The sequence below is a fragment of the Muscardinus avellanarius genome, assembly GCF_963383645.1.
Source record: "Muscardinus avellanarius genome assembly, chromosome: 2".
NCBI lineage: Eukaryota > Metazoa > Chordata > Mammalia > Rodentia > Gliridae > Muscardinus > Muscardinus avellanarius.
Genome location: NC_137787.1, coordinates 73,305,171 through 73,377,259, shown reverse-complemented (window position 1 = coordinate 73,377,259; position 72,089 = coordinate 73,305,171). Strand labels below are relative to the sequence as shown.

General features: G+C 36.8%; 2 protein-coding genes across 3 annotated transcripts in view; one reads left to right on the top strand and one right to left on the bottom strand.

Moving 5' to 3' along the window:
• Positions 1-19,546: 19,546 nt before the first annotated feature.
• Positions 19,547-47,073, top strand: GCA (grancalcin; the record flags this gene model as incomplete). The annotated part of the gene is made up of 8 exons (XM_080688827.1): positions 19,547-19,573; positions 28,013-28,180; positions 37,419-37,488; positions 42,150-42,193; positions 42,806-42,953; positions 45,462-45,575; positions 46,112-46,170; positions 47,047-47,073. 8 exons carry the CDS (start codon positions 19,547-19,549, stop codon positions 47,071-47,073), a joined length of 657 nt encoding a protein of 218 aa, XP_080544953.1.
• A 13,253-nt stretch (positions 47,074-60,326) lies between these two features.
• KCNH7 (potassium voltage-gated channel subfamily H member 7) overlaps positions 60,327-72,089 on the bottom strand; it is a gene marked incomplete at both ends in the record, with an annotated part of 473,040 nt that continues 461,277 nt past the window's right edge. For both annotated transcript variants that reach the window (XM_080690173.1, XM_080690174.1), the window contains 3 exons: positions 60,327-60,593; positions 61,839-62,031; positions 67,607-67,775. In XM_080690173.1, coding sequence (XP_080546299.1) covers positions 60,327-60,593; positions 61,839-62,031; positions 67,607-67,775 — 629 coding nt within the window. The remainder of the gene's footprint in view (positions 60,594-61,838; positions 62,032-67,606; positions 67,776-72,089) is intronic.

Below are 72,089 nucleotides of genomic sequence, written 5' to 3'. Positions count from 1 at the left end.
TTAAAATGTAGGAATGCTTGTTACAGCTTTTCTGGTTGGTTTTCCACATATAGATATTGTTACCTGATGCTTAATGTCAGCATGACATAATACGAAAAAAGAAAGAGTCACTCTGCCTGGGGAGGGCTGAGGGGTAAGAACTGGGTGTGGTGCCTTGCAGGAAACTTCTCCTTTAGGATCTATCATCATTTTGATGGGACCCTCTCGAGAAAGGCTAAGGAAACAAAGGTTGAGCCACAGCCTCTCAAAGGGTATCTTTTTCCTTCATCCATATTTTTGTACGGTATATAGTTTACTTCCTCCGTTTCCTCTGAATGGCCATTTTTCTGACACATTTATTATAAATAGCTTTCATTTTCATTTTTCTCACTATTTCCTAAATGTAAATTTCTGTTTCTTTTCTCCTTTGAGGCAGGAAATACTGCTGATCCATGTCTTTTGCTTTTTCCTTTTTCTTTCCTTTTTCTTTTCTTTTTTTCTTTATCTTTAGACCTGCCTATTCTTTATAAAACCCCAAAGAAAATTTTAAGACTCCATCAATTTTTAAAGTCACCACTTCCCATTTTGTTCTCTAATTGGTAATTCAGAAAGATACTGGATAATACATCAGCGTTATTGTCAAACCTTGATTATTTTATATTTAAGAAGCAGGAACAATCATAGTTGACATTAAAATTTAATGATCACAGGCAGCAGCAACACCTTTTCTAAAAAAGTGACAATGAATTGAGCTTAGTGAGAAAAATCCATTTAGAATTGTTACAGAATTCCTTCATTTGTTTACTAAATTGTATTAAGAAAGAGCCTATGGTGTGTCATTTAGAGTGTTATTTTCTCTGAGTGTGTTTATTTTTTATTTCAAAACAGGGTATCATCAAGGTGCTGAAAGTCTCACTACATTTCTGAGGCGGATCTCAAATCTATGATCCTCCTGTCTCAGCCTCCCAAGTACGATTATAATATGTGCTGCCACAGCAGGCCCTGTTATATGCTTTTTTATTTTTTTTTATTTTTTATTTTTGGTGGTACTGGGTTTCCTGGAAGCCCTTCTGCCTCCGGGCTACACTCCCAGATCTATTTTATGTTTTTTATTTGGAAACAGGATCTCTTAAGCCAGCGCGGATGGCTTCAAACCTGCGCCATACTCCTGTCTCCACCTTCAAAGCACGGGGATTACAAGCGTGCGCCACCACGCCCGGCTCTATTATATGCTTTTAACTAAGCAGTGTGGAGTTTTTATTGAGCACAGAGACTCTGAACTTAGGGTGTCTGGCTTCACAACTCAGCAATATCTGATTGTCGTGTAATTAGGAAAAATCATCTCAAATACTGTAGTAGTAAAATAAGAATGATACTAGTGAGGTATATATTTCTACTTAAAGAAACCTTATTATCAGATATTGCTGATTCATTAGTATAGAAGCATTCATGGTTGGCAGTGTTATAATTTAGGCCTGAATAAAGCTTGCCTTAACACACTGATTTTCTCTGTAAGGCCCATGACAGCTTTCTGTTGGTAAACAACACTAAACAGTACTTTAGCACTATACTTGAACGCCATCTCAAACAGGGAAATCAACAACAACAAAAAGAAAAACAACACACACACACACACACACACACACACACCTGAAAAACTTGACACTAAACTACTGAAAGGACCCTTGTAAGAGAGCTGAACCAAGAAGGCAGGATGGGCCTATTGGATCTTGCTGGGAATATGTGGGTCAGTGATTCAAATGTTCTGTTGCTCTGCACATATCTGCAAACAACTGGGAAACTGCCAAAGTATATGGTTTGGGGGTTATAAATTATGTTTAATAGGTAGCTGAATTCACTACTATGAAATCCATAAGTAACGGGTCTCAACTGCACCATAGTTTGAATATGTCCTCGGTGGCATCTGTGTTGAAATGTAATCTCCAGTGAAATGATGTTAAGAGGTAGAGCCCTTAGTAGTTGATGAGGCCTTGAGGGTTTTGCCTCTATGGGCTGGATTGGTGCATTTTTACAAGGGCAAATATATGACATTGCCGAATTCAGTGGATTCAGCGGATGAATGTTCCTTAATAAATTGCTAAAAATATGTGTCCATTTAGGTCATAGCATTAGACAAACTGAAAAATAATAATTCAATAATATGTCTATAAAACAATATCAAACTTTTTAAATAATCCTATTTAGGTTGTATATATTACAGTTTGTCTTGATCTGTTAGTGCTACTATAACAAAAGAATGAAAATTGGTAATTATGAAGAACAGAATTATTGCCTCGCAGTTTTGGAAGATGGGCAGCCCAAGATTAAGATGCTGGCAGCTTCTGTGTCTGGTGGAGGATCCTGGTTTCTGCCTCCAGGGTGGTGTCTAGAACGCTATGTCCTCATGTGGTAAACAAGATAAAAGGGCAAGAATCAGTACTGAGAAAGCTGAGCCGGCTCTGAAACCTGTATATCATTTTGCTGAGGAAGGAAAAGAGACTTCAATAATATTCTATTATTATAATTGAGAGAATTGTTGAATAAAGTCAGTAAATGAGCGAAATGGTGACATACCTACTTATGGAGGTCATATATTACAGTACATCATACAGTGTGAAGTTATATTACATTATTTCCAGATCACTCCTTAACAAATTAAATTTTTCTCCTATGCATTTCTAATTAATAATATGTGTCTTGTTTGCCTACTTAGTATTTATGTTGAGTGTATATACATTTAGCAGCTCTTAGAATACTTGTCCTCTCTAATCTTTAGAACTTGCTGAAGTTTTTAGAACTCAACACAGATGAATTTATTTCATTCCATTTTTTTCTACCTCAAATGTAGTAAAAAAAAAAAAAAAAAAAAAAAAAAAACTCCCTGAGGAGATATGTATACTATGTGAAAGAATTTTCTCTTTTTAGAGTGGTCCAAACTATTTTATTGCTTCAAATGATCTGCTTAAAATATTTTACGGGTTTGAGTCCACCTGAGTGGTAGAGGATATGCTAAACAAACATGTGGCCCTGAAAAAAGTAAAATAAAATACATAATAAAAATACTTCAAGATGAAACATATTTTATTTTAACAGGCAAAAGTAAATAAGGCTGTGGGCATGGGCTGTGAGTGAAATCTGCTTTATGTTTCAGAAACAGGTCACTGACACGTAAGCACCCTACACGCTCTTTATTAGGAATTAAGGATAATGTTAACAACTTATACTGCAGAACACCCACAGTGAACTATAGAGAAAAAATCTCGAAACTTATCTCACAAAAGGAATTCTGAAAGCCGGGCATGTTGGTGCAAGGTTGTAATCCCAGCGTTCCGGAGGCTGAGACAGGAGGATTGTGTTTCACAGACAGCCTCAGCTACTTAGTGAGGAGGCCCTTTGCAACTCAGTGAGACCCTGTTTCAAAATAAAGAATAAAAAATAGGGCTGGGTGTGTAGCTCAAAGGTAGAATGTCCCTGGGATTCATGCCCATTACTGGAAAAAAAAAAAAATATCTGGAATTCTGGAGGCTCACCAAAGCTCTCTGGCAGTACCAAGAATGATGTTCTGATATCCTGCAGGGCCTCAGCAGCAAAGGTGTCTTTTCTGAGGAGCAGGAAGATAGGAAGTAGCCCAAGTCATATCCTGGAGAGTGTTGCATTCAGTCTCTCATCAGAAAGGTAAGAGATGAAAGCTTGGCATGGTGGCACACTCCTGTGATCCCAGTACTTAGAAGGCTGAGACAGGAGGATCACAGGTTTGAGGTCAGCCTCAGCAGTTTAATGAGAACCTCAACAAGTTAGTGAGACCCTGTTTCAAAATAAACCATAAAATGGGGCTGGGTGTAGCTTGAAAGTAGAATTCCCCTGGATTCAAGCCCTAGAAATGTGTGTGCGTGTGCACATGCACACACACACACACACACACACACACACACGAGGAGGAGGAGGAGGAAGAGGAGGAAGAGGAGGAGGAGGAGGAGGAGGGGAGGAGGAGGAGGGGAGGAGGAGGAGGGGAGGAGGAGGAGGAAAATAAAAAGAAAAGAAAGGTACTAAGCAGGAAGCCACTCTTGCTTCCCTCATGAGTGCTCTCTGTAAAGTATCCAAAGATGAGGTTTCCTCTGCTGCCACCTTGTGGAGGTTTAACTCTCAAATCTGTACTGGAAGAGATTAAGCTGTTAACAAGCAAGATTCTATCTATACACAATTACAGTTTTTTGACAGTTAATAAGAAATCACAGTAATTGCTATTTCACACTGGGAAGATAAAATCATGACTATATATATTTTTTTGTGTGTATGGCACTAGGGATTAAACCCAGGGGCATTCTAACTCCCATCTACACCCCAGCCTTTTTTTTTTTTTTTCTTCTTTAGAAAGAGTCTCACTATGTTACTGAGGCTGGCCTTGAACCCATGATCCTCCCTCTAAGCCTCTCAAGTACTAGGATTACAGGCATATGCTACAGTACCTGTCCCATAGCTATAATTTAAAGTAGAAGTATTACATTACATAATAGCCAGGAAGGTAACCTTTTACCTCATTACATTCCTGCTCATGCTGTGGCGACTCTTGGACAGAAAGTCATTTTCAAGTTAAGCTGTTTAGGGACCAGGGTACTTCTTCTAGGGTCAGAGGAGAAGAGAATAAACATCCATTTTTAAGGGACTGGGTAGCATGCACCAAGGATGTTTACGGAGATGTTTTGCGAGACTCTGCCCACCGTACCCCTCCCTGCACCGTCCTCATGTGATCCCATGACTTCTGGACTTCCTTTCACATACAGCACTGGTCTCACTTTGTTGCCCTTGCATTTTTTATTTATCTGTGGTCTTCAGTGAGCTGTCAGCTCCATGAGGCCAGGCAACATGTCTTCAATCTTTCTGAAACCCCTTACATCCCCAGTGGCAGAACCGAGCCTGGCACACAGGAGGCTCTCAATGGATAATCAGTGAGTGAATGATTATCAAATGCCTACCATGTGCTAGGGCCCCAAAGAAAATAAAGATCTACCTCTAGTCTTTTCCAGAACTTTCTATATGTTACCACCTTTAATCATTACAGTTTTACGAGATTATGGGTAGACCTGTTGTTTTCTCTTGCTAAGCATTTGACCATTCTGTTTTCAATAAAACCATTCCCAGATTTCCTCTGGTGACCCATTTTCCACAGAAGAGGAAAATTATAGGGCTGGAGCCAGACTAGTTTAATGAACATATGCCACCTTCTAGCTACAGTGATTGAGAGATGGATTGTAACCCCATCAGAAGCAGAGAGATGAAAAGGGAAATTTCATGTAGCTATTTGTGAAAGTGGGATATTGCTGGATCAAGCATTGGGAGGGAACGCCTTATAGCCTAAGGGCAGAGGCAGAAGGAAGAGTTAGACAGGTGTAGCCCTTGGACAAACTGATGGTATGCCAGAAGTCTAATATGAAGCCAGGCCTGGATTCTGTCCCTCGTTTAGATAGATAGAGTTTTCTTTAGAACATAGAAAGGACTCATTAATCATCAATGATACCCTCGCTTTGATAGGAGAACTTGAGATTCAAACTGCATTGTGCTTGCCAGTATCACACACACCAACAGATGAATCTGGAATCAGGTGTCATTTTCTAAAATACATATGGTACAGTCTCTTCAAGAGAATGATGAATAGTCCCTTGAAATCAGAGTGTCCATATGGATTAATGAAAAATTATTAATAAAGCTTAAAATAATCAGCATTAGTAAAGGAGAAATGTTCCAACTCTGGCATGGTATTAACTTATTATTAGCATGATGTGACATATGTATTTTAGGCAAATGCTTCTTCAGTAGTTAAGTCTTCTAAATATTTATATATGGACTTATCTCAAATAATGTACAGAAAGATATTTTACATAGTCAATTTAATATAAACAATTATTTGATCTATTTATAGCTAAATATTTCTCCTTTGTATTTTTATAACTTTTTATTTAATTAAATTGTCCTGTATCACTAACTATGATTTTATTAGACAATTATGAGCAGGGTGCTTAAAGATTCTGTTGCTAGGTAACATCTTCCTTTTTTTCCCCCTCTTTCCTACCTGTCTTCTGGGCTGGTTGCCATAGTTTCTTTTGGAATGTGTGGCTGAGGTCCTTACTATAGTCACCGTGGCCAAATAAAAACCTAGGTTCTCTCTCTCTCTCTTTACTCCATATCTGCTCAGTCACAAATTTTGACTTAATTAAAAACAGACACACCATTTAATATAATCATTCTATAAAGATTTACCTTATGTAATTTATCTGGAAGTTTTCTTTCTTTAAAGAGTAATTACAAAGGTTGAGACTAATCGAAGAGTTGTTAAATTTGGGCAAGGTTGTTAAGTGTGCGTTTTTTGTTGTTGTTGTTGTTGTTTTGGGGTTTATTTTTTTGTTTTTGTTTTTGTTTTTGTTTTGCTTTTTGGGTTTTTTTTTTTTTTTTTTTTTTTTTTTTGCTTTTGGTGGTACTGGGGATGGGACCCTTCTACTTCTGGGCTACACTCCCAGACTTCTTATTTTTTTATATATATATTTTTTATTTGGAAACAGGGTCTCTTAAGCCAGAGAGGCTGGCTTCTCTTATTAAAAAAAAAAAAGGAACAGAAAAAGAAAAAGAAAAATATGGGAGAGGAGGTAAGAAAGCTGTTATGGATGCCAGGACACTGGAGATGCAGACAAAACTTATCTAAATGCACTGGAACTTATGGAAAAATTCCCTGTGAAGGAGGGCTGCTATTTCTCTATATTGTTAAGAATCACAGACATCACCTGTAAGGAGAGAGTTTAGCGGAGACCAAGGAGAAAGGCGGTGTTGAAAGAGGTCTCTGCGATTGTGGTGGAGACTTGTATTCAGGAGAAGCAGAAACCGGATCCTACCAACCTTATTTTTTTGGAGAAATTACACCAAATGTCGAATGCTATCATCACGCATGCTTAGGAACACTGGACTACATTCAGAGTGAAAAAAGAGCCTGGGAAGGCTTTGAAATGGTGGAGGCAGTGGCAATGGCAGTGGCCAATACTCAGGGGAGGCAGAGATCTGATGCATTACACCTGGAACCTTTGAAATAATAACCACAGAGACAGTGATCGAAACCTGCTGAGGGGTTAGGCCGGTGCTGGGGCCAGTGAGGCCGGCATCGGAGCCTGCCATGAGGCAAGGCCAGTACTGGGACCTCCGAGGCCAGGATAAGAGCCTGCCGAGAGGTTAGGCTGGTGCTGGGGCCAGTGAGGCCGGTGTCGGAGCCTGCCATGAGGCAAGGCCGGTACTGTGGCCTCCGAGGCCAGTATAAGAGCCTGCCAAGGGGTTAGGCCGATGCTGGGGCCAGCGAGGCTGGCATCGGAACCTGCCGTGAGGCAAGGCCGGTTCTGGGGCCTCCAAGGCCGGGATCGGACCTGCCGAAGGGTTAGGCTGGTGCTGGGGCCAGCAAGGCCGGCATTGAAGCCTGCCATGAGGCAAGGCCAGTGCTGGGGCCTCCGAGGATGGGATAAGAGCCTGCTGAGGGGTTAGGCCGGAGCTGGGACCAGTGAGGCCGGAATCAGAGCCTTCCGTGAGGCAAGGCCGGTTCTGGGGCCTCCGAGGCCAGGATAAGAGCCTGCCAAGGGGTTAGGCCGGTGCTGGGGCCAGTGAGGCTGGCATCGGAGCCTGCTGTGAGGCAAGGCTGGTGCTGGGGCCTCCGAGGCTGGGATGGGAGCCTGCCTTGAGGCAAGGCCGGTACTGGGGCCTCTGAGGCCGGGATAAGAGCCTACCGAGGGGTTAGGCTGGTGCTGTGGTCAGCGAGGCCGGCATCGGAGCCTGCCATGAGGCATGGCCAGTGCTGGGGCCTCCAAGGCCGGGATCGGAGCCTGCCGAGGGGTTAGGCCGGTGCTGGGGCCAGCGAGGCCGGCATCGGAGCCTGCCGTGAGGCAAGGCCGGTACTGGGGCCTCCAAAGCTGGGATCGGAGCCTGCTGAGGGGTTAGGCCGGTGCTAGGGCCAGCGAGGCTGGGATAAGAGCCTGCTGAGGGGTTAGGCCGGTGTAGGGGCCAGCGAGACCAGAACCGGGGCCTCCCATGAGGCAAGGCCGCTGCTTGAGCCAGCGAGGTCTGGATCAGTCCATTGAGTAGCCAGGCCACTCCTGGGGCCTTCAAGAGTGGGATAGGTACTTGCAACGCAGAATGCACAGAGAAATATCACAGAAAATATAAATCAGACGCTTCTCTTAATCAGCAATAACTAGGAGGAAAGGGGCAACAGGAAGAGGTTGAGCTATAGAAAGGGCCCTATAGTGAAGCAACTAATGTGACCAATCAGAGGGTATGCAATACTGGAGGACGGAGCCTCTTTAAAATGCAGGAGGTACATAAACAAATGTATCAAAGTAAATCACCAAAGAAGCGTGGGATGGAGGGAGGGGGAGGGAATGGGATGGGGACTGGAGGAGGGCTAATTGGATGATGTGTGCTTGTATATCCTCTCAAGACTTGTACTCCAATGTGATTGATATATGACTACAATGCACCAATTTTAAAAATAAATTAATTAAAAAAATGTTTGAAAAATATTTTGCAACTGTTTTGATCTGTGTTTACCTCAACAATGCAACTTATTACTATCATTTTAGTATCATTTTTTTTTTTTTTTTTTGGGTGGTACTGGGGGTGGAACCCAGAGGCTTTCTACCTCCGGGCTATACTCCCAATTTTTTTTTTTTAATATTTTATTTGGAAACAGGGTCTCACTAAGTTGCTGAAAGCCTCACTAAGTAGCTGAGGCTGGCTTCGAACCCGTGAGATCCTCTTGTCTTAGCCTCCCAAGCGCGGGGATTACAAGTGTGGGCCACCATGCCCGGCCTCTATCATAATATTTTTAGGATGCAGTTGGTGCTATATATTTCATAAGGTTGTTATTAAGATCAAATGTGATAGTGTAATTGGGCATGGTGGTGCACACTTGTAGTCCCAGTATTTGGGAGGCTGAGACAGGAAGATCACAGGTCTGAAACCAGCCTCAGCAATTTGGCAAGGCCCTCCCCAACTTAGTGAGATCTGTTTCAAAACAAAAAATGAAATAGGGCTGAGGGCATAGCTAGGAGGTACAATGCCCACCTGGCTTCAGTTCCCAGTACCCCTTGCCAAACACACACAATGTGTAAATAGCTATGAAATAGCTATAAACGTCTTCATAGGCTGTATGAACAAACATTGTTCAATGTTAGTCCTTCCTTCTTATTCCCAGGTCTTATTTCCAGTAAAAGTTTTATAAAAATGGGGGTGGGAGTGATCTTACCCCACACAAGCAGATCACTTGTGGTTTAGTTTTTTATTTATTTTATTTTTTTGAAACAGGGTCTCACTGAATTGCGAAATGCCTCGCTAAGTAGCTGAGGCTGTACGAGAACCTTGATCCTTCGTTTTCAGCCTCCCGAATGCTGGGATTACAGGTGTGCACCACCATGCCCCACTCAATACTTGTGGTTTAGTATGGAAATATGATCTCAGCTTTCAGCCAACCCATAATCTATTTAATTTAATTGGTCAATTTTTCTGTTTTTGATTAAACTATTTAAAATGTTTTGTTTGTGTGTGTCTAAGGCTCTAGGGATTAAATCCAAGGGTGTTCTACCTTTGAGCTACACCTCCAGCCCTTTTTATTTTTATTTTTAAATCAAGTTTTGCTAAGTTGCAGAGGCGGGCTTTAATTTAGGATTCTCCTGTTTCAGTCTCCTAAAGATTTGGAGTGAAGCAGTGTGCCTAAGCACCTGGTTTATTTTAAACTTTTTGTAATAAAACTCTAATAAAACATTATACATATAAAAGTTACTAATAAATGTGATTAAGCAATAGCAAAATAGCACTCAATTAACATATTTTTCTTTTTTTAACAAAGCCCACTTTTTGAGTGTGTTAACCTATTTAATCTACATATGATCTTCATAATATTTGTGAGCATGCAGCTGGATTTAAATTTAAGATAGACTTTCCTATTTTTGTCAGTTTTGACGTAAATAAATCAAATTTCCTTGTTTTTATATTTTTGTGGCTGCATTGTAATTATACATCATAGTGCTATTCAAAGTGATACAAAGATACATGCACAGCCGGGCGTGATGGCGCACGCTTGTAATCCCTGCGCTTGGGAGGCGGAGACAGGAGGATCATACAGGTTCGAAGCTAGCTGTGCTGGCTTAAGAGACCCTGTTTCCAAATAAAATATAAAATAGGTCTGGGAGTGTAGCCCAGAGGTAGAAGGGTTCCAACCCCAATATCACCAAAAACAAAAAAAAGATATGTGCATCTAGTAGTACTTGGTGCTTTTCCTTCACCTCCCACCCAGCTCCTCCCGCTTCCCTCCAGGTACCTGTTAGTGAGATTGGTGGTGATGCCTTCTTCTATGGACATCACACTATTTGAACTGTCTTCTCCCTCAAGCCTTGGATTTTCTCTGCCTCGCCTCCCTTCCCAAGGCCCCTTTGGCTGTTCTGCTGGTCTCTCCCTTCATTTCACTGAAGTCCCTTTCATTCCTTTTTGCTCTAGCTTCCACATATGGGAGAGAACATCTGATCCTTGACCTTCTGAGACTAAGATAGCCATTGTCCAGTGTTGCCCGAGTAACTGATTACTCACTGAAGTAATCAGTTATGCTGTTGTTGCTACTATTAAGCATGAACTGTGAACACATATTGTGATCAACATTTTCAAGGAGTTTGCATTGAATCCACATTGCTCAATAGGATTTAATAAAAAAAAGGAAGATATCTATGTTCAGGAACCTTGTAAAAAGCTCTGTTGACACTTTTTATATGTGAATAACTTATTAAATTGCTTTAAAGTTTGCACTTCTGCCAAAAGAGTACTTAATATTACTAGAAATAAAAACAGAAAACTGTTGTTGAAAGCTCAGCTGAAGAAAGGTCAGTTTGCCAAGTGGCTGGTTGAAGCAATAAATAGTAAATTATCTTCATTTTTGCCTCATTTGAGAAGCTTATTTTTTTTCTCTTTCTCTCTTTACTTGTGAACAGTAACCTTTAGGTAGTTGCGAAAAGAAACCACTGTGAGTTTATAATGAAATTGTTCCATAATTGTTCATTTATACTATCAATTGTGTGTGTGTGTGTGTGTGTGTGTGTGTGTGTGTGTTTGGCCCAAGGGGTTCTACCTCTGAACCAAACCCCAATCCCTATTTTATTTTATTTCAAAACAAGGTATTGCTAAGTCACGCACAGTGGCCTCAAACCTATGACCCTTCTGTCTTAGCCCCCGATACTAGGAGTACAAGTTTTTACCACCATGCCTGGTTTCTATACTGTCAAATTGTTATAGCTTATGCAAATAGCACCAATGTAAACCTCTATTATTTCATGTTAAAAATACAATGAATAATTTCTGGAAATTTTTTGATAATTATTATACAAATATCAATTAAAGAAATCAGGTGAGTATATTTTAGTATGATATAAATAAATACAAAAGCACATCCAAGATGATAATTTTAACAATAGATTTTGTGTGTATTTTATCATCCAAAACTTTATATGTTTAAACCCTATTTCATAATGTATTTGGAAATGGAGCTTTAGGGGGAATTCAATTTAAATGAGGTCGTTAGGTTGGGGCTCTCCTGACAGAATTAGTAAAGACTCCAGCGAGTTTACTTATTTCCTCTCCCTTGACCCCCTCTCACCAAGCTAAGGTGATGTTAGGACCCAGGGAGAAAGCAGGTGTCTGAACCCAAATACTGAGCCATCACTAAGAGCTGAACCTGCAGGCATGTTGATCGTAAACTTCCAGTTTCCAGAACTACCAGAACTACAAGAAAAACCTCTTTTGTTTAAGCCACCTGGATTGTAGTGTTTTGTTATGGTAGCTGAGCTAACTGAGACACTCCATGTGCACATAGAGCTACATAGATTTAGAAATTGCCATTATTATTATTATTTTTATGTATTAGGGATGGAACCCAGGGGCTTTCTACCTTCAAGCTATACCCCCGGTTCTATTTTTTTTATTTTGAAACAGGGTCTCACTGAGCTGCAAAGGGCCTAAGTAGCTGAGGTTGTCAGCGAACTGTGATCCTCCAGTCTCAGCCTCCCAAATACTGGGATTAGAAGTGTGTGCTACCATGCCCAGCTGCCAGGATTATTTTGAATATGCAATGGGATATATATTTAAAATATCACATCATAAGCCGGGCGTGGTGGTGCACGCTTGTAATCCCCGCGCTTGGGAGGCTGAGACAGGAGGATCCCACAGGTTCGAAGCCAGCCTCAGCTACTTAGTGAGGCTCTCAGCAATTTAGTGAGACCCTGTTTCCAAATAAAATATAAAAAAGGGTCTGGGAGTATAACCCGGAGGTAGAAAGCCTCTGGGTTCCACCCCTAGTATCACCAAAAAATAAAAAATAAAATAAAATAAAATACCACATCATAAAGCCACTGCCATTTGTTCCATTAGTCATTATTTTGTGGTAAATAATGCCAAAGGAGCATTAATTTCTCAAGCCCCCTGCAGGTGCATTAACCGCATTAATGATTAATTTTCATATTAGGGCTATTTTTGAACAACCTCTCCCTCCCAAATATAACTATTTGCCACATTTCAACAGTCATTGTGTATGAAATGAAGACTAACAATCTGTAAAGATGCTGATACCAGGTGGTTGGTGTTATGGTTTGGGAATGTTATAGTTTTGGGGAAACTGTTCCCGGGCACCCCTGTTAGGTGCCCGGACACAATTTCCCTCAAACCACAACAAACCCAAAAAACAGAAAAAGAGAAAAAGCCCAGGTTCTTGTCCTGAGCTAAGGGTAAATACACATTAGCCTTGATTCTTGCTGAAGATTTAAAGAAGTTTATTAAAAAGAAAGAAATACAGAAGACAGTTATAGCTCCATGCCAGAATGACATTGGGGGGGGGGGTTGTTCAAATGAATGACCCACCAAAGATACAACATGTGGACCAGACTTTTTATACTCATGACCTCCATCTTGTTTATGTAATTCTGACATAGTAAACGTCCCTGTAAGGTTCCTCCCCCAGCAAGGTGTGGGGCAAGGTGTCTCCTTTCAAGAAGGTTGACCCCTCATCCTATCCTAGCTAAATTATCCAATTATTACGTAAACCTGTCTTTAGAATGAGGGTGATGAAGTCCTAGTTCTTTCCTATAGACTTGCTAATTACCTTTAGCTAGGTTAATTTACATTGGAATAATTGCCTGCTTCTAGGCAGAAACCAAGTTCTTTCACAGATTTGCCCCTCACCCAATTTTTCGAGTATATTAATAATCATAGCTTTCTCAAATCTTTCTAGGCCATTCCAAATACTGGTACAGTTGGTAGGCATCCTCATCATCCAACTGGTTGACTCCCATCAGGCCTATGATCAAAACCCAGCTGATCTAGTTACTTCAGCTCACAGAAGGATTTAACATATCAGGTACCGACCATGTCCAAACAGTGCCTTCTCCAGGCCTCACCATGCCATTAAAGGGAAAATACAAAATCACCTATAAATCCTTTTGGGTTTTATCTTAAAAATAAAACAATAATTTCACCACTTCTCCTGATCTGAATTGCTACATCCTAGCAGGTCACCATCATCTCTAGATCACCAACAGAGTGCCAACAGCTAATAGCTTCAGTCTATTATCAACACAGCTAAAAGAGTAATCCTCTCCAAATTAAGTTATAACATGCCCCACCTAACACCCGGCAGCTCCTTGTCTCACCTGAGTATGAAGGAAAGTCCCCCCCGTGGTCTGTGAGGTTTCACATGATCTGTTCTCAAACCCCTGCTCCGTAACCACTCCTGATATTTTCCCTCTGGCTCAGTCTCCTCCGGACTCACCGACCTCCTGGAAGGTCTTCAAACAGGTCAGGCAGGCCTCTGCTCCCTATGGTTAGATAGAGAATGTCCCCTGAGAAGCTCGGGGCTGATATAATCAAGGCATGAGAGTTGTAATCTCATTAGTCTATAAAGCCATTCAAGTAGAAGCCTAGGTTGGTGGGGTGTGGCTGAGGAAGGTGGGTCCCTGGCATGTGGCTTAGGTAATGTGCTTGTGCTTTTGAGTCCCTTTGCTAGCTTGCTCTCTCTGCTTCCAACCATCCTGAAGTGAGGAGCAGAGCCCTTGTGCTTTTCCTCTTTCCAATTCCCGCCACTATGCTCTGAGCTTCAGACCCTGGCCTCACCTGGACTGAACCCAGAATCTCCAAGAAACTGTGAGCAATTAAACCTAATAATCTTCCTTCCTCTAAGCTGTGTGGACAGTCCTTTGGATGTAGCAGTGAGGCTGCTGACCAAGACACTAATTAGTGTCTAGAACCTAGGCATAGAGCTGCCAGGAACGTTCTTCCAATAGATATCTAACCTATGCATGTCCTTCAAGTTTTTGCTTAAATTTCCTTTATAATAATGCTATGCTAATCAGTCTGTTTTCCCAAAACCTTTACTGTCATCTCCTTACCTTTAATTTTGCATTAGTTTTCTTTTTTTTCAATATCACTTATCATCTTTTCACACCTTATAGTTTTCTTATTCCTTTTCTTTTTTTATTTATTTATTAATTTTTTATTTTTATTTTATTTTATTTTATTTTATTTTTGCAGGTCTGGGGATGGAACCCAGGGGCATTCGACCTCCGAGCTATACCCCCTGCCCTATTTTTTATTCTTATTCTTTATTTTGAAACCGGGTCTCACTGAGTTGCAGAGGGCCTTACTAAGTAGCTGAGGCTGTCCGCGAACCGTGATCCTCTGGTCTCAGCCTCCCAAATGTTGGGATTACAAGCGTGCGCCACCATGCCAGGCTTCTTTTTCTTTTTTTAAAATTAAGAATTAAACCCAAGGTGTTCTTCCTCTGAGCTATATCACTAGCCTTATATTATGTATTTATTGTTTTTTTTTAACAGAGTCTAAGTTGCTGAGGCTGGTTATCATAAGCCAATATGTTTCATTTTCCAATATTTAGTATAAAGATGATTCATAGGAGGGAGGTTGGCCCAGATTCTGCAACTGGAGTTTGCTGAGGAGGAAACTTTTTTTATCTGTGTCCCTACACTGCATTCAAACAGAACAAGAAAAGATAAAGTGAAAACAGATGGGAAAGGGAACCAGAATTTATTTAGTTTATAATGTACTGGTAAATGTGTGAGTTAACTGTATATTCAAACTTATAATAGATCAAAGGTCACCAAGACTAAGAAGAAATTTCAGCTGGCATGGTGGCGCACGCTTGTAATCCCAGTACTTGGGGGCTGATATAGGAGGATCCAGCTTTGCGGCCAGCCTCAGCTACTTAGTAAGGCGCTCCGAAACTTAGTGAGACCCTGTTTCAAAATAAAGAATAAAATATTGGGCTGGGGGGATGTAGCTCAGAAGTAGAATGCTCCTAGGTTTAATCCCTAGCACCGAATAATAATAATAATACTACTACTAATAATAATAATACCACAGGTAGACATATGTAGTCGAGTGAACCTGTGCTCACCAGAAAGCATGTAAAAGAAATAATTAGGTTGGCTAATCATAGTCAACACAATGTACCTTCTTGTTTATATTTCTAATTTCTTTCTACTCATTAAAACTTTTCTTTTATTGTAAATAATTTTTATTTTATTTTGAAATACTGCAGTTGGTAGTAGACAGGGAGGAAGGCTGCATTAAAAGAACACATTATGTTGTCAAACTCAGTCCTAATTTTGGCTTTTCTACTAATTATGTAACAGTGGCTAAGTGAAATACAATTCTCTACATCTTTTTTCACATTACTTAGTGACACAGGCCTGTAATCCCAGTACTTAGGAGGTTGAGACAGGAGAATCACAGGTGCAAGGTCAGGCTCAGCAACTTTATGAGACGTTGTTTCAAAATAAAAAAAAATAGGGCTGGGGGGTGTGGCTCATAGGTAGAAAAGTCCTGGGCTCAATCCCAAGCATAAAAAAAATGTTAATAATAACAGAATATTACTTTTAGGGTTATTTTAAGGAGTAGCACCTAGCAACACACTGTTGCACAGTACTCACTATCTATTTCATTGGATAATGAAGCGTTTTTGAAAAGTGTATGATTTAATTGTTTTTATGTATCATATTTTCATTAAATTCTATCATTCATACAATAGTAACTGAATTATGGAAGAAAATTATCAGTACTTAAAAAAAACAAATTCTGGGCTCATTTAAATTTTTTATGCTTGAAACCTTATAATTTGAAATACTAAGTTTAGGGAGAGAGATGCCGCAGAGTGTGATTTCAGTCTTCTCTCTAGCTATTTCCATGGCAGAAATTTTCTTGGGTAGCTCTTTCTCGAAGGAAGAGATGCTCAGTCAGAAGTGATAAAAGATGTGCCATTTTACCCTATTTTCAAGCTAACCATGAGCCCAGCGGTGTCATCAGAGTTGGCAGAAGGCATGAGATCCCTGGTTTAGAGATGAAGAACTTTTACTACTCAAAGCGCCACTCACAGCAGCGCGAAGAAAGTTCCACAGTCACAGTGGAGCCATCAGGGGGTCATCGAATTCAGCAGTTTGTCATCAGACTGGGAAAACTCCATAGTTAGGGAAACTCTGTGTGTGTGTGTGTGTGTGTGTGTGTGTGTGTGTGTGTGTGTGTGTGTATTTTACTAGGGATTGAAGCCAGGGGCATTCTACATTTGACCTATACTCTAGCCCTATTTTATTTCTTGCTTTGAAACAGGAAACGTTTTGTCTGCTAACAAACTTACTCAGACTTTGCACTGAAGGGAAATACTATCTTTGAAATTAGACATGCAGAATGCAAGAGACCAATTAAGATTTGATTACCAACCTATATAATGTATAAATCAGTATGGTTATTATTATTATTATTATTATTATTATTATTCGTGGTACTGGAGATCAAACCCAAGGATGTTCTACCTCTGAGCTATACCCCCAGCAATCTCACCCCCCAGCCCACTGAGTTACTGTGTGCTGACCTCTAACCTCTAATCCTCCTGTTTCACCTTCCAAATACTGGGATTACAGGTGTGAGCCACTGTGCCAAGATTTAATAAGGTTATTTTGATGAGAAGAAGATACACAAAATTTTTTGGGGGGGGCGGTACTGGGGATGGAACCCAGGGGCACTCTACCTCTGAGCTACACTCCCAGCCCTATTTTTCTATTCTTTATTTTGAAATAAGGTCTGAGTTGCAAAGGGCCTTACTAAGTAGCTGAGGCTGGCTGCGAACCAGGATGCTCCTGTCTCAGCCTCCCAAATGCTGGGATTACAAAGCGTGCACCACCATGCCTAGCTCACAAAAATCTTGATCCTAAATTTAGACTAACATTGTTAATGTACCATTCCAGCTTTCCTAAGCATTTGATATGTGATCAGTTGTATTAAATTGGCCACAGTTTGTTCTTCATGCGAATACTTTTTCATTTGATGCCTTAATGAATCATATATTCTTTACTGTTATCAAGTAGAATTTTTTTATGATACTGGGGCTTGAACCTACCTCTACTTTGAATTTTATCTCTGAGCTACACCCCCAGGACTTTTTACTTTTTATTTTCTTTGTGTGTGTATGATACTGGGGGGTAGAACCCAGGGGCTTTCTACCTCCAGGGTACACCCACAGACCTACTTTATAATTTATAAATTATAAGTTGCTGAGAGTCTCACTAAGTAGCTGAGGCTGGCTTCGAACCTGTGCGGTCCTCTTGTCTCAGCCTCCCAAGAGCTGGCATTACAAGCATATGCCACCATGTCCGGCTTTACTTTTCGTTTTAAAAGATTTCACTAGGTTGCACCAAGCCCAGCTATCGTGTATTCTACTTATTTTCCCACTAATTTAATCTCATTTCACAAAGTATTTCTTACCATATTAGAGGAAATGATGCTTTCTCAAGAGTAGCTTGCACTTACGCACTCTTTCTTTCTCTCGAACTCTTCCTGATAAATTGTTTCAAAAGGCTCAACAGGTTCTTCCTCCATAATGTAGCTAAGCACTAGCTACTCAGCTTTGCAAAGTTTATTTCATCTTCTAATAATTAACACGTTTCCTGACAGCGTTAATTTTCAAACCATGATGGCTCTTCTTTTAATCTTCTGTTATAATTCAAACTAATATAATGTTGGTATTTTCATTTGTTTTTAAGCAGAATCTACAACTGTCCTATTCTTTTAAACTCAGAGCTATACAATTCATTTGACTTCCTGAGAAAAGCAGACTTGTCAATTGCTTAGTAAGTCAAAATAATTTCACATTTAACTTTTCACAAAATGATAAAAAGCAAGCTGTTCTTCTGGCATATATAATTAAGAGGCAGGTCTTAATCCACTAAGTCCAATTGTTACAGATGTAGAGACCTATAAAAACTTAAGTTGACTAACAAATATACCACATACATTTACTTTTGAAATAATATTTTGTTCTTAGAGGTTTATTCTTCTGAGCAAATAGGTAATTGTAGCATTTAGTACTATTTATATAAAATATATATCTATATGTGTATTATGTCTATATACACATATATACACACGCATACACACAAAAATAATATATAAGCATATAAGCTGTAGATTATAATTTTCAACCTGTTTTAATGCATCTGTGTCAATTTATTTTAAATATTCACAGAATTGAAAACTTGGTCATGGTGGCCCACACCTTCCCAGTACTTGGGAGGCTGAGACAGGAGGACCACAGTTCAAGGCCATCTTCAGTAACTCTGAGAGTCCACAGAAATTTAATAAGACCATGTTTCAGAATAAAAAATAAATAGGGCTTGGTGTGGAGTTCAGAGGTAGAATGCCCCTGGGTTTAATCACTAATAACACACACACACACACACACACACACACACACACCTTTTTTGTCGAAATATTGATTCACTGGTAGGGTTGCAAGATAATGTACAGGATGCCCTGCATTATGAGCATATAAATATCAATTTACTTTTTTGAAAAGTACTTATTAGAAAATCTAATTCAACTACACTTTCTGCATTATTTGCTACGCTTGAAAACTGTGGCTACGATTTAACTACCAGACTACAAGTGACGTTTTCTTAAATTAGGTGTCAAATGGACTTTAGCACCATGACCATACCTACACTTCTGAAGTGACATCAGCACTACAGAAAAGCAAACGTAACTGCATGTCTTGACAGTCACTGATGTGTAAAAGCCCAGCTCAGAAGGGTCTAGGAGTATAAGTCACCGACTAGCCGGCTTTGGGTTTCTAGGAGAGAAGCTGTAGGAGATGGCCTAGAGAACCTTTCCAAAGAGGGTGAGAAATGACAGAGGAAAGGGCTTCTGGGGTAAGAACTTCTGGGAGCAAATAGAAGCTGAGCAGGGAGGAGATGGAGTCCCAGAGAAGGGATGTAGCCAATCGGAGCCGAGGAGGGCGGGTGGGGCTAGACTCCCGGAAGTAGCTGGCTTCGGCAGCGTGGGCTCCAAACAGCGCGGCTCCCCCAATCAGAATCTGGAGGGGCGGGGCGGGGCGTGAGCTGCGCGAGGTCGGGCTCGGAGAGCCGCGGTCACCTGCACCTGCGCCTTCTGCCCCAGGGCCGACGTCCTCTCGGAAGAGTGACGGGTGGGCGACACTCGATTGCTCTTCATGGCCTACCCTGGATGCGGAGGAGGGGTGAGTCCTGGCCACTTGGGGCGGCTCGGCTCTCGCCCGCCGGGCGCGGCGTCCCTATAGGTGGTACCCGGGTGTGAGTCGCCCGGCGTCCAGCGTCCGGCGTCTGGCGGCGCGTACCTGGAGAGCGCGGCTGCGCGGTGCTGGGGCTGGGACTGCGGGTGCTGGCTGCTGGAGCCGCAGGTGCTCCCGGGCCGGAGAAGCATCCTCCTTGTGCCCCGGGGCGGGGGAGGGGGGAGGGTGTGTGTGTGTGTGTGTTTGGGTTCTGAAATTTCCTTCTCGGAATGAAGGAACAAAACACTCTTCTCTTTTGCAGTAATCGGTTAGGGCTCACCGCTAGTCCCACACAGTTTTGCTAAAAATCCTCTTTCGAAATATTTTTGACCACTTCTGTTTTTTTTTTTTTTTTAGGTTGCTTATGAGTAAATTAAGATGCACTTTAAATGCCCCCTATTCTTTTCTATTCCAAGTGCATTCCGTTTTTCTAGCCTATATTTTTGGAGTTAGGAAGAGTACTCTTTCTTATTTAGCTGTTGATCCTACATAGCTGTTGAAAGAAGTTGTAATTACAGTAGTCTATGGCTAGTTCCTGCCTTTGGGGAAAGAATCTAAACCTTCAGTATTTATATCAATGATTTTCAAAGTGCCCTGAGTACAATTTTTGTTTACAAGATGTGAGTTGATTAGCTGGGGTGTGGACAGAAGACTAAGTATTTTCTATATTTATGTTAATTTGCTTTTACCTAAAAAGGGAACTTTTATGCCTTGTTAATTTTATAAAGGAGTTGAAATTTATGTATAGTAAGTGTCTTCAAATGAGTTACTTCTGCTATTGGTTATCTATCCCACAACTTAGACTCAAACTTGTATTAAAATTGATTTGTTTGAAAACATGCCAATATTTCCTGTGGCAGCTTCCATATTCCAATGCCTACCCCTCATTAATCCTTGAATTTACAAAGGAAGTTTAAGGTGTGAAGGAAAGTTTCCTTCAAAGATTAGTCAAGAGAGCATAAAAATGAACCTACGTATTTTCTACATACATATTTCTACATATGCATAAGCCTTCTACATATTTCCTACATACATACTTCTACATAATAAACCTTCTATATATTTTCATTAAATTAAAGTTTCCAGTTGGGTATGTGGTGGTTTTATTTAAAACTATGTGAATGTTCTGATTTAATATATGTGGTAGAGTGTTAATAGTTTTTCTGTGTGTGATACTGGGGATTGAACCCAGTGGCATTCTACCTCCGAGCTACAACCTCAGCCCCATTTTTTTATTATTTATTTTTAAAAAGGTCTTACTCAGGGCGTGGTGGCACAAGCTTGTAATCCCCACGCTTGGGAGACAGGAGGATCGCACAGGTTCGAAGCCAGCCTCAGCTACTTAGTGAGGTCTCCGCAACTTAGTGAGACCCTGTTTCCAATAAAATATAAAATAGGTCTGGGAGTATAGCTCAGAGGTAGAAAGCCTCTGGGTTCCATCCCCAGTACCACCAAAAAAGATAAGAAAATAAAAGAAATAAAACAAGGTCTCACTAAGTTGCATGGGGCCCGGGCTTCACTAAGTAGCTGAGGCTGGCCACGAACATGGAACCTGGGATCATCCTGTCTCTGCCTCGCAAGTACTGAAATTACAAGCATGTGCCATTACAAACAGCAAGAAAAATAAATTTTCACTGAAAGAATTTACACTTTAACCCTCCACTCTTGTAAAAGAGTGCTTTTATTTAATGGAAGGAAGCATCTGAATGTATTTTGAACATTTTGAATCCTTTTCCCACTTACTCAAACATAAGCATCTCTTCTCAGCTATTCTTATAGTCATTTTTAGTAGCTGGAAAGGAAAGTATGCTAAATAATACAATCAATACATATTAGAGAAACTGAGCCTTTAAGTAGAATGGAAAAATCCAGGGATAAATTGCATTTTTTGGGGGGCGGGTACTGGGGTTCCTGGAAACCCTTCTACCTCCAGGCTATACTTCAGACCTATTTTTATATTTTTATTTGGAAACAGGGTCTCTGAAGCCAGCATGGCCGGCTTCAAACCTGCGTGATCCTCCTATCTCCACTTCCCAAGCGTGGGAATTACAAGCGTGTGCCACCACACCCGGTTGCATGATATTTTTAATTGAAACATATTAGTGAGATGGTTAAAGTTGTTATGTTAATATTATGTAACATAAATTAATAATAACATAATTAAATCATGTTAATTATAGTTAGTCGATACCTTATTGTTTTAATATTTAAAAATTATAAAATGTTAGCTGCTAGATTTATTTTGATAATATATTTTTATCTAATCAGGTGCATGATTTATCTTTTCAGATGCATTTCTAATAAATTTTTACGTATTTAATAATTGTTTATCAAAATTGTTTTCATCTTACTAATTGTATAGTAATAACATTTATAACTCAATCTAAAGGAACTATTCATTTTTTTTTCTTATTTTGGTCACAAGAATTAAAACAAAACATTGAATTTTAATTTACATACATATTTTTATTGTAACTGTGATAGTTTTATATTATTTTCAGGCATAAAATAAATTTTAAGTATGAAAAACTTACACAGATGAAATCTTTATGGAAGACATGGAATAAACAAGTTTAAAAAGGAAAAGTGCAAAGTTTATGTTACGGTGGGAGATGGCTGCAGTTTGGGAATGTTATGGTTTTGGAGAAACTGTTCCTGGGGACTTCTGTTAGGGTCCCAGACACAATTTCCCTCAAACCACAACAAAACCCCAAACAACCAAAAACAGAAAAACCCCAGTTTTTGTCATGAGCTAAGGGTCAATACACTTTAGGCCAGACTCTTGCTGAAGATTTAAAGAAGTTTATTAAAAAGATAGAAATACAGAAGATAGTTACAGCCCCATGCCAGAATGGCATGGGGGGGGGGGATCCAAGCCAATTCACCACCCAAAGATACAGCACGTGGACCGGACTTTTTATATGCATGACCTCCATCTTGTTCACATACTGCTAGATACCTCCCCCAGCAAGGTGTGGCAAGATATCTCCTTTCATGAATGGCGAAGGTCAAACCCCTGCTATTATAAATCAACCCCCTGCTAGACTATCATAAAGATATGTCTTTAGAAAGAGTAAACCGCAGCTCTCCTGTCCTATTGACTTGCTAATTACTTTTAGCTAAGTCAATCTAAGTTCCAGTAGCTGTTTGCTTCCTGACCAAAGGCCAAACCTTTCTCTCTCCAGGTCTGTCATTTTGACACAATTATTTCTGAAATATATCTATTAATAATAAGAGCTTTTTCAAATCTTCCTAAGCCATTCCCAATACTAGTACAGCTTATAAATGTTGCAGAAGAATAATTCATGATTTGAAAAAGTGAATGGGAACATATATTTGTTCATTATAGCTCATAGATAAGAAAGGATCCATTCCAAAGAGTTAAGTTATGTAAACGTTTATTTGTAAATGACAATATCATTATTACTATTTAAACTCACAATAAAAACTTCATACGTGAACTTAAAACGTGGGAAAAAGGTATATGCTTTATCAGAATTTGTTTAGGGAAAGGAAGGCAAAGTGTTTAAAGAACACTAACATGTGGTAGTGATACCCGTTGAATGAGGTGGTGTCTGTACATTGACCTCTTGTTTTCTTTCAGCGCACAGTAACTTATATGCTGAATTTGTATGGGCAGAGTTCTTTGAGGTTATCGATTATATGCTCTTTTAACTAAGGTAACCCTAACAAAATGGACAAGTAAATTTCTGGGAAGAAAACTAAGGACCAAAGATAATGCTAAAGATCCACAAACATGCAAAACTGCATGAAACTGAAGTAGCTGCCACAGTTTACACTTTGCTTCCATCACTTTACCAGATGGTAACTGATGCTCTCATGGCAGATTTGAGTCAGATAAAGCGATCAAGAAGACATCCTGGAAAGATGATTTTTTTTTTTTTTTTTTTTTTTGGTGGTACTGGGAGTGGAACCCAGGGGCTTTCTATCTCTGGGCTATACTCCTAGACCTATTTACTATTTTATTTGGAAACAGGGTCTCACTAAGTTGCTGAGAGCCTCACTAGGTAGCTGAGGCTGGCTTCAAACCGGTGCGATCCTCCTGTCTCAGCCTCCCAAGTGCGGGGATTATAAGCCTGTGCCAGCACGCCCGGTGCAAAGATGAAATTATATAAACTATTTTTGGGGAATATCCTCCTACATTTGATACCTCCCACCTGGCTCTCTGGCTCCTTCAGAACTCTGTGGCCATGTTTTCTCTCGGAGAAAACAGGCTGCCAGTCCCTCTGAGGACATAAGCCCTAAGCTGACATGGTGGTTTTTACCATATTCTACCAGATGAAGCTGAAACAGGCCCAGTGCAGATTTGGGGGAGACTCCAACTTTGGGATGAAAGGAATGACAAATAATTTTCAGCCACACTATCTGAATACTCGATTCTCAAATTGTTAGAGTTGGGAAAGTTAGTGCTGCAAATTGAAAAGGGAAGTTGGTTAGAAGGTTATTCTTAAGGACAGATTCCTGATATAATATACATGCCTGACTTTGTTTATAAAACAAGACATTTTCATCCTTCAAAGAAGAATGTTGCAGTGGTGAGAGCATGGCCAGACTTTTTTTTTCTTCATTTAAAATTAACAACAATTGCCAGGTGTGGTGGTGCACACTTGTAATTCCCGCGCTTGGGAGGTGGAGACAGGAGGATCACACAGGTTTAAAGCAAGTCACGCTGGCTTAAGAGACCCTGTTTCCAAATAAAAATATAAAATAGATCTGGGAGTGTACCCTGGAGGTAGAAGGGCTTCCAGGAACCCCAGTACCACCAAAATAATAATAATAATAATAATAATAATAATAATAATAATAATAATAATAATAAATAAATTTAACAATAGCTGGGCATGGTGGCACTGGCTTGTAATCCCAGCACTCTGGACAGCCTCAGCTACCTAGTGAGGCCCTTTGCAACTCAGTGAGACCCTATTTCAAAGTAAAGAATAAAAATTAGGGCTGAGGGTGCAGCTCAGAGGTAGAGTGCTCCTGGATTTCATCCCCAGTACCACAAAACAAACATGCAAACAGCAATGACAACAAAACACTTCACTTTTCAGTTTTTCTTCTTTTCATGAAGCTTTAGGAGAAGAAGCTTTCCAATAACCCTTTAAGTTTCCGTAAAAAGACTAGGTGTTTGTTACCGCCACATGCTTTCATAGCCAGAGTTACTTTAAGAATTTTGCAAATCCTTTTATCCCTGGTTTGAGACTTTTCCCCAGATACTGCACCAGGAACTTTCACCTTGTTAGTACTCTTTAAGTAAAGTATTATTATTATTATTATTTTTATTTTGCAGTACTGGGGATGGAACCCAGGGGCATTCTACCTCTGAGCTACACCCTCCAGCCCTATTTTTTATTTTTTATTTTGAAACAGGGTCTCACTAATTTGCAAAGGGCCTACCTAAGTAGCTGAGTCAGCCTCCCAAGTACTGGAATTACAAGCGTACGCCACCACACCTGGCTAAATATATACTTTTATTTCTGCATTGCAATTATTTGTCATAGTAACATTTATATTTGCATCACATTTACATGTGATTTATATGAAATTGAATGCCATAGTAAACATTTATGTTTGCATCATATTGAACCCACAACACTTGGTATGTTTCCCTGACCCATCCCAATCCACTTCCCTCCCTATCTGGTTCGTGTTAGGGAAAGCGATAATAATAACATTGCATATTGCCAAAACATTATTTGAACTGTTTCCTTTCTCATGGCTCCATTTTCCTCTCCCCACTTCCCTCTTCCATCCCCCTTCCACCTTTCTCTATTCTCCTTCTACACTTACCTAAAGTTCCTTGTTTTTCCTACATTCTCTCTAGCTTCCACCTATTAGAGAAAACCTATGACCCTTGAGTTCCTGAGACTGGCCAGTGATTTCACTTAACTTGATATTCTCTAGCACTCTTATGGTGATTCAAAAATAATAGTTTATGGAACTTTTTATTTTCAGTGTTAGGGTGCATCAAATGATCTTAACATGTCACTATTAAAAATAAGGTTTATTTTTGTTTTTTCTTGAGTCAGATTTTGTAATTTATATAATCATAAGTCTTATTTCATCTGCTACTTTTAAATATATTGGTATAAAGATATTCACAGCATTTGTTTCTATGGATATTTGTTTACATATTAAAATATATTTCTTTCAAGTTTTATTTGTGGTTATATATCCACCTTCATTCTTTGGGGACAGAGTTGATCCCAGGGACACTCTATGTCCTCAGACTTATACCCCTTCTGTCCGTTTATGTATGTATGTGTGTATGTACTGTGGATGGAACTCGGGGGCCTTCTACCTCTGTGATATACCCCAGCTATATTTTATTTATTTATTTATTTATTTATTTATTTATTTATTTATTTATTTTGGTGGTACTGGGGTTCCTGGAAGCCCTTCTACCTCCAGGCTACACTCCCAGACCTATTTTTTACATTTTTATTTGGAAACAGGGTCTCCTAAGCCAACGCGCGCGGCTGGCTTCAAACCTGCGCGATCCTCCTGTCTCTGCCTCCCAAGCACAGGGATTACAAGCGTGCGCCACCACGCCCGGCTATTTTATTTTTGAAATAGGATCTAGCTAAGTTGCTGGGAATTTCACTAAGTTGCTGACGCTGGCTTCAAACCTGCGATCCTCCTGTCTCAGCCTCTCGCATACTGGGATTATAGGTGTTCCACCACACTAGGCTCGCTGTTTTTTGTTCCTGAAATGTTTATGTCCTCAGCAGGTCAGTCTCTCTTTGTCTTTTCAGACATTAGTTCTGGTTTTAATTGAACATATTTTTAGTGTTTAGTTTTTCTTTGCCTGTATGTTGTTGCCTCACCATCTAGTTTCTGCGCAGCACCTTGAGGGCACTGCCTAGAGCTCCTGTACTTTCTCCACATCTTTGCCATCACCACATCCCAGGCTGCAGCTATTCAAAATGCATGTAACCTCCTACATTAAGTGTTTCTTTCTTCTCTCATTCATACATATAATTCTTTTCTCCTTCTGCCTTCTGTCAACCTCTGCTCACCCCTCAGGGACTCAGGTTAAGAATTTCATTCAAAACAGAAGAATGAACAGCTTTCTTACCTCTTCCTCTTCTAGACTCATTAAAATGCTGAGCAAAGTACTTTTTTAAAGTATTAAAATAAATATATATGGAATCTCAAAGTGAAAAGAAAAAGGAGAGAACACATAGGCATAGCCAGAAGAAACTAATATATGTACAGCCTCTGAGGTCAGACTGTCTATAGTCGGATGCATGTTCTACTTACTAGATATTTGACCTTGACGGATTCAGGAAAGCTTCAAGTTTCAGATCCCCAACTACAAAAGGAGCATAGTACTTTCATATCTCATAGAGTTGTGGAAACTAAATAACATAATAGATGTGAAGTACTTAGAATAATTCTTAGGACATCAGTAAACCTTAGATGCATATTACTATTACTATTATTATTTAAATGATTGATATTTCTCTTATTTTTAGTAGAACTGAATTATCACTATTGAATTTTTCTCACCATTTTCTTTTTTTAAAAATAAATCTTTTTTTTTTTTTTTTTTGGTGGTACTGGGGTTCCTGGAAGCCCTTCTACCTCCAGGCTACACTCCCAGACCTATTTTTACATTTTTATTTGGAAACAGGGTCTCCGAAGCTAGCGCACGGGTCTGGCTTGGAACCTGCACGATCCTCCTGTGTCTGCCTCCCAAGCACGGGGATTACAAGCGTGCACCACCACGCCCGGCTAAAAATAAATCTTTTGCCAGGCGTGGTGGTGCATGGTGCATGCTTGTAATTCCTGTGTTTGGGAGACAGAGACAGGAAAATCTTGCAAGTTCGAAGCCAGCCTCGCTGGCTTAATAGACCCTGTTTCTTCTTCTTCTTCATCATCATCATCATCATCATCAATCTATTGTGGAGAGAGTCAGCTCTAAACAATTTTCTATAATTAGGTCACAGTTTCACTATATTGAACATATACTCTCCTAAGTATATATTTTTAGGCATAATTTCTAATTTTACTATAGGTAAAAGCATATATATTTTATATGTTTTTGATAATTTCAGTGATGACTAATGTAAATACTTTTAAAAATTATAATTATGATCTTATGTTGAATTAAGTTCTTTGAGGCTAGAGACATTTGCTTTTTAATTTATAATTCTTTTAATGCTAGATTACAAATGTTAATAAACTATTTCTTAATGTAGGGTACCTAGAATTTTGTCGTTAAAGCTTTTGGGACCATTATTCTTAGAAGCTTTTGTCAGTATATTTCTACTTTCCAGTGAACTTCCAGTACACATTTTCTTTTATACCAACTTTAGTAGATAACTTTTGTATCATTTACTTTCTCCTCTTTTACTCTGATAGTCTGGAAATTTTAATGGCCCCATACCAGGAATGCAAATGGGACATCCAGTGCCAGGAGCTGGTCCACACATGTTCCCTGGTAGTTTCTGTGGGTACCCAGCATATCCAAACAGCTGTTCTTCAAATGACGACCACATGTGGACCTACTTTACTGCCATTGCTGGACAGGTGAGATGCTAAAATTATTGCACACAATTGTTCATTGACTTTAAGGAAACCTATGACTTCTCTAAATACTATGATTTGATGTAGTTTGTCCCCACTAATGCTCATGTTGAAGTTTAATTGCCAATGTCATGGTATTGAGAGGTAAAGGAGCCTTTTAGAGGTTATGGGTTATGAGGGCTGCACACTCATAAAAGAATGAATCTGATTCCAGAAGGAACTGGTTGGTTATGGTATTCGTTTTTTTCTGTTTCAAAATGAGATCGGCATCTCTATACTTTCTATTTCACACAAGTGCCTCTCTTCTTCACACTCATATTTGCTTCTTTTGTTTTTCGGCAATGCCTGGAGCAGCACGTGGTCCTCAACAGAAGCCGATAGGATGCCAGTGCCTTCCTAACTTTCAGAGACATGAGCCAGAGTAAACCTTTTTTTCTCTATAAATTACTTAGCCTTAGGTATTTACTTGCAGCAACAAAAAACAGACTAAGAAACTTCTATTGTTGATATTTTTGACAAAGGGCTCTTCTTACTAGTAGCTAAGCACTTCATCAAAACTTAACTATTATAATACTTATAGGTTATATTATTTTAAATTATCTTGTTATATATCATTTAATATTTTTAATTCCTTCAAATTATGTTTGACATGAAAAACATCTTACTCTCCTTGAGAGATGATTGATAATTCAATGCGAAGCACACTTAGACTGGCATCCTTTTATAGCAAGTAAAAATGAGTATTAGGCATTTGAGGAGATGTAAGAGACTTTTAGAACAATTAGTGCATAGTCCAATGATAGTGTTTATAACTTGAGAATCAGTCCCATTTATTTATTTATTTATTTATTTATTTATTTATTTATTTATTTATTGTGGGGACTGAACCACGGGACTTTATACTTATAAGCTACACCCCAGCCATTTTTTTTTGTTTTGTTTTGTTTTAAAATAAGGTCTGGTTGCTGGACATCTCACTAAGTTTCTGAGGCTGGTTTGAACTTTTAATCCTCCTGCCTCAGCCTTTCAAGGTGCTGGGATTACAGGCATGCACTACCATTCCAGCCTAGAACATATATTTATTTGTTTATTATTTTTATTTTGTTTTTGGTGGTACTGGGATTCCTGGAAACCCTTCTACCTCCAGTCTACACTCCCAGACCTATTTTATACTTTTTGTTTGGAAACAGGGTCTCTTAAGAATCTGCGCAATCCTCCTGTCTCCGCCTTCCAAGCGTGGGGATTACAAGCATGCGCCACCACGCCCGGCTAGAACATATATTTAAAAGAATGTTTTTATTATGACAAGTAGGAAATATGAACCTGACAATTTAAGTACATGAACTCTGTGTGTGAAATTTTAGTGACAATATGTTATTTTGTGGTCAGGTAAAATTTTTTCATTTACTTCTACTATACTATTTATTGTTCCAGAATTTATTCTTTTTAAAGTAATCTTAGCTTCATTATTTTGTGAAATTCTAATTGAAATTAAATAAGTGTAATGTGTCTTATACCCAGTTATATCAATTATTGCTTGATTTGGCAAAAAGTGGTATTGAATAAATATTCAATACTAAAAAGAATACAGTGATATATAAATATTTGTGTCCATGGTTCCTGGCTCATAATTCCATTCTCAAGGCAAGACAGAGGCACTAGAATTTCTCTCTTCCCTAAGGTAGATCATAGAAACTTTAATCTTCCCCTGCCCTTGGATGACCATAAAGAATTTTCTGACACCATGTTACCTTGTTGACAGTGTGTCATAAGACGCTTATCCCAAAGGAGTCCTACTCCTAACCCTGGAGGAAGGAGAACTGCACAGAGAGGCTGGGAAGAATCTGGATAGACAGGCTTGGTGCCTGCACAAATCTCTTAGCAATCATGCCTGTTCCATGAAGTCTACTTCCAAACCCAAAAGGACAGGGTTCAGGAGCTGCTGGACAATTGGATGGGTGGAGGCTCACAGGTGTATTAGAGTGCACCCTTTGCCAAGAGGGTGGTGCACCAACACCACGGGACAGAAGCTTCTGGGCGCAGGACCCTCCCAGATCATGCTCTGTGTATCACTTCATCTCAATGCTTATTTGACTCTATTAGAATATCCTTTATAAGCCAGGTATGGTGGCACATATTTGTAATCCCAGTGCTTGGGAGGCTGAGACAGGAGGATCCCCATTTCTTGGATAGCCTCAGAAACTTAGTGAGACACTCTGCAACATAGTGAGACCTTGTTTCAAAAATAAAAAATAGGGCCGGGGGTATAGCTCAGACATAGTATTATTCCCCTGGGTTTCATCCCCAGTACCACACACAGAAAAAGATTATCCTTCACACACAGAAAAAGATTATATTATATAAATATAGTTTTTATTTAATTTTTGTGAATTAATCTAGCAAATAATCAAATATGATGAGGACACTATGGGAACTCTAGTTTGTAGCCAGTAAGTCAGAAATTCTGGAGGCCTGGACTTGTGACTGGGTCTGAAATGGAGACAGGCTTGTGGATTGAACATTCGACCTGTGGGAAAAGGTGCTATTTCTAGGTAACTAGCATCAGAATTAAATTGGATAACAAGACAATCCACCTAGTGTCTGCTGGATTGTAGAATGCATTACTTAGTGGGGTGAAATATCCACATACTAGTATCAGAAATCATCTCTGTTTGTTGAGATGTAAGCCCAGAAGAAAACCAAGGCACTTTTTCTCTCCTGAGACACAATAATAATATAATAGCAGTTTCTTCCAAATATTAATTGAATCAGTTTTTCAAGTATTTTTTTCTTTTTGTTTATGGCATTTGCCAAAGTGATTATAAAGTTTAACTGGAAGATTGTGTCACTGAGAATACTAAGTAATAATAAAATAGTATATAATACTGTTAAGATATAATAAATCATAAAATTCCAACCATAGTTGTACCTTGCTTAATGACTGGGGCATGGTTCATCTTTGTACATAGAATGTACTTAGAGAAATTTAGATGATATAAGTCAATCTTTGTATGGCCTTTGGATGCAATCAAGAGACAGTAAAGATAAGATGTATGAGGCTTCTGCCAGTACAATACAGCATACTGTTTTACAGTGAATATTTTACTATATAAGAAGCATATTCTAAAGTAATGATTAAAAGATATAATACAGCTGGGCATGGTGGCGCACGCTTGTAATCCCCGCGCTTGGGAGGCAGAGACAGAAGGATCACGCAGGTTTGAAGCCATCTGTGCTGGTTTAAGAGACCCTGTTTCCAAATAAAAATATAAAATAGGTCTGGGAGTGTAGCCTAGAGTAGAAGGGTTTCCAGTAACCCCAGTACCACCAATAAATAAATAAATAAATAAATAAACTAGAAACTTAGTCATTTATTTTCACTATCAGATATACAGACCTTTGTATACACCGTATTTTCATTCAACTGACAGCACAGTAGGTTTTTTTTTAATACTATCAGCATCATCACGGACATGTGAGCTAGGGATTACACTATGACATTATACCATCTGGGACAACACTAGATGTATTAGTCAGCTTTTTGTTAGTGTAATGAAATTCCTGAGCAATTAATTTATAGATAAAATGTTTATTTGGTTCCATAGTTCTGTAGGTTCCAGTCTAGGATTAGGTAGCCACATCATTTTGGGCCATTGGCCAGGGCAGCACATCATGAGGGGACTTGCATGAAAAAGGAAACCATTCACCTCACCAGCGAGAAGCAAAGAGAGGATGAGACCAGAGCCCCACAGTCACCTTTGAGGGTACATCCTCAGTGACCCAATGTCTTCCCACTAAGCTACATCTACAAAAGACTGTTACCACCTTTCAGGAGTGCTCCTGGGTACCAAGCCTTAACACATTGACCTTTAGGGACTCTCATCCAAACCATTGCATTAAGTGATAGGGGGTTTTCAGTTCCAGTATAATCTTATGGTACTCCCACCATATATGTGGTCTGTTGGTACCTGGAACCTATTCTATGGCAGTGACTATATAATAATTGTGATAAGTCAATTTATGTTTAAAAGTAAAAAAATATAGTACAAAAGAGCAAGATATCTAGAAACTTATTTCTCAATTCAGTGAATGGTGAAGGAGCACTTTACATCAATGGGGAAAGATTATGTTCTTCACTATCCTGAAATAACTAATTAACACTTCATCTAAAAATAAATTTAGATCCTTATAAGTAGCCATCTTGTGACCTTGGGGCAAAAAGCTGGAGATAAAAGATTATAAATGGAGAATGTGGGAAATGTAGAGATTAATGGTATCATTAAGTTGCCCCAAAGCCCTGTTCTTCCTAGCCCAACACTTCTTTTTATAAAACATGATGTCTTTATTGTTTAAGCCACTTTAATAACATTTTCTGTTGTTTGCAGCTGAATGCAGTCCTGTTAATTCATTATACAGATGTTATTTGTAAGAAACTTTCAAAGTGTTATAATGTTGGTAATAAGTCGGGTATGTCTCTTGCCTATGAAATGAATCTATTTTATAAAATTACGCATTTAAATATAAACTGGATGTATATAATTGAGATTTTTTTCATGTGAATTATTTCAGAATAATTATTGGTAATAATTTTTATATTTGTAATATTTGATACTTTCTTTAAATTTGGCTTTTAAGTAAACTTCATTGGGACAGTCCTTTATCCTTTCCCCTTACCTATCTCCTAGGTACTAGAAATGTTCTAGTCATCATTTACATGTTTCACGTTTTTAGATTTTCTTGTGTAAATATTTAGACCGTATTCTTTCCTATATTGATTTCTGCTTAGCTTTAAGGGATGAGGTGAAACATCAGATTTGGGCATTCTGGCTATATAATCTAACTACTAAACTCGCATCTGTATCTGCATTCTCATGGATTGGGCCTCATAATTAATGATATTTTATTAACGGACATACCCACTTAAAGGTTTGTGCGTTGTTTATGTGATGGTGTTTTCTGAACAGTAATGGTTTTATTATTAATTTATATGAGATATGAGGAAATTCTGTTTTCTGCCTTCATTTATACTCATATACACACATACACTTCCACATACAACTTATTCCAACTTTAACTTAAGGATGCACCCACTTTTGCTTTTTTACACTGCAGTGCTTTGGGGGTCGCGATGATACCAGTACTCTTGCTTTATAAATAAATGAGTGGAGAGTTGGATTGAGAACAAATAGAACATGAATTTGAATATCATCTCAAAATATTGCTGCGTATCAGCCTAACCCATGGCAACTGGTTGTTATTTACCTAAAATTCTTATTATTTCACTAGAAAATGTGCCTTTTGCCTACTGCCACCTGCTTAAGAAGGGAAAGGTAGGTGGGAAGGGAGCCAGGGGAAAGCCCACCAAGTGCTGTGTGCATGTGTGTCACCATCACAATGAACTACATTATGATGTGAGACTATAATTCACCAATAAAAGAATAAAAATAAAGCTGGACATGGTGGTGCATGCCTGTAATCCCAGCATTCTGGAGCCTGAGACCGGAGGATCATAGTTCGTAGCCAATCTCAGCTACTTAATGAGTCCCTTCTCAACTCAGTGAGACACTGTTTCAAAAATAAAAAAGACTAAAAAGTAGGGTTGAGGGTACAGCTTGGAAGTACAATGTCCCTGGGTTCATTCCTAATACCCCCCCCAAAAAAAAAATAAAAGTATGAAAATAAACTGAAAAGCAAAAAATTAACAAAATCAAGATTTTGGATATATGGCTATAAAAATCAAAATTAAAATCTTCAGTGATAAACAATGTAGCCATTTTTACTCAATTTCAAATAAACACAAGATCTGATGCCCTGCTTGCATTACTCACATTTGTTACACCTTGATGCTGACTCTGCTTAAGTCTCTAAAGTTTGTTCAACACATATGATGACTTTACATTTCTATATTAAAATACAGACCAATTTATTTATCATGTATGTTTGTTCCTTTGTAAAAGATAAAGTCAAACACTTAATACTTAGTATTAGGAAAAGAATTTTATATTTAAGTGACTTTACTTATATTTACTATAAAAGTTTCATAGAGCAAAGGGTTTTTAAAAAAAATCAGCTGAACAAAGTGGTATGCACTTTTACTCCCAGCTACTCTGGAGGTCAAGATGGGAGGATTACTTGATCCCAGATATTCAGACCATCCTGAGCAACATGGCGAGACCTCATCTCTTAAATAAATAAATAAATATTAATGAGATAAACACGTCAGAACATTAACTGCCTGGGACTTTTTGAGGCATTTAATGAACAATTTCCCAAGTTTTATAGCATTTAATTATCAACTCTGGTAAGATAATATATTGGTTTTTCTTAGGAAGAATAGTCATTCACTTCTGAATTGTACAAGATATAAAAGCTATTTTTAATCTACGTTGTATCTATGTAGAGCATTGGGTGAGGGGCATATGGGCCATTGCAGATTAATGAGCAGGTAGAAATGTAGGATTTAAAACTCTTTTTTAGGGGCTGGGATGTAGCTAAATGGCAAAACGCCTGCTTTGCAGGTGTGGCGCTCTGGGTTCAATCCCAGGTTCCAAAAAAGAAAGAGCCCCTTTAAAGATCTGTTTTATTTTGTGGAACAGGAAATAGCTACGTTTCCAAGTTTTTATTCCATACATAAAGAGATAGAGAAGTCAGGTGCCACGGCTCATACTTGTACTTGGGGAGCTGAGACAGGAAGATTAAAGTTCCTGGTCAGCACATGATAACTTAGTCCAGACTCTATTGCAAAATGAATAATAAAAGGGCTGAGGATATAGCTGAGTGGTAGAATTCCCCTGGGTTCAATACCCAGTAAAAGATGAGGGGGAGGAAAAGAAAGAGAAAAGGGGGAAGTGAGGAGAGAGTAGGAGAGAACAGGAGAACATCCTAAAATAAGTTTTTCAGCTCAAATTCAAAATAACTTCATCTGTACATCTTTTTAACCAGCAGTTTTTTAAAGTTATCTTTTTCTATAAATGGTGTTCCTTCACTACAGAAGGACCTCCATATCCTTTCGGGTTACTTCTATGTCTGAAGGTATACAATATCCCATGTGGGTTAGGTCGACTTTTATGTGAAATGTTGGAGAAGAGGCTGGTACTTGAACAGGAAATATCATAAGACCACACAGGGCATGTTTCTCTTACTTTTAACTGGATTAGTTTCTATTTTCAGTTCATTCAATTTCTTCCTAAAAGTTTTATGTGTGTACTGTATGCACATTGCATTGTTTTTATACATTGGAGGGGGATCCCGGTGGCTGAGTAATTCTTGTTAATGTAATCATCAAATTGAATAGCATTTTCCAACTTAATAAGAGTTAAAGAAAAAAAAAAACATAACTGTTAATTTCAGTGTGCTTGAAGGAAGACAACTTTTAAATCAAAGATAAAAATGTAATTTTCTGCTATTGCCCTGTTTTAATAATTTGTAAGATAGTCTTATAAAATTTAGAATGCAGTAATTAACAACAGCATGGTGTTTGTGTTGATCATTTACTGAAGTGGTATTGATAGCAACAGCCGTCTGGCATAATAAGGTTAGTTTTACTGTTGATTTCTGTCCAAAACATTGTTTTTTAATCTAGAACTCTAACAATGATTTGAAACAATTGCTTCAATACTTATAATAGACAGGTAGTAATTGGTGGTTAAATAAAATGGGCCACTAAGTATTTCTCAAGTTTCTATAATTGGAGGGAAAATTTATACTCTAGACATGACCAGATTTTTTTAAAGTATAATTAATTGGATAGCTATACAATTTACAATTTAGCAAAGATTCCAAAAGATTCCCATAGAGAAAAGAGCACTTGGTTAATGTAAGCTGGAAATACTATAACAATGGTCCATTAAGAAGAATGTGTCTGAGTAATTTTTTATTCTTGCTACAAGTACTGGAACTGGTTTTAAGGATTCATTGCCAAAGGTATATTAGAATATGAATGTTTATAATACTTCTTAGAAGTCATGTATCAATGTGTTTTTGTTTCTTGGTTCTTAGGAAGCATACATTTTAAATTTGCTCCCTTGATCTTTTCTTATAGCTGTTCTTTTGTATTTGTTCCAATGTATGTGATGTTTCCAAGTGAATTTTTTTACACTGTATTTGTATAGAAAATAGAATTATGTACTGAAACCTAATGAGAATATGCAACTTGTTCATTTATATTGTAATTTCTTGTTTGTGTTTAAAAACCTTCATTTCCCATTAATTCAAACAAATGTTCAGACAGTAAACAGAATAGCAACACAGTAAGTACAGGGATGCTGAATAATTATGCTAGTGGTAGTGATGAGTAGGGAAAAGATAAATATTTTCCCTTCCATTAAAAGCTTCACTATAAAGCTTTCTTTAGATAAAAATTTATTTTTTATTTATATTTTTTATTTTTATTGGTGCATTATAGCCTCATATCATAATGTAGTTCCTGGTGATAGTGACATGTATGCACACAGCATTTGGTGGGCATTCTCCTGGCCCCCTCCCCATCTACCTTCCTCATACAGGGCACTGAGATTGGCATTGGTATTCTCACATATGTAAATAATGTCAGTGAAGTGATTCCCTCATTGGTCTCCCTTCCCCTACCCTTCCCCTACACCACCTCCTGTCTCCACTGGAGTTTCTCCTGCATTATTTGAAGTCCTCTGGTATCTCAGTTACTCCCTCACTTCCACATATGAGAGAAAACATACGACCCTTCACTTTCTGTGACTGGCTAATTTTACTTAAAATAATGTTCTCCAGGTCCATCCATTTTCCTGCAAATGACATAATTTTGTGCGTTTTTATTGTTAGGTAGAATTTCCGTTGTGTTTTAATTTCCTAAATTTTCAAGGTCTTATTTAAGTTTTTACCTGTGCCTATTTTTTTGGACTGTTGGTCCTAAAATTTCTTCCCAAAGTCAACATTAGTGAGAAAGTTTTTGAGACCTTTCCAATGACATTTTATTTTTGTATAGCATTTTAAAATACTTAGATAAATATTTTAAATAGATAAATAGGTGCCATGACTTTCATAAGAGATTATTTTGATTATAGAATGGAGTTAGTGTACTATATTTCAGCAGTATAGAATATAATTCATTGCATTTTCTATTATGTCTTTGCTGTCAGTAATTGTCTCAAGTTTTGTAGTTGTTAATAATGTTTTGATGAATGTATAATTTTTGATTGATATAGTCAATTGATATTTTATATGCTTTTATACAACTACATTAAATAAGATTATTCTTTTTTAACAGGATGGTGAAGTAGACGCTGAAGAACTTCAAAGGTGTTTGACACAGTCTGGGATTAGTGGAACTTATTCTCGTGAGATCTTTTCTTTCTGCTCTTGTTGAAATTTGAATAGAAAATTCATTTTCTAACTTTTATGACTCCTAAGTAAAATATATTTATAAAACATTTATTGATACTGGGGATGGAACACACAGGCATTGTACCTCTGAGCTATATCCTTAGCCTTATTTTTTTTTTTTAATTATAAAACAAGGTCTCATTAAGTTGCAGAGGGCCTTACTAAGTGGCTGAGGTTGGTCATGAACCTGTGATCTTCCTTTCTCAGCCCTCTAAGTACTGAGATTACAAGCGTGCACCGCCATACCTGACCAGAAAACTTAATAACAGTTGCACATATACTTAAGAATTAAATAGTTTAACCAAATGATTCAGTTACTAAAATAAGCTGTTCGTTGTAGGCCTCTGTCTTTTCAACATTAGCCACTCATAGAAGAGATGTCTTTCAACTCATTTTAGCTGATTATTTTGAAATTAAGAAAATTCAATTTTTTTTAACCTTGAAGTCACTAACTCCTGAACTCATAAAAACACTTCCCATCCTTCCATCCTCCAAAGTAAAGTTACGTAATATTTTTTTTTATTTGGATAGTAATCAGTATTTACCTTATTTTTAGTTTGTGCATACTGTTAAAAGCTATGTCCTATGATAATGTATGATTGCTTTTCATTTTTTAATTTTTTAAACTTTCATTGGTGCATTGGTCTTACCCCATTTTGCTTTCCCTGTTCCAACTTCACCAACTTTCGAGTGTTCCAACTTTTTCATCAGAGCTTTCTAGTTTGCTGTTTTCTATGTTCTCCGTTCCTGTCCTACTGGCCGTCTTTCCCCATCATTCCAGAGCTGTCTTTGGCCTGTCAAGAGACTCCTCTCTGTAGTTCATCTATTGTTGTCCCATCATTTTTTTTTAAAGCCAACCTCTTACATCAATGAAATTTATCACTAAGTAGCTTCTTAGTGAAAAAGTACATGGGAGGTAAATTTTTGAGACCCTATGTATCTGAAAATGCTTTCATTCTACCTTCAGAATGGAGGGATTGTTTGGCCAGGTGTGGAGTTCAAGGTTATAGATAATTTTCAGGATGAATTTTACAGGTACTCCTTTTTTGTTTTCAGCTTCCCTCATTGCATTGTTTCCCTTTCCCACCCACATGTGATTTGTTTTTTCTCTGTGGAAGCTTGGGAGATCTCTCTATCCCTAGTGTTCAGAAACTTCAGAGTGATGCACCGAGTTGTCTTGTTTGGGGAACTCAGTGGATATGATTGATCTGGAGATGTGTTTACTTTAGTTTTGTGAGATTTCTTTCAGTAATATTTGCTCTACTTTATCTTTCCGTAATGCCTGTTATTTGAACTAGGTCTGTTTTTCTCTACCTTTTGTGAAATGTCCTCAACTATTCTTTCTATTCTTTTTTGGTACCAGGGATTGAAACCAGGGGCACTCTGCCTCAGAACTACACTGCAACCCCTTTTATTTTGAAACAGGGTCCTGCTAAGTTGGTGAGAGGTTTACTAAATTGCCGAGGCAGGCCTTGAACCTGCAATTCTCCTGTCTCAAGTACTGGAATTACAGATGTTCACCTGGCCTCAGCTTTCTTATTTATACCTTCTATTGAGTCATTTCTGCTGTCTTTTTTCTTTTTAATGCATGTGGTACTGGGGGTTGAACCTCCAGGGAATGTTCTAAGCTAATACTCTAAGCTATACTCCTACAACTTTTTTTAAATTTTGAAACAGCGTCTCACTTAATGACCACATACTGGCCTTGAACCTGGCATCCTCCTGTCTCAGCCTCCTAAGTACTGGGATTATAAACATATATCATGGTACCTGGCTCTTCATCATATTTTAACAGCCCAAAGATTCTCTTCTTTTTTCATCAAAGGGATGTTTTTATTATTATTCTACTACTATTGATATGCTTAATTGTTTTCTTCTTCATTACTTTTCCTCCATCCAAATTGTTTTTAATGCTTCCAGTTTGTTTATTTGGTTAGTTAGCCTTCACAGCTTTTCTCAGATGCCTAATATTTTGTTGCTGGTATTTAGCTAAAATGTAGCTATAAGTCATGGCATAGTGGTTAGTGTTAAATTGTGGGCTTCAGTGCATGGATTTTGGACTGGGTAGTTTTTTTGTGTAACTTAAAGCATCAGTATCTTTATGGATTTTCTTTGGGGACAGTTCTTCAGTTCATCTTCTGTCTGGAAATGAGACACAGGGTTCTCAAGTCTTTTGAAATGTTTATTTAATTACCTTGTTTTAGTAGGTGGCTCATCTCTACTGTGCCTGGTATCCTACAGTCCAGAGACATCTCCAGAAAATAAAACTGTAGAGTTCTGCTGGGGTGAGAGTAGGTGTGACCACCATCTAACCAAATGGAGGCAAAGAGAATATACGAGCTTTCATGCTTCTTAAATAGACATGCATGCAGTGCTTCTGTTTTTATCTCCACCTTCACACACATTTTTCAGAAGTACTGCTGATTCTTGACACATGGAGTCTATTTCGAAATAACTAGGTTGCTTCTCAGCTTCTCTCATTATGCATAAACATAGTTAACTCACATCCATTGACTTTCTGACTTGCAAAATTTTTCCATTTCTTTTTCTCTCATTTTCTTGTATCAAAAGGTTTATGCCTTTAAAAATAAATTTCCTACTGGGCGTGTTGGTGCATGTCTATAATCTCAGTACTCGCGAAGCTGAGCCAGGAGTATCGCAGGATCAAGACCAATATCCACAACTTAGCCAGATTTTCAGCAATCTAGGGAGACTCTTTTTCAAAACAACAAAAGAAAAAGGGCTGGGAGTATAGCTCAGAGGTAGAACACAGTACCAAAATAAATATATAAATTTGCGGTCTATCCTAATGGGATGCAGAGAGGAAGTGACAATCTGTCGACTTTCATTAGGAAAGTCTTCTCTCTCTACTTTTGGTGAAAAACATTTCATCTTCATATAGTTATATTTAGAGATCAAAGATGTGCTAACTTGTCCATTGAATTTTGCCTTTTTTTTTTTTTTTTTGCGGTTCTGGGGATGAAACCCAGGGGCATTCTACCTCCAAACTACACCCCCTGCCCTATTTTGTATTCTTTACTTTGAAACAGGGTTTCACTGGGTTGCAGAGGTCCTCAGTATAAGTAGCTGAGGCTGTCTGCGAACCGAGATCCTCCGGTCTCAGCCTCCCTAATGCTGGGATTACAAGTGTGTGCCACCACGCCCGGCAATTTTTGCCCTTTTTGATCATCTATTCAGATCTCTACTTCATGAATGTATGTCAAGTAATTTTAAAGTAAAATATATTATGTACTTGACAAAAATATATAATACCATTTTAGAAATTTCTCATGTAAACCCATCCCCCCCCCAGTAACTTTTAGATGAAAGAATATTAAGCTCCAATCCTGATGGTTTCACTTATTAGGTTGATGAACTTGAAAAACAATATTTTAGGGATATAGTTTTTTCATTTGCATAGTTGAGACTGTTATACAGTTGTTTATGTGAAATCACATAAGTCACAACACCTAATTCGTAGTGAATTCTTATTCAGTACCTGTTGTCAGTCCTAAAATACTGTAATCAAGAACTCTGACACTGACACATATTTAATGTTCCAGGAAGGTGGTCTCTTTTTACTTGTGGAATGCTTTATAATATTTTCTTAGAGAGTCTAAAATTAAATTGATATAGTTTTTTAAAATTTTCAAAATATGTAAATCAAGCATCATAAAATAAAATAATTTATAAATCATGTATCTACTTATTCATTTGTTTTAAAAAATTGCTAGTAAGAATTTCATAAGCTTTACTGAACTGTGCTAACATAATTCTTCTCAGGATAAGTTAGCATACTAGTTGAGTGTAATGGTGATAAGGATTAGAAAAATTAAATTTGACCCTGTGGGTTAATTACAGCACTACAAACATGAAATATACCATGACTTTATTATAGTTTGTGTTGCCTTTTTTCTTTTTTTCTTTTCCCCTCCCCCTAGAAAAAGCAGTTGGTTTAGTTCAAAGGTTCATCTTTTCTTACTTGGTCTATTGCAATTAAGTCACCAAATGATTTAAGTACCTTTAATATCATCTCACTTTATGGTCTATTTATTGTAAACTTAAGTCCCTGAAATGGAAATTTTAGAGTTTTTCTTCTTCTTAAATACCTCATTGACCTTAATTAGTCTAAACCTTTCATGGTGGTGTTGACGAGCTTCACACTGCCTTTGTTTGCCTTTCCTAAGTGCTGCACTGCCTCTCCCTCACATGTCCTCTAGCTCCTTCAAGTTTTGTGATCTCTGAGTACCAGTCTAACTCCACCTAAGCCCCCATTTATCAGGTGTGATGTGGAGACTGAAACCTCTCCACTCCAGGCCTCAGGCAAAGCCACTTGATTGACACACCTCTCATACCTACAACACTGCAATTTTCAGCTGTTTTACAAGTGCTTTTTCTATTACCTTAATCCCCTCAGTAGATACGGCTAATTTGAAGGCAGTATTTTTTTCTGTCTTTTCTCTTTTATAAATGCTTAACATTTCATTAAATTTTGTTAATTATGGTGATTATGTATTTTTGGCAACTTTAAAATGTTTTGGAAGTAAAGATTGTCATCATTCTACATCGATAAAATTGAACAGGCTCCTATTCAAATCCTGAATATGTTTTACAGCCTTCAGTTTGGAAACCTGCAGAATTATGATTGCCATGTTGGATGTATCCTTTAATGAAATAGAAAAGACTAGAATATAGAAATTTTGCTTTTGAAATATTAAGCCTGTTGTTAGTTGTAAATGACCATAAGCTAGTGAACTAGAGTTAAGAATATTTATATACATATATATATATATATTTCTAATACACCATGACTTTATTTTAGTTTGTGTATAATAAAGTTTGTGTAAAATAAAATATACTATATACTATATATATAATATATATATTACATATATATATATATATATATATATATATATATATACATTTTTTTTGGTGGCACTGGAAGCCCTTCTACCTCCGGGCTACACTCCCAGACCTATTTTATATTTTTATTTGAAAAGAGGGTCTCTTGGCTTCGAACGTGCATGATCCTCGTGTTTCCGCCTCCCAAGTGCAGGGATTACAAGCATGCGCCACCATGCCCGGCTGAATTAAGAATATATTTTAAGGTTCTGTATGAATTCCAGACATTTCCGTTTTTATATAGAAATCTGCATATTTGCTGTATTAGGCTAACTTTGCAGATGTTGATTTTAGTCCGTGATTTGCAGTTGGGTCACTTAATTGCTCTCAGACACCAAAATTTACTTTTGTTAACCAAACTATCAGAGAGATTACACGGGAAAAATGGGATTTAGTGAATTCAAGGAGCTGTGGGCAGTTCTTACTGCATGGAAACAGAACTTCATGACTGTGGATCGAGACCGAAGTGGCACAGTCGAGCATCATGAACTGAGCCAAGCCATTGCACTTATGGGTAAGAATGTGAGATTCTTTAGGATCTGTGCAGCTCATCTTGTATATATATTATATATTTACATATATTTATTACTACACTTTTATTATACATTGTAATGCACACAGCACTTGGTTAATTCCTTTAGGTTCAGGGCTATACATAATTTCTGACTTACCACCTTAAGAAAATTATTTTAAATTATTTTTTTTCAAAAGGTGATCTTTCAGACATTTATTCTGAATTTCATTTTAGTATATTTACATTTATTTCCTTAATTGTTAGTACTCACCATGTGCATTGTGTTGGCGTCTCTAATTCGGGAGCAAAGGCTTATCATCTTAGTCATTGGTCTCTGTATTAGAGTCTAGATTGTTTTTTAAATCAGTAAATTTGTTTTCGCCCCTTCTTTACTTATGTAATGCAGAGCACATAAAAAGTATCAAAATACCTGATAATGGGAAAATTGTAATTTAGGATATTTTAAAAATATGTATCTAACTTTATTTTCACCATACATCATATTTAGAAATTTTTTCGTTGTTTTAGAATTTTCAGATTTTTCTTTATCTTTCTTTTTCTTTTTTTTTTTTTTTTTTCCTTTTTGGTACTGGGGATTTAATTCAGGGGCATCCTACCTCTGAACTACATCTGAAACCCTATTTTTTTTTTTTAATTTTGAAATAGAGTCTCTCCAAATTGCTGAGAGTTTTGCTACATTGTTGAGGCTGGTCTCAAGCCTGTGATCCTCCTGTCTCAGCTTCTCAGGTATTGGGATTACGGGCATGTGCCACGACACTCTGCTAGTTTTATTTTACTTGCAATAAGTTAAGGTTCTTCCCTGGTCTGTTTTCAAAGAGTGATAATACACAAGGTACTCAATTCACTTGCAGTTAATGCAGTTTTATGTAGCTTTCTTAATTGCTTTTGTTTTTGAAGTTTTATTTAGACTTATTTCCAAGCAAAATCTGTGTGAAAATTAACTTTTTGAAAATTAAAATCTGAACTTAATGCACATGGGTTACCTCAAATTACAACTTTTTTTAAACTAGTGTTTATTTTTATTTTCAGTTTTATAAATGACATTTTAACTTAGTAGAGACAGTACTAATATCAACATAGTACAGTTAAGTGCCTTAGTACCTAATGGATTAAAATTGTTATCTAGTTCAGCATAGCGTTGGAAAATTAATACAATCTTTTGTAAAAAAGAAAACTTCTTAAGAGTTGAAATAGGTGGTTGAATATAAGAGAAAGGTTATTTGGATAATTTGAATTATTTTGCTAAGAATATTACAGGAAAAATTCAGGTATTTTACCAGCACCAAACCCAGATCATAACTCTCTAATAGGAAGCTCAGAATTCATTTCTATATAACTACATTTGTTTTTCCACTTATAATTTTACTTTAGTCTTAGCGAGTTTCCTGTGTTGCATTTTATTGCAGCAACAGATAGAATGTCATCTTCTTGCACTTGTTTTTACCTTTGAATTTATTGATATCATTTGTCCAAATTTATTCATTATTACTATCTGGACAATAGTGCTAGGAAGTGGTACATATCTCGTTAAATGTGTAGGACCACTATAGGGTCATAGCAAATAGAATATATCAATTTATATTACTATTTATTTTTATCTCATTCTTTTTAAATTTCAGCTTTCATGTTTACTTGAAAATGTTAGTAATTAAACAATAGTATATGTGGAGAATTGAAAGCTAACAACATACATATGTTGGAAGTGAATAATCAGAATTTTTGTTGTTAGGAGTACATAACCAAAAAATTTGGGCACTGCAGAACTAGAAAAATAAACCAAACAAATAGTGAAATATTTTTCATTACCAAGGGCTTTGCACATGCTGGGTGAGATCTCTACCACTAACATAATCTCCAGCCCCTTTCTTTCTCTCTCTCTCTCTCTCTCTCTCTCTCTCTCTCTCTCTCTCTCTCTCTCTCCCCCTCCCTCCCTCCCTCCCTCCCTCTCTCTCTCTCTCTCTCTCTCTCTCTCTCTCTCTCTCTGTGTTTGTTTTTTTGTTTGTTTTGTTTTGTTTTGTTTTGTTTTAAGACAGAGTCTCCCTAAGTTCCCCAGGCTGGTCTGGAACTTGTGATCCACCTACCTCAGCATCCTGAGTAGCTGGGATTATAGGCCTGCCCCACCATGCCTGGTGTGCTTTGATATTTTTTGAGAACTATAAAATGTTACAGAATTAAAATATTTAGGGTTGAATCTATGAAATACAGCTAGACATAATTTCAGAATCAAAATACATCTCAAATACACGAGAAGATAATTTTTTTCTTTTTCTTAGCTTTGACTTAACGAAGAAGTGTGATATTCATGTACCCCTTAAGAGTGTTAATAATGAAGCCTTTGATTATTTTTTCATATTAGTGTGCTTTATTTCTAATATATATTTTGTGGCAGTTAATCTGTTTTAATAATTTACTCATGGAAAAGCAATGCTGCAGTGTTCTTATGGTATTTAATCTTAGAAGTTTTAATTTATCAATCTCTTTTATTAGGTTATAGGTTGAGTCCTCAAACACTAGCTGCTATTGTTAAACGTTATAGTAAGAACGGCAGGATTTTCTTTGATGATTATGTTGCTTGCTGTGTGAAACTTCGAGCATTGACAGGTATTGGCCATTTAAAAATTGGTTGAACTTTATGTAGCTATTTCCATATACCAACATGTTTTCCCCCTTTTAATTAATAATTTAATTTCATAAGACAGTTAAGATTTAATAATTTTTTTTTTTTTTTTTTTTTTTTAGCAGTACTGGGGACTGAACCCAGGAGCATTCTATCTCTGAGCTACACCCTCCGGCCTATTTTTCATTCTTTATTTTGAAACAGGGTCTCACTAGGTTACAAAAGTAGGTGAGACTGGCTGCGAATCTTTGATCCTACTGTCTCAGCCTCCCAAGTACTAGGATTACAAGCGTGTATCACCACGCCTGGATAAGATTTTAAAATTTATTGACATAAATAAAAAATTGTTATAGCTCTCAGGTTTGGAAAGATTCCTTTATATCTCAATTGCCTGATATATTAAATTACTTAAGATTTAACTGAATATTTTGAAATTATTAAGCCTTTGACTTGGAGACATTAAGTATTTGAGATATAGATCTTAAATTATAATTTTTAAAAATAATTTCTTTGTTTTAAGATTTTTTTAGGCGAAGAGACCACTTGCAACAAGGGTTTGTGAATTTTCTTTATGAGGATGTGAGTATCCTGTTTAACGCTTCAGTATTTATATTGTGTTCTAAGTGTGCTCTTAGTTAACTAAATATTTAAATGATCCAGGGTAGAAATACTGGAAATAATTTCTTAAAGATCATATTGTTTCTTACGGGTTTTCAATACAGTATAAATAGGAGATTCAATATTGATACAAATACTAATATTTCTCTGTATCAAAGCTGAATATACTTTTTTAAATGTTGGAAAGTTTTTGCAGTTTATCTTTCAAATCATCTGTAAGGGTACAAACAACCAATATTTTTATAAAGAGTCATTTGCATTTTTATCCTTGTTGTCATAGAGATAGGATATCTTAATCTATGACAAATTAAAAAGGTGTTTATTTCTCATTTTAAATGATCACTGTTAACATGATCTGTTATTGTTTTTAACTAAAACTAAGGGAAAGTGATGTTTTAGTGTTTTAATGTTTTTAAAAAATTTTTTAATTTGTATTTTATTTATTAATTTATTTAATTTTGGTGGTACTGGGATTCCTGGAAGACCTACTACCTCTGGGCTACACTCCCAGACCTATTTTTGTATATTTTTTTTGGAAACAGGGTCTCTTAAACCAGAGCAGCTGGCTTCGAACCTATGCGATCCTCCTGTCTCCGCCTCCCAAGCGCAGGGATTACAAGCGTGAGTCACCACGCTTGGCTTGTTTTAATGTTTTAAAGGCTTTTGTTTTATTACAGTTACTAATGGAAATCATAGGATTAAATATCTTACTACTATATACTGGCTTGAATTGCAAGCCTTAGTTTACTCTGTAATGAAAAAGCTTTTATAGTATGTATTTAATTGAAAACAATTGAAATCATTTTATTGGTACTAGATGATAATTTTAATTATTAGTTTTTGCAGGGCACCATGGCAATTTGAATACCTCATATTCGAAAAATGAAGAACTACTGTGAATTCTTTTGCTTATAAAAAATGAAACTTAGTTTTAAATTAAAACTTTTGAGGCTTTTTATGTTTCTACATATTAAGTCTCTTCACTTTCTATGTATTTTTACTTTAATGCACAGTTATAAGCAATAAAAGATATGCTTTTTTAAATGTGTGATATTATTAACTTTTGGAAAAGTAATCACTTTACAATATTTGCATACTGTCATAGATAATTTATATATGATTAATTGGTGTCAAAATTTCTCAGCCTTAACTTTTAACAATGAAAATCTAGAGGAATGCACTAGCACAATAGTTTGCATAAGAAGCCAAATGAAGAAAGCCAAGATAGGAAAACTTACTTATACTTATGTGAAACTTACAAATTATACTTCTGAATTTTGTTCTTGCTGCTTATGGGTGCTTAAGGGTCAGCTAAAAGGGAAGGTCTGGGTTTCGTGCCATCTTTGTACTAGGGTTTGTTCTTTTATCACACAATTAAACCTTATGATGAAGAAGCCTGCGAAAAAGAAAATTGTAGTTCCTAAAAATTTATTGTAATTTGAATCTATAATGAAATAATATTACAGGAGCCATCGTTTTTAATTTCTTGTAGTGCATATTTTTAAATGTATTTTATTGTCTTCTGTGTAATAACAATTTCCTAAATAAACAGTTTTTTTCTCTGCATTGTATTTCATTGGAAAACATAGATAATCAAAAATGGTATCTTTCTCTAAGTCTGAATTGAGGAGATGATGACAGATATATTTCATGAAACATCAGCATTTAAATTTGTTTTGTTAAAATGAGTTGATATTATGCAATGCAAATTCATTATAAAGTTAAAAAATCAAGTAATCTAGGACTCCATTCAGCTGTTAAGAAACTATAAGTTTGACGTATTTGACAACATTAGCCAGTGCTTTGGGCACTTGTAAACTAATAAGTGTTTTGAATATATTTGTGTAATATGGGGGTATTAAACAAGGAAGGCACGGCCACAGCACTTCTGGGTAGTTTAGCAGTAGATATTGCAAAGTGTAGTAACAGGTTCATAGCATTTAAGATCTTTGACATAAGCTGTCATAATTAATTTAGCTTTTTTTTTCTTGGCAAAACCCTAAGTCTTTCTTAATAAAGATGTAATAAACCACATATTTTTCTTACACTCTAACTGAACATTTTTTATCCTGAAGGTGACTACAAATTGACATAGTTTTATTCTAGCTGGGGACAAAATTAATATATATGTTTTATAAAGCTGCATATTTTGTAATTGATAGAGGACAGATAGCAGTCCACTGTATAAAAAAACCACTTTTGTATATGTATAGAATTTTACATCAGCATTTACTTTTAAAAATCATAGAAAGGAGCCAGGTGCAGTGGTGCGTGCCTGTAATCCCGGTACTTGGGAGGCTGTAACAAGGAGTATCATAGGTTTGAGGACAGCCTTATCAACATAGTGAGGCCCTCAGTAACATAGTGAGACCCTGTTTCAAAATAAATAAATAATAAAGGACTGAGGGTGTTGCTCAGCAGAACACTACCCCTGGGTTTAATCCACAGTAACACACACACACACACACACATACACACACACACACACACACACCACACACACAAAGTAAGTAAAGGACATTTTTGTAATTTTTTGTCAATTTTAGTTGGTCAGTTTTACATGAATTGGTCAGTAAATATATACTTTTGCCCTCTGGCTGTTATTTTTTTCAAGGACTTAAGTTTGGTAATGTGGAAGGACATTGAGCCATAAAAATATAGAATTCTATTTAAAAGTGTTGTAGGAAAAAGCAGCTACATAGTGTAATGATTCATGTTAATTATGAATGATGGTATGACACAGCAAAGTGGAACCTTAAATTACAGATGATAGATTGTCAAGTGACTATACTATTTGAGGCCAATTATGGGCATCTTTCTGACTTTGGAGGCTCACAGTTGAGGTCAAACTTTAAATACTACAGACAAGCATGCCTGAAATCCCAGTACTTGGGATCCTGAGACAGGATTGCAGGTTCATGGCTAGCATTAATGACTTAGGCCCTGTTTCAAAATAAAAAATAAAATAGGACTGGTTGTGTTGCTCAGAGATAGAATACCTCTGAGTTCATTCCCAGTGACAAACACACACACACACACACACACACACACACACTATGATATAAAATACTAATAAAAATTTCTGCCAAATCACCCTTTGTATGGGAACTTTTTACATAATTTCCTACCTCATCCTTTCAAAAGATGTTCCTAGCCGGGTTTGGTGGCACACACTTGTAATCCCTGCGGTTGGGAGGTAGAGGGAGACAGGATTGCACAGGTTCGAAGCCAGCCTCGCTGCCTTAAGAGACCCTGTTTCGGAAAAAAAAAAAAAAAAAAAAAAAAAAAAAAGATGTTCCTATAATTTGGTGCTAAGAGATCTGTAAAGTTTTCATGGCCAAACAAACTTGAAACTTTTCATCTTTACCAGGGAGTTTAATAACATTGATTAGCATGTGAAAATGTAAGGCACTTACCATCCTGTCTAGTCAGACATGCTTTGACCTAGTTTCTTCCTAAATGTCAACAACAGAATCCCCATTTCCAGCAAATCTTATATTCCATGCCATCCAACTTCATTGTTAGGCAATTCTTTTACACATTCGTTAAATGAAGAATCCTATAAATACATTAGGCATAAAGAATAGTTTTATCATTTCAGTACCATTTTTGTTCTGAAATGTTTGCTTTTGTGTTGTTGCTTTTAAAGTGTAAACATATCCTTTACGGAGGTAAAGATGGAATAATTTTATGATGAGGATAACTGCATTATGAATATAGTTATAGTTTGTTCTGGTTAAATCATGCTCCACTTTGCTTATGATGATGTAAATTATTGAATAATGTACACTCTGGATGTATAAGTTCTTTTATTTATACAGTAAACATGTTTCCATGTCATTTTGAGGATTTTTTAATAAACATTCAAATAGCTTGCTGCAAAGTTTTGCATCATACAAAATTTGTTACATACATAGTATTATGAGATGCTTCAGTTCAAACAACAGTGCATTAATTCACCTATATCTAAAACACTGCCGAATGATTAAATGTCAGGTATTGCACTTCTATTTTGAGTGGCAGTTTACACATTTTTAATAGCATCAAGGAAAAATCAATACTGTGGGAATCTTCATTTGGTCCACTTTAACTGTAATTTCAAGGACTGTGCTAATTTATTTTAAGCATGCATCCAGAAGAAAAAAAGTAAAAGTAAAAAAAGTTAGTAAAGGTATATATTTATTTCCAGAAAAGGCATTTACCCTTGAAGAAAGGAGAATTTATTAAGGTAGTTTAAACTCTATGCAATTAAAAAAATAATAAAAATCAATTTATGATTTTTTTACTTAAAATATATAACTAAGTTTCCTTTGAGTCATGACATTACTAAACTGGACAAACAAAATAAATACTATTTCTCAGAAGTGTGCTTTTTCTCTATGTTCTTTTATGTTTTGACAATCTCTTAAATGATATATTTTCTCTTATAACCGTTTTCTGGGAAATTAGTAGAAATAAATATGTTAAAATCTGATAAATATGTCAAATAAAACCCAAGGTTCTTTCAGGTTAGCACATTCTCTCCTTTAAACTTTAAAAAACATGAGTGTTTTATAACTTTGAAGTTGTATTAAGAGATCCCATTTTTATCTTAACCATTTACATAGTGAATTAAGCATGTTCAAGTACATTTATAATGCTAAGGTATCAACTGTAGTGTGTCTAAATTATATACATAATATCAGATGATACAACTAAAATATTTTAACCTCATGTTGTAGTGATGAATGAAGATAACATTTTAAATTGTGTGTGTGTGTGTGTGTGTATGTGTGTGTGTGTGCATGTGCGTGTGCGTTGGAGGAGATCAAACCCAGGGACTTGCACATGCTTGGCAAGCGCTCTACCACTGAACTATATCCATCCCCAAACCCAAAGTTTAAAGGAATATTGTTCAATCTATGTTCTAGAATAAAATCAAATCATCACACATATCCAAATATTAAATTCAATATTTCCTGCAATTTGGAATGTGGAGCCCAAAACTACTTCCCATCACAGGAAATGTGGGAAAATTTTATCTGACTCGCTGTCCATTTGTTACTTAAATGCTAGGAAATCTGTGCCTTCGTTTTCTGCCATGTCTCTTTGTGCTTGTTTTAAAGTGTATTTTTCTGGCATGTAAAGAAAGAGCCTTATGTATATAACATTCCTTTTATCCAATAGCTTGGTATGATGCAGCTTTGTGTATTATTTTGCAAGCATTCAGAGCTCCACTGTGCTTCTGTGCATCTGAATATATAGTAAGTAGAGTGAGGCAGCGCTTCTCTATCACTGAGCTGTGCTATACATTAGAGAATAGATAGGGGCTCGGCCTATGAGCTCCTCATGTTTTCAGGTGTGCCCCTCCTATAACATCAATCAATACATGGTGGCAACTTGGGAACTTTAGAGTAACTAAGACGAATAGGCCTAGGACATCATTTAATCTCTATGTTCAGAGACAAATATGTCAGGAATGATTAGTTCCCAATTCTGATGAATTCCAACCTTTTCCCTTAAGCATAAAAATATAAATATCCATAGATACATGCATATAGTCATGTGTATTTTAGTTATTTGGTACAATTTAATCACATTTTATTTTGCTATCATTACTGAAATTTCAAAGATAACCTGAATAGTACTGGTCTGGATGTTCCAGAAACATATTAATTAAAAATCTATGTTCTTTTGAAAATTATTGGCCATTTAAAAATGATAATAGGATTTACCAAACTTTTAAATGCATGTTTAGTGTCCCTTGGTTATTTAAATACAGAATACTCAACTTTATTTTGTGACAAGAGATAATTCATCTTATGGCAAATTTTAAAATAATTATCTTTTTTATGCTTGGATTCTCATCTTCTAATCAGCATCGGTTATAGGTATTGATGCAATATTTTCTGCTACTAGTACTTGGTTTACTTTTTCATTTATCATATAGGAAAATTTTCTCATGTTTTTTTAAGTCTTAAAAGCTAAAGCTGGAAGTGGTGGTGCACTTCTTTAGTTCCAGTACTTGGAAGGCTGAGACACGAAGATTGTGGATTCGAAGACAATCTCAGCAAGTACTCACACTCTCATCAAAACCTAGCAACACCCTGTTTCAAAATAAAAATTTAAAAAATAGGGCTGGGGTGTAGCTTGGAGGTAGAATGCCCCGGGACTCAATTCCTAATATTGAAGAAAAAAAAAAGTGGGTAAATCTAAGTCACTAAACAAACTAAACTGTCCTTAGCTTAGTACATTCCACATTATGACCCACAAATTTTACTTACAAAAAAATTTATTTGTAGATAAGTTTACTTTCTTTTATTAAGTTGTAGAGAGGCAACTAGGGGAGGAATTAAGAAAGTAAGAAACAGGGAAAATAACATTATCTAGATACTTTCATTCTTGGCTTTAAAGAACAAATCGAGCAGTATTAAGAAAAATCAAGCATACATTAAAAAATTATTTTACACAGAAGTTAAAGCCTGTCTTGCTATAAGAAATTTTAAGTAAAAAAAATCTTTTAGCCAACTGCTACTGTGTTCTTGAGGGGCAATAAGTGAAGTGCTTTTATGTTTTTTTAATTTTAGTTTTGATGATTTTACCACTCCGTAATCCAGTGAGTCCTGATGGAGCTATCACACTGTTTCACTCTTAAAATTTTGTGATTTTGTGAAATACATCAGCACCTCCATGCCTATATCTAGTACTGTACTTCATAAATATTGGAAATAATCGGCTTCTCTAGTCAAAGAATCCTATCTAGCTAATGAGATTTACTTTCATTTTCCCCAAAATAATTTCTTTTACAAATTCTTGAAACTTTATGTATAAATAGATCAGAAATTATATGCTTCATTCTTAAATTATGTATATATATTATATTTTCAATACAACTTGTACACATCTTTTAGCTACCAAAATTTTGCAACCATTTTTACATGAAATTTACATATATCCTATGTACAGTTATTTATAGAAGGTTATTGCAAAACTAGTTGTGCAAGTAGATTACACTGTCAACACCACATACCAACCTTTAAAGAAAATATTTGCTAAAAAATAAGTATTTCTGCACAGAATATTTCAAAAGCATCATGATTTCATGCTACATTATGTGCATAAAACTAGGAAATAGTATGTGATTTTTGGTAGTTTGTTTAGTTTAAAGCATTCCAGAGTACTACTTAACCAGATGTGAGTGAGCCTTTTTATATCAGATGACTGACACTTTTAAGTGATCACACACATTTTTAAAAAATACGTTATTCTTTAACTGGCACACATTCTGATATAATAAATTTTCTCATCAAAATTATAAAATAAAAGTTTTAGCTAAAAAGATGTAATGTGCCTTTAATTGAAATCAGTAGGCACCTAGGCCATAACTAGGAATTCCTTAATGTTCTTACCTAATTTCTTTAACATTGGAAAGAGGTGTTGTATCATTTCAGTGCTACAGTAATTATATGGGCATTTGAGGAGACCTCATGGAAGAGTTATACGATCATTGATCCTTGAGTTTTACTCCTAGATAATGATGAAAATGACGTGGGATTTTCTTATATACTCAACTGGCTAACATATATAAAAGGATGAAAAATAATACAGTTTAAATGCTCACAGTGTGATGATTCACCGTTGCAATTTTTAAAACAACATCAAAATATACACAGAGGAAGTCCAGAGTATGTAGATTAAACATACAGTGTTTTAAACCCACAAGTACCAATTATTTCACATCTTTAAAAGTATAAATTATCTAATGGAAATTACAGATGTCATGATTACAATTTAGGAATTTATCTAACTTTTGACATTAACTTTTCAAGAATAATCACTTTAGCATTGCCAGTTCTGATAAGATATTGTACTGAGCCTTTTGTAATAATTTTTGCTATTCTTATTTTAAAGTTGATTATGATTACAAGAGCAGTGAAATTGGTCAATTATCATTCTGTGCACACTTCATTTCTATAGATGTTTTATTCTTCTATTCATAGTAATAACACATTACTTCTAAAGAACCTTTGCTTAGTCCAATGTCCACCCCTACTTAGTCTATATAAATGAGCCTTGTGATAATTTCTTTTCATTCTGTCAGTTACTAAAAATTCATGTCTATTGTGAGTTTTCTGTATTGGACATTAAAACAAAGTGTATTTGTGCCACAAGAGATTGTAATAAATTATTTTAAGCTTGGGTACTGACCATTCACAATACCTAATAGTTTATAAAGCAATAAAAATGATCCTTTGAGTTTTTAAAAGGTCCAATGACTCTGTTATAAGTAGAACTAACATTGAATGAGAACACCTGAGAAGCGGGGGGAAGCCAGTGCATACACAGAAAAACAACCACAATGCAACTACATGTAATTTTATGAATCTTAGACAAGGGCAAAATATGACAAATGCTTAGAAAGCTTCCCTAACAGCTTGTTCTGAGCAACTAGGTCTTTGGGGTGGGCATGGAAATGGATTTTTGTTACAGGGGTGAGTGTGGTGAGTTTTGGATTGAGCAATGCGCCAGAAGCCTTTGCCCTACCACCATCAAACCCCAAATTTGGGGATGACACAAGACACAGGCTGGTCCCACAGTCTTAATGCACCTGATAGGCTACACAGCACTTCCACACACATATTTTGGAATATCTTCAAGCTATCTCAAATGTTATCCCTATTTTTATAACTTTGAATACTGGGACTCACTGAGGGTTATCTCAGGGATAAGTGAAGCAGGTAGGATATGAGCTTAGGTTTTCACGTGAGAATTTAGGCATCCTAAGATCTGCATAGTCATGTGGGCAACAAGGGGGTGAGTCTAGGTGCCTGGAAAGAATCATTACAACTGTAAAATTCTATTTTCTAAAAGAATAGCATATTTACCTTCAAAATTGCATTTTGTGAATACATGTACAATCATCTATCCTGGAAAACTTCCACCATGTATGCCAGCCTTTATAGAATACATTCTCCTAGCACTGAATAGGACTGATCACCCTTGCTACTTGGTGCTTAACATTCAGAGTAGATATGTTTTTAATAATGAGATTCATCCACTTACAATTACTGTAAATAGTACTGTTTTAAAGCTATAAAGCTAATAGTGCAAAAGGCGATTAAGAGATAATAGCTATACATCAATTTTTTTGGAAACAAAAACTTGATAACAACTATTTAGTAAGAGAAACCAAACATTCTGCAGAAGTTAAATTGTGGGAAATTGCTTTCCTGATTGTTCTAAATGTCATGATATTGGTTAAGAAATTATATTGGAGCATATTTTGAGCACCTACTCTGTTCTAGGCACTTTATCTCATTTCCTCCTCAAGCTTCTATGAGGCAGGTAGCATCATCTTATTTTTTTTTTTTAACAAATTGAGGAAAAAGACTCAGGGAGGTGAACTGATTTATTCAGTTGCACAGCAAATTAATGAAAGAGATCCTATTGGGACCAATTTGGTTTTACTACAGAGCCTATATTTGCTCTTTTACATTGGTGACCTCGACTCTTAAATATGTCTAAAGATTGTGTGGAGGAGAGCTAACTAAAAGACGATTGCTGGGTCTTAGCCCCAAAGTTTCTAATTTAGTAGAATGGAGGTGGGTGGGCATAAGAATATGTGCTCCCAATAAGTTTCCAGGTGATGTTAGTATCATTTATCTGTTTTGATAATTTATAAAACCTTGATTTGAAATGAGAAATCTACTTGCATATATTGATCTGCTTTGATTTTAGCAATGGATAAGCAATTTAAAGACTCCAGTATAATAAGTTATGAAATAGTTAATATAGCAATTTTCTTCTACTAACTGATCGATCTACTGAATTCCTTTTTTAACCATGGAAAATGTTCAGAAGGAAGATACTACTTATTAATTATAATTATTATTGTAGATGTAATGATGAGATGATAAGTTTTATTCTTAGCTAGTACTGGTATATGATGAGATTTAAAGTGATATTTGGAAAAGAACATTTTTCTTCTACATGTTTAGGAACCATTGCTAAAGATCACCTTCCAAAAGACCTGGTAAACATATCTGATATTATATAATAAACTTGATTCCCGATGACACTATACCCTTAGTTCCCATACTTCCCCACTAGAAGAGTAGGAAAATTCACTCCAGTGAACAATCCACTATAGAGGACTAAATACATTATACTGTCCCAAATCCGTTTCCCGCTTTTCTGAATTTGTTGAATTACTGATTATTCAAAACCAGCCAGATGTGGTAGCACGTGCCAGTAATCTCAGTACATGAGAGGCTGATACAGGAGGATTACAAATTCAAGGCCAGTCTCAGCAATTTAGTGAGGCTCTCAGCAACTTAGAAGATCCTGTTTCAAAATATAAATAAATAAATAAATAAATAAATAAATAAATAAATAAATAAAGCTGGAGGTGTAGTAGTTCAGTTAGAACACCTTTGGGTTCAATCCCCAGTACTACACACACACACACACACACACACACACACTTAAAAACCCTGTGAAACATTGCTGTAGCAGTTTTTATTCCTGGTTTCCTCAACTCATTACACTATAGGGCTTCCCTACGGGATAAAATGACAAGTCTAACTTTCAGGTCCTTGTCCAGCCATTTATAACAACAGGAAAGTAGCTAAGCCACCACAGAAACTTTACATTTTACTTTTTTACTTTTTAACTTTTTATTTTATTTAATTTATTTATTTATTTATTTTATTTTTATTTATTTATTTTTTTTGTGTGTGTGTGTGTGTGGTACTGAGGACGAGACCAAGGGGCATTCTACCTTCAAGCTACACTCCCAGCCCTACTTTTTAGTCTTTTTATTTTCTGAAACAGGGTCTCACTGAGTTGCAAAGGGCCTCACTAAGTAGCTGAAGCTGTCTGTGAACCGCGATCCTCCAGTCTCTGCCTCCCGAATGCTGAGATAACGAGCGTGCACCACCAACGCCTGACAACTTTAGATTTTATATGGCATTTTACTTAGGCCAGGGCACTAGGTAATATTAATTTGGGGTGGGAAGCAGAAGGTGTTCTATTAGTCCTTCTACTTATCTCAAAGGAAACTAGTTGCTGCCCTGCTATTTTGATTGACTGCTTCAGGTTGACCTGGCCTTCAGGAGGATCCCAAGCTGAAACTGTCACACTGTGATTACTCTAGCAGATGGTGAGGGTGGTGGTATTTTTAGGTATTAGATCGTGGACTGGGGCAAAGGGGTAAATTTTGAATATCAAGATAATTGATCATCTATAAGTCAGATTAATCATTGAGTCTTCTGACATTTATGGCCAGCTGGTCACATCTTTATGTCATTCAGGCTCTTAATCCTGTCCAACTAATTTTAATATCAAACAATTTTTTATGTCAAGGAATTAAAAAGAAAAAAAGCCTACTGTTAAGCTGGAAAGCTGGATGCTTGTACACCATGCCCCCATCTTCTCATTCCTGCATGCTCAGTTTATATAAAGAAGTACAAATGGAGGCTTTACATGGAAGGCTGAATTTTATGCATGTCATACCAAATGCTGCAGCTGAAGCATTCACTAATCAAACAATCAGATCTCAATTCCTCACCTGCCAAATCCTCTCTCTCTACAAATGAACTGTTTCTGGTGAATTCGTGCTGAAATGTTCTTGGAGCTTAGGCAGATAGTCCTTATGAAATTTGTTGCAGCTGCAAAAATGTGCCCCAATATGGAAATAAATCCCTAAATAGACTTCAGAATCAAAGTTAGCCATGTATGTGACTCTCTCTCTCTCTCTGTCTCCTATAGGCACCCATTAAATGTTTGTTGCATGAAGACTGGAAGTGTTAGTCCCAGAGTTTGCATTTGCTAACACCAAATGATTTGAGAAGCTGGTTTCAATTATTAGACTTTTGTTGAATTGTCTGGTCTTTTGCCAAAAGTACTTGATCACTTATTTTTTTTTTTAGTTAAGGAGATATAAAAATGTGCTAAAGCCTACAGATTGCCTCCCACACAGATTCTCAATTTCTGTGACCCTTTGAAAATATATAGAAAGAAATTTAAGGTAATTTTAATAACATTTTACACAGTACAATAGGGTTTTGTTGTGTGTGAATGTAAATAAATTGCTTGCATTTGAAGCTGATTAATAGATGAATGTCAAAGGTGAAGGAAAATCAATTGATTATATTTTTATCCTGAAGGGATAGAAAATACATTTAATAATGTATAGATAGATTTCTTTAAATCTGTAAATAAGAATTATTAAAACAACTAGGAAACTTTCAACAATTTTCAAAATTTTGGTTCAGAAGAAAAAGATATAATGGATCCATTCATAATAATTTTAAAATATACTTCATCCCAATCCATACATAATACTTGGTATTCAATTAACAAAGTGCTTGAATAGCCAAACATTTGCAATTTTACTGCTGATGTTTGCATTTCCTTTTTAGGCAGGCAAATGCACACTGATTTTCCACAGCTGGGATTGAAAAGCTAGAGAGCAACATATACATAATGAAAGATAGTTTTGCCATGCCATGAAATTGCATGTTCTTTGAAGACATTCAATATTCTTTAAAAAGAAAGGTATGCTGGACCTTGGTGGCTCACACCTATAATCCCAGTACTTAGGCTGAGACGACAGGAGGATATCAGGTTTGAGGCCAATACACAATAACTTAGTGCAACCCTTCCCCCCCCCAAAAAAAAAAAAATAGAAAGGGCTGAGTATGTAGCTTATAGACAGAGCAATCCTGGGTTCAGTCCCCAGTACCAAAACAGAAAAAGAAATAAAGAAAAACAAAAACGATACCTATCTACTATTTTGGTCAAATCCAGCATTGTCCTCAAATATAAATCAGAAGAAAGTTGTGACTATCATTTGTCAGTCATACTTTAACAGTACTTAAGGAGATGCCCTCCCCTTAAAGAGAAAAATTTCCTTCAAAGAAAGATGCCACTATCCAATATTTTAGATGGTTTGTGAATGTAATTAGTGACAGAATTTTAAATAGAAAGACCTTTTTAATCTCATTAATGTTGATCAGTATTCATGTTGAAGGAAACCAAAATACTTCTCCCCAAAATATGAAGGATTGTTGAGCTGAAGACAATAAAAATGCAGGGGAGCTTTCTGCCTTCTCAATCTGTTTGCCTAAAATCAAGACAGAGATTCACAAAAACAAAAGGTCTTTCTATTTTCCTCCCACTTTCCTGCCTAAAGTCAGGATGTAAATTCTCCTTTACAACAGATTGCTTATCAGCTCAGAAACGGCAGCTCCAGAGAAATCTGGGAGCAGACATTCTTCCTTCCCACGGATTTTCCCACCTTTGGAAGCCTGGGATGGTTTTCTTTGTCCTCTCCCTTCTCTAAAATGCATTGCTCCTTGTGGAAGATCTTAGATGACCCGGGACACCAAGCCACTGCCTTGAGTTCCTTTTGAACTGAGGTTCCTCCTGTGTCACGTGCACTGAATTCATTATTAAATATGTTTGTTTTTCTCTTATTAGTCTGTTTTTTTGTTACAGAGGCCTGTCCTAATACAAATTTGTATGGGTTGAGGAAAACCTTTATTTCCCTCTTTAGATATAGCTGAAGATGTTTTGTTTTACTAACTGAAATTTTTAAGTCTCAAAGTTTGCATTCTTTTTTAATATGGAGAAATGAATGTAAGGAAATACAAACATCTTAATACAGAAAAAGATCTCTCTCAAAGAGACTAAGTTCTCTTTATCCCTCTACAACTTCCATAAATCGAGGATGATCCGAGCTACATCCCAAAACAGTTTTATCCCTTGGTTTCTTATTTGCTTGGAAGGCATTTTCATAATAAAGTACTGGTTTAGTAAAAGCAATAAATAGGAGTCTCCATGCAAGAGAAATTGGAGTTTCCTAGCATGCACATGATTTTAAAAAATAAAAATAAAAAATAAGGTGCCTTGAGATGCTGGCAGTTTTAACATTTGGAACCCAAAGTTCTTATGTATATTTACATCTTAACTGCTCAATTTTACCTTACAAGCTTCAATTTAGGAAAATATACAGTACTTTTGCATATAATGGTACCTTGTGAGCCCCTGAGTCAAGTAGAGAGGATTTAAATACAAAAAGGAAAACAGCCATTAAAAGCACTTACATTGTATGTGGAGTAAATAGTACAAAATGATTATTTCCCTGGAAGACCAGGATCAGAAACATGCCTATGAAGACCCAAGATTCCTACAGTGCTTAAGGAAGAATCTGGCAGAGAGGGATGCCTAATTGGATGAAGGTAAGTTTTTCTTTGCCGCAGGTGAAGCTCTAGAGAGGCATCGCTGTCTTGTTTTAAAAGTGAGGTCAAGTTGTCTTCTGAAGCTGTGTTCAGATGCACCCCACTGGAGAGGGATTCTTTGGATTTAAGTTTAGATTTTTCGAGGTTGAGAAATTCAGGACACTGGTAGAAAGAAAAAAGAATGTATGTTTTACAATTTCCACAAACAGTCATCTAGGATTACATTCATAAAAGCCAAAAAAGTTTTCTTTCTCCATTATGATAAGTGGTATTCAACTTTTCTGTCCTAAAATGTTTAAGATACTGACGGCCTGGTTATCAAACCTAAACAATTCCAATAACTTTAATTTTACTCTGAAGCCATATTAAAAAGTTTCAATTTGTAGTAAGATGTTTTTACTTTTGGTGTCCCAAATGTTTGACTTCAAAATTTAAGACAGAGCGACTGTGGAAAATGTAGTCACTTGGAGACCAGTTGGGTTAAGGAGGACAGAAAATAGAAAATTTTAAAACCATCATTTGTTAGATATTACTACTTAAATCCACAGAAAAAAACAAGTTTACATCTTTCCAAGCCATTAAAAACTAGAAGTAAATCTACTTTCATATTTTAGAAAGATTCCAATTATTTTCCTTGTGCTACATTACCGTCTGTTATCAATACAGTTTTACTTCTTAGGATGTTTTACACTAAATTCTCATTTGAAAACTTTCACAAGATTGCTCTAAAACCTTTACTGAAATTATCATTCCTAGAAGCAATTTGGCCATGAGGTTTAAGTATGTAAAGCTAATTCCCAAGTTAGAATACCAAAGGAATTACCCTTCTCATACAACATAATTCAAAAGGGCCATCTTGGCTTCAGAAGCAAGTTAAAGGACATTCCATATTCCTTTTCGTGTCATGTTTGTCATACTTTAAATTGAAAACATTAAAGGTTTCTGGTGGTGAGTGGGGCATAGATGAGATTGTCTGATTTGCATTTGAACCTCAGGTCTAATCTGGCCAACTGCTATTTCTTTTCTTCCTTTCTGAGACTCCACCCTGCCTCCTATCACTAGCAAATCACAGATTTTCCTCTGATGTACTTTTTTTAGTCTAACACTTCCTTAGCTTTCAAATCCCTATAGCATTTAAATTTGCATAGGGTAATGTACTTTTTCATTAAAAATTCACGAGAGCCTTTTCTTTTAAAAATGCTGATGTGCAAAATTATCTTTGGATATTCATTCCCCTGGAAAGTTCAAGGAGTATAAGGCAGATTACAGGATCCATTTTTAGAAGTCTTTATTGAGTAGAGAGATGGATGGAAGTCTGTCTTTTCTATAGCACCACAGATGATTCATAAGTGGGTCCTGGAAACATTCTTTGGGAGATACGCTCACCTGTAAAATATCTATACTCACTTGTGAGGAGGGGCTGAAAGTTCGGTCAGTCTTGATTGATGCTATGGGGTGACTGGTTCTCATCAGACGGAGGACAGGTCTCTGATACTCTGCTCCTGCAGTGACCATGCTGTAGGCTGGGGGCACCACAGTGGTTTGTTTCTGCAGTAGCTGTAGGATGGTCTGGATATCAGCAGTCATTTGGGATTCAAGTCTGCAGGATAGATAGGAAAGGAAAGACAACCCTAAAATAGTCCAGACATTCAAGAATGTCCGAGCTAACTTTAGCACTACCAACAAACAGGATTATGGTGCTGCTTTAAACAAGAAGGACGGGAGAGGGAGCACAGAGATTCTTTACTGGCTGATACTCATTTTCTGTGTCTTTCTAATGATTCTAGTAAAGACCATTACTTTCCTGTTCATTTGTTAAGAATGATGAGAAAAGCAGATGAAGGAAATAGATTTTATTTTAACTAATCTTCATTGATTTCAAAATGTGAAACATGCTGAGATTATATTTTTTAATCAAGAATTGCCCCCCCCCCCCCAGTACTGGGGATGGAACCTCTGCGCTACAACCCCAGCCCTATTTTTTTTTTAATTCTTTATTTTGAAACAAGGTCTCACTGAGTTGCAGAGGGCCTCACTAAGTAGCTGAGGCTGTCCATGAACCATGATCCTCCTGTGTCAGCCTCCCGAATGCTGGGATTACAAGTGTGCGCCACCACGCCCAGCTTGTCTTTGCTTTTTGATTAGACTTTACTTAATTTCTTGTGAATATTTTGTTTCCTCTTAAATAGAGACATCAATAGCACACTTATTTCATAGTTAACAGAATCTAAGGAAAATTTATTATGTGTTTCAAATTAATTTCACCATTATTTTACTTTGTCCCTTTCTCTCATAATAGCAAGTATTGTATATTAGTCATTGCATTCTTTCTTTAGCATGAAATGCTAAATTCTTTCCAATCTACCACTTAGAGTTTTGGTATTGAAGAAGTGGTCTGAACATCAAAGTCCTCTTGCTTTTTATGGTCCATCAGGCTTGTGCCATATTGGTGATGGGAAATGTGCTGGTATTAGAAAATTGCTTTGGCGTTTATTTCAAAATGTAAAAAGTAGTCAGGACCTGGTTGCTGTGCAGGCACTCAGGCAATTACCAATTACACAAAAGAGTTGTAGTCCAAGGCTTTCATATTTTAAAGACAAATTTGCATAATAACTTCTATCAGATGGAGATTAAAAAAAACAAAAAGGCTAAAACTCCCCAAAGACACTGGAGAATGGTACAGGCCTTCCTCTAAGAGGGCATATACCAGGTGACCCCTGACCTTGTTAACCAAGTAACACATCTTGGTCATAACAAAGGCTTGCACCAGAAATAATGGGCGGGCCCACAACTACATCAAGAGCAGATAGAAAGACTATTGTTTAAGCAGGATGGGAGACAGTACATCTTCGTAATAATACCAAAAGGCTCACACCAGAGCGAATGCGAGGGCCCACGCCTGCATCAAGTCAGGCAGATAGAAAGACTATTGGTTAAGCAGAATGGGAGAGAGTGAATTCTTATAAAAACTGTTCTATGTTCAAAAATTTCAGTGTCTTATTTTCAAGGCACTCCACTATATCTCTCTAATGGAGTACTTTATTATTCTAGTCCTTCTTTCTACCTTTGTAATAATAAAAATTGCTTAAGCTTACATCAGTATAATTCTGACTATTTTTTCTAAATAGCTAAGAACAAAAACCCATGGCTCCATCTCTAACGGTTACAGTTTTGGTGCCCAACAGTGGGGCACCATTATGCTGGTATGACCATTACCCCTGTTCCCCAAGGCTCACAGGTAGCTAACTGGCTTGCTAATTTCATCCTAATTTTAAGTTAAAATTCAAAGGAAAATAGCAAGATATAATCAGTCTGATTCTTCTCTGCTGCATGTGTTAACAGCACTAAAGACAGAGGAAATTTCATGGGCACAAGAAAGAAAATTTGGACCATATGCCTCTTTAGAAAATTCCTCTAACTCTTTACTTACTTCTGCTGACTATTCTGCCTTTGAATGAAAATAATTAAAAGAAAAGCTAAATCTTAGAACCAGTTTTTCCCTGTTAAATATATTTATGGAATTTAAAGTGGAGTGAATATAAAACCTTGTCAAAGAGCAGCAATCTGTGACAAACAGGATTTTGTTAATATGAGTCTCTATTTGAATAATGTATATGAGAAAAAAAATCTTTTGGAAGGTACTCCAAAAGATTTTGGTAGCCACTCCCAGCCCAAATAATTGCAAAGTGATGCCATGAGTGAGACTCAGCATGTGAGAATATCACATGCGGTTGACGTGGTCGGGAGTGGATAAGACTAGACATAATTTGTGTCAACATCGTTTGGATGAGGCTGTTGTCCACCTCTATCACCATGACTTAGTTATATGTTCCAAAAATTTTGCTTGGAAAAAAATAAGACTAAATCAATAAATATCTTCACTACTTCTAGAAATTTACACAAATCAAACTGGAGACGGCTGTCTGCTCAACTGAAGAACTTCTTACACACCCCAAACTCTATTTATCAAGACTTGCTTCAAGATTGTCACCTCATGGAACCCATCGTTCTTGATGCATGGATCCTGAACTTTATCCAATTTCAAGCAGCTTCCTTCCTTGAAAGGCCCAGGCTCCGACTATAAATCTCTGTTTCCTTCTGCCCCTCCTGAGACAGTGCCAAGATTTGGCCGGTTGGTGATCTTCCTTCTGCACTGACTTTGAACACTTAGTTTTATCAGCTGACTGAAATCTTGGGTAAGTCAACAAAGAGGAGCTGTAGTAAGAAGTTTCTTTATATGCCTAGGGTTGCATTTTCAAGTTTTATGATGACCGTCTATGGGCATAATTACAGTGGACTCTGCTACTGAAACGAATAATCTCCTTTTCTCAGTAAGCATAACACAGAATTATGAACATCCAACTTGCTCTTGGTCTTGGAAACAGAAAATAGCTTGGTTTTAGAACTCTGTTTACTTTTTTTTTGTCAATCTAGCTACACAGTTGTAGAAAATGGATATTTTAATTCACTCATTCAAAGACCCACTATGTAGCAGGAAGGCATAAGGTAAGAAGGCCAGTGGAGAACAGGATGTTGAATAAATATGAACTTGGATCTCTCAGAGATAACTGGAGCTGATCACTTAGGAAGAAAATGAAGTGCATAAATGACTAAGACTAGATGAAACATGCTCAGTAACTTCCTAGAGGCATAGGGACAAATTGCTAGGGATGTTCTGTAACAGAATGAGTCATTCCTAACAGTTTTACATTTTTTAGGCCCTCTCTATTTAAAGTGTGCTCCTTAAACCACCAGCATTGGGCATCCCTGGGAGCTTGTTAGAATGTAGAATCTCTGCCAGCTCCAGAATTATGGACTTAGAATCTGCATTTTAACGAGATCCCCCACGTGATCTAAATACACAGTACAGTCTGAGAAGCTCTGCTAAAGGATCGAGTGTTAATACTTTTCCTAACCTTATCTATTTCTAGGCTATAGATGTGTGCTTATATGAACATTAATATATTGCATGTATATATGTGTGAGTATATCCTATGGAAACCTTTTCTGTGTGTGTATGTATATGTATGTATACACACACACACACACACACACACACACACACACACACACACACGGGACTGAACCCTGGGGCATTCTACCTCTGAGCTATACTCCCAACTCTTTTCATATATTTATTTACTTTTAAATGGGGTCTTAGGTTGCTGAGAGTCTCATTACATTTCTGAGGCTGCCCCTGAACCTGAGATCTTCCTGTCTCAACTTCCCAAGTTCTGGGATTATAGGCATATATGACCGTGTTTGGCTTATGTAAAACTTCAATCCTATGTATAGTTTAATTGGCCATTAAAGCAGAAAAAAGGCAAGCAGCAAGGACCGTTCAAGATAGATTACTTATGTTTGTTTTTATTGCATTGTGGACTTAATATGTGTAGTTAAATAGAACAATGGTAGCCGGGCGTGATGGCACACGCTTGTAATCCCAGCATTCGGGAGGCTCACACCGGAGGATCGTGGTTCGCAAACAGCCTCAGCTACTCAACTCTCTAAGTTGAGACCCTGTTTTAAAAATAAAGAATAAAAAAAATAGGGCAGGGGGGTGCAGCTCGGAGGTCAAACGCCCCTTGCTTTCATCCCCAAACCCACAAAAAATAAAAATAATAAATAAATAAATAAATAGAACAATGGTGTGAGAATTCATAGTTCTACCTTTGAACAAATGCCAAAGCCAAACAAGATAACCCAGCTCTTTCTGAGAAAGTGTCCTGGGATTCCCACTCTGCAAAGCAGAACCTGAGTTGAGCCTCCTTCCTGAAAAGAAATCTTTGATATATACTAGCAGTAGTGATTAGAGCTCATGATCATGCAACAAGGGACGTTGAAATATCAATTTGAGTCCTGAAGGAAGTTCCAAACCTGGAATTATATGTATGTGAAATAGGAGAGTCCCTTAAATGCACACCAGTAATAGAAGTGGACTTTGTGTCCAACAAATGTAATCTAGCAGCAAGTGCGCTTCCATTTCTTATAGGATCTGTAGTTTCTACGTAGAGTTGGCCTTCACTGTCTTCAGGGCTTTTTTCTTATCATTCACCAAACAATTTTTATATATCATTTATAGTCTTATGTATTATTGTAAGTAATATAAAAATGTTATAAAGTATAAACTCTGATATGTATAGGTTATATGATGATATCATGCCATTTTACAAAAGGGACTTGAACATCCAGGGACTTTGTTATCTGAGTGAGTTCTGAGAACCAGCCCCCATATATTATTTCCGTCCTTACAACAGCATTGCAAGTAGGTTTGAATCAAAGCAGGAAAATGATACTATTAAAGTTTAAATGATTTGAATAAGTGATCGTGTTAGTAGTTATGTAGCCTAGACATTTACCTAGGAAATCACTGCTGTCCCTGCCATTTACCAATTTACCCTCTTTGTTCAGGCACCACCACCACTACCACTGCCATGGATAAAATGCACAGGAAATATTAAATATAGATACCAAGTAAACCTGTAGTTTATGTGGTACAGACAGAACTCATAGCTGTTAAGTATGAATGAGTAGACAAGGCACTTATTAAACATGGGCAGAACTCATAAGATATATTTACAACACACACACACACACACACACACACACACACACACTCACACACTAGTGAACTGCGAAGTATACCAAAGGTAGAACAGAAATGTGATGTGATGTAATAAACAAGAATAATGCCTATACATAGAAATAGATGATAAGAATAAGTTTTTCTTATATCCCTTCTGGTAAGACAACTGTCACCCTCAAATTTAATAACCTAGTAGAGACACTCAGTATCGTCTTACTCTGGCTCTCCAAGTGCTCTACCTATAAAAGGCCAACAAAACACGTGGATGTTGAACAAGCTCATTGGAAAGTCATGGCCAGATATGCCAGGCCTTGCATTTCTACGATAGAGCCTGTGTTTGCCTTTGGCGCAGGAGATTCTGGTTTTAGTTCATGAACCCCTCGGGGGAAATGTCAGCTATGATTCTCATAACCACACTCCAAGCAGGGAAGGTGAATGCCCCCACTAGGATTCTAGTATTACTCTAAATAAACAAGTGCATATGTAAAACGTAAGATTGTGGTAAAAAGAATTGGCTGTTTGCAAGGCACAGAGCTAGACCTATCTAAAGGCTTGTGTTGTGGTTTTTCTTGCTCACTATTGTTTATACCTGTTAAGTTGTTCTTGAAGCACATCTAATCTCTGCTCCACTTCTCCATAGGTGAGGTCACTTTCAGTTTCTGAGACCCCCCAGGCAGCTCGCTGAAGGGCTGAGGGACTGCACTCCTCAGGCTGAGCCCTGGCATTCTCTTGTTCCCAGCCTGGTACATCAGCGATATCTGTGGAAAGGGGCCAGACAGAGTGAGTCAGACTCCGTGAGCATTCCTTCTCCTCAACAACACACAGCCAAAAGACAAGCTGGGAAGGATCTCAGGGTATAAAGCAGAAGTTGGAGAACCAAAACGAGTTCACGGGGGAGACTGGGGCCATGAGCCACTGGGGATAGATAGGGTTCCCCTCACACACTGCCTGCCTTACCTTTCACACCATGTTCATTAGATAGAACATTTGTAACAGGTCATGAGACTTGGTTATACGGTCTTGTCTTCTTTCTACTGGTGCTAAGGGAAGTCATGGATGGATGAACCAAAACTGATTAGAGGGAAATGTTCTATTTGAATTTGGAAGGAAATGGCACATTTTGTTTTTACTGCTTTATCTAAGGTTAAGGATTTTAAGACTATCTTTTCCATAGGGGAATTTGCATTTTCTATGACTCAGAAATGAGCCCAAGGTGAAAGAACTCAGGGACCTTCAGGGTGACTCACTTAGGCGAACCCAACTCAAAAGAAGAGCTGAGGAGTCCTGAACTATTAAAGGTGGGAAGTCTGAAGAGTCCTCTGATCCTCAGCTACTGTCCTATGTTTTTATACTTGCGTATGGTTTCTTCTGCACTGTTTTTGTTTTTATTTTTATTGCTGTTTTTTGTGGGTCTGGCAATGGAACCCAGAATCATTCAGCCTCTGAGCTATACCCCCTGCCCTGTTTTTTTATTCTTTATTTTGAAACCGGGTCTCACTGAGTTGCAGAGGGCCTCGCTTAGTAGCTGAGGCTGTCCATGAACTGCGATCCTCTGCGAGCCTCCTGAATGCTGGGATTACAAGCGTGCACCACCATGCCTGGCCCTATTTTTATTCTTTATTTGGAAACAGGGTCTCACTAAGTTGCGGAGGGCATCACTATGTATCTGGAACGGAGATCCTCTCTCTGGTCTCAGTCTCCCAAATGCTGGGATTACAAGTGTGTGCCACCATGTCCGGCATCTGCACTGTTTTTTAACATAATCACATTGCTCTCGAATAATTTTTGTCTTGTGGCTCTTTTGTTATGTGTATTAAAAAACCCTGCATATTTATTCAAGTCCAGTTTTCCAATATATCATCTGTTCTGTACTAGATATTCTGCTTAATGAGGAGGAATTAAAGGGGAAGGAGACAAAGGCTCTGCGCTTAAAGAATTCATTCTGGCAAGGTTGTTATTGTTTTTCATCCTGTGATTCATTTTCTAAACCGTCATTCATTTACAGTTTCTCCTAAAAGCTATGTTTTCAAACTGTCAACATTTAAGGATATTGACTCAAGGGAGTCAATAATATTTCTCCCTTGTTTTTGCTATATACGTTTGATGTTTTGCTATGCTTTCTTAAGCTCTACAAAATGATTAAAGGGATAGAAAGTAAGTAACACTGATAAAAAATGGAGCTGGGGGCTTCTTTCAGAGTTAAAGAAAAAGAAAAAAATTTTTTTTTTTTCCCTATGGGAGGTTTGATAGGAGGGAAGAATTCTCAAGTTGGTAGCCCTTTCCTGTGGAAATAATTTTCCCTTTCACATGGAAATAGATTTGAATTAGAGAGGGCGATTTTGGATTTTGGTTGATATATAGCAACCAAAAATATATTATATATATATATATATATATATATATATATATATATATTCCCTTCACAAGTTGCTTTAATTAAACACAGATAAAAGTTATTATATAAATTAGGAAATTTACATTCTGCTCTTTAAAAAATTGCTATAACTGGAAATAGGAAACAAACCATAGAATTTTCTCTAAAAGTACATTAGGGAGCTTAAATGCACCCCTTTTATCTAAATAGAAGATGCAAAATTCTGTATTCTTTCTTCAAATTTTTCTCTCACTATCTTCTATCATTGAGCACACAGGACTTTTTCTAATGATGTGCTTGTAATTTCTGCCTCAGTAGGGGAGGCTGTAACAAAGGAATTAGCATATCTAAAGACAGCAAGAGGAAAATGTAAGGTCAGGGTTCCTCTTTCTGCAGAAATGGCTAATAGAGATCTCAGAGACCTTACAATGAGCTCTAGAAAAGCTCCTTTTTATGGTTTTCTTGCCCTACAGGATCCTGGCTTTTTTTCTAAAGTAACAATTGTTTATAATTTCTTATAATTATTTTACCAAACATGAAAAAATATAACTTAACGTGGAAAATGTTATTGCTGTTTTTCTTGTTTTGTGTTGTGTGTGTGTGTGTGTGTGTGTGTGTGTGTGTCTGTGTTTGCGGTACTGGGGATTGAACCCAAGGGCATTGCACCTCCAAGCTACACCCCAGCCCTATTTTTTTTATTCTTTATTTTGAAACAGGGTCTCACTGAGTTGCAAAGAGCCTCACTAAATAGGTGAGGCTGTCCACTATCCTCCTGTCTCAGCCTCCCAAATGCTGGGATTACAAGCTTGTGCCACCACGCCCTGCCTATATTGCTGTGGTTTTAAGTAAATTACCAGAAGATTTTCACTGAGAAGTATGATTTCTTATTCATAGGCATTTGAACCCATTTAAAATGCAAAACAATAATAAAATATCTTAATAAAATAGGTTTTCAACTTTGGGCTAGCAGAGCTAGATAAATATTCAAAACAGATATAAATTGTTTGGGGATGCCAATACTTGTTCCAATCTAGTCGCCTGATAACGAGTTCATGTATGATTATTTTCTTTTTTAGAAAAGACAAGAACTGATAGATTTGAAGTTACATATTGTGTTCATGAGTCTAGAGCCAAGAAAGCCTACAAAATTTCTGCATATGCTTAACAGCTCTCAAACTCAATTCATATATAATAAATTGATTTTTTAAATGACAAGGGTAAATCACATTCAGTACATTTAGGAAGGATAATATGTTTTTTTTTTCAATGCTCAAGAAAAAAATGATTATCTTTACAGAAATGAATAAAATATATACTGTGAGACAGAGGCTTGCTTGATTATAATTTGCTCTTATTAAAATTTAGAGATATATGATTAGCTCGTCTTAACAGAAATATAAAAAGTGAAGAGTTCAAAGGGGAAATCCTGGTTAGTGGTCGTAATCAAATGAACAGCCTTGTAGACATTTTCTAAATATAGCTCAGATAGAATCTGCACTTGGTTGCCTTGGAGAATGTTGCTATAGTTGCAAGACACATTTTTGCAAATGGTTGTGCAGAAAGTAAACTTCCATTTTGCTCCGGGTACATAATTTTCCTAGAGTCAACTTTTTAAAAATTTTATTTTAGCTGTCTATTAAAAATGTTATTGATGCAATATAATTATGCATAATAGTGACAATCAAGTTTTGACCTCAATGCAAGTAGGATCAGAATCCATTTAATTTTTTGATATTTTAGTTTGCCTAAATGTGTCCTTCTAAACTGTCCTACTGTTGGATTCGATAAGAGGAACCCATGGAATAGGAGGAAATGAGAAATTTACTCTTGATGGTGAAACTAAAGTTTGAGGATTTATTAATTCAAACTATAGTGGTCACTGCTATACTTTATATATCATTAAAATAATATCACACAGTAGTTCATCTTAAAATTATTAGAGAATACAACTTGTAATGAAATAGTTTTTAAAATTTTTGTTTGGTTAATCATATTAAGTAATCAAGTTAATTGTTACCCTGATTGAACCTATATGGTATAAATAATGATTTTTCAATTGACATGCATATTCAGCTCTGCATTTCCAAAATAATTATTTACTACATAAATACGGAATACACTATATGTTTTTTAAAATTAAAACTTTTGATATATTAAAGCTATTTGTTAGAATACTATGTTTTATTGGGCATGTAGAATAGCCAATTAAAAGTTGAAAAAGCAAAGGAAAATATATGATGAAGGGCATTAGAATTCACTGTCAGAAAAATCATTATAAAGTCCAATAAAATATCAAAAATTAATTCTTAATGACTTGTACCTTGAAAGTCTAAAATTCAAGACGGAAACAGCAAATTACAATTTTATTTAGCAGGCCCCCAGCATGCTGACTTTTGGATGTAGTAGAGATTATTCAGAAAGCTCTTCAGAACTTTTGACTTCCATGATACAACCTGTTTCTATTTTCAGCACTTCCCAGAATCCATTTTCATAAATAACTAAAATGGTACATTTGGTAACCACATCTAATATTCCATTCTTCCACTGTGATGAATGAAGTACTATTTTTATGCATTTCATCAAGATTTGTGATGGTCCAGAGAACGTTTGCATATATCCTTGGCTTACTTCCATATGGGGTCATGGTAAAGTGATATGATAGGGAAAGTAACTCTGGAAAAATGCAAGGTATAAAGAT